The sequence below is a fragment of the Carassius auratus genome, unplaced genomic scaffold, assembly GCF_003368295.1.
Source record: "Carassius auratus strain Wakin unplaced genomic scaffold, ASM336829v1 scaf_tig00025916, whole genome shotgun sequence".
Taxonomy (NCBI): domain Eukaryota; kingdom Metazoa; phylum Chordata; class Actinopteri; order Cypriniformes; family Cyprinidae; genus Carassius; species Carassius auratus.
This window is the reverse complement of record NW_020525466.1, coordinates 2,485-74,573: the sequence shown is the minus strand read 5'-3', so window position 1 is coordinate 74,573 and position 72,089 is coordinate 2,485. Positions and strand designations below refer to the sequence as shown.

The 72,089-nt window shown below is 34.7% G+C and overlaps 1 protein-coding gene and 1 pseudogene across 1 annotated transcript; one reads left to right on the top strand and one right to left on the bottom strand.

Annotated features, from left to right (window-relative positions):
• Nucleotides 1–5,419: 5,419 nt before the first annotated feature.
• On the bottom strand, nucleotides 5,420–8,132 carry LOC113078508 (VIP peptides-like). Its single transcript, XM_026250807.1, has 6 exons — nucleotides 7,979–8,132; nucleotides 7,389–7,493; nucleotides 6,693–6,797; nucleotides 6,063–6,194; nucleotides 5,799–5,907; nucleotides 5,420–5,700 (listed from the first exon to the last, which is right to left on the bottom strand). Coding segments are annotated over exons 1-6 (462 nt in total). The 5' UTR covers nucleotides 7,981–8,132; the 3' UTR covers nucleotides 5,420–5,691.
• Nucleotides 8,133–16,495: 8,363 nt separating this feature from the next.
• LOC113078513 (anaphase-promoting complex subunit 1-like) lies at nucleotides 16,496–66,094 on the top strand (annotated as a pseudogene).
• The last annotated feature ends 5,995 nt before the right edge of the window (nucleotides 66,095–72,089 follow it).

Sequence of the window (72,089 nt, the reverse complement as noted above, 5' to 3'; positions counted from 1 at the left end):
TTCTGGTAAAAAGTATGAAAATGGTCAAATATCACTTATTATGAAGAATAAGCAATATTCAGTATGCAATAAAAACTATTTAATATTCTTAGAAACGATATGTATGAGACTGAAACAAATTAGATTTATAGATGATAAATATATAAACCTGGTTACTGTGTATCTATAACATTTGAATTATGAATTTCATTTATGCAAAATTGAAAAATATGCTGAATTTAAAATGTTAAAACTGCAAAGGTATGGAAATTTTAAATGCAATTCATACATAAATCTCAGATTTAGGCCTAAATATTCTTGGAGTGTATATTACTTGGTCAGTTCTTATCTTAATTATTAACATTTGTAAATAAATCAGTAGTTCTGACTCTACAGTTATGTTAATGCACTGTAATGACAGATTTATTTATTTTTTGCAGTATGTTTTAAAAGGAAGTACTATTATTCTTCATTCAAAATGTCATGTTTAATTAAATGTGTTACTTGCTTGTTTGTAATTAACTGTAAAATGTATTTCTGAGTATTTTCTTTATTTAACATCACTGAATCAACCTAAATACATTCATTTATACCAACACAAAGTTGTTTTTATGGGTTAAATTGGGTAGAAAGAGCTCTTTAGGGTAACACTTGCATGTTTTTACAGTGTATACCACTTTAAGATCTCTCTTCAGCCCTTCAGCTTTCTTAAAAAGACACATGTCCCATTCAAGCCATTCCCTGTGAAACGAGGGGCATGTGTGATGTTTATTATGAATGACTGGCATCAGTCACATGACCGTACATCAGGGGTCTAAAGGTCGACTCCTGTCACTGTGATGGTCTTCAACTAGCACCGCCACCGGCCCCAAGACAGCCGATCCGCTCTGCTGCTCTCACGCAGTCACGTTCACCAGAGATTCGGCAGGAACACGTTAGAAGCGTGCAGGACAGATGCAGAAGTGGGTTATTATGAGTCATTTCCATATCAAATGTTGTTTGTCCTTCATTGTTGTGATCCACTAGCGTACATTTCTTCTCTGCAGTTCCTTTCCTCCCCCATGTATTAGCATAAAATGATACAGAACATGTAGGGATTAATATATTGGCGGTCTTGCGTGGCTGGATAATTCTGTTAAGATTTGTTTTTGTGCATTTCTTTTCTAAGGAACTGCTCTCATCTAAATGGAGAAACACAAATCATGCTCTATTCAAACCTTAAATATTAGGTTAGTTTAATTAAATTTATTTACATTTTTCATCAAAGAGGGATGCATTGCACTGATCAAGTTACAGTACACACATAACAAAAGATTTAAAGAAATGCAGTTTTTTCTAACTTTTTTCTATTCATCAAACTATCCTGAAAAAAAGTGTCATGGTTTCCACAAAAATATGAAGAAGCACAGTTGTTTTCAAAATTATTAATACAAATATTTCTTGAGAAGCTAATCAGCATATTTTCATGATTTCTGTATGATCATGTGACACTGAACACTGGAGTAATGATGCTGAAAATGTAACATTGCATCACAGGAATAAATTACATTTTAAAACATATTCAAAAAGCAAACAGCAATTTTTAACTGTAATAATATTTCACAATTTTTCAAAGGTTTTCGATCAAATAAATGCAGCCTTGGTAAACATGAACATGGATATGTACCATGACTGAACCTTGGAGTTTGTACATATAAAAATGCTATCAACAAAATGTCATCTATTTGCTTATTTATTAATTGGAAATTATTCTATAGTACTATAATGAATTCTCAGAGTACCAAAACTGACTACAAATGTGTACAGAAAGAGTGCAATGCACAAACACACACACTCACTAATGCTGGAAACAAGTAGTTCCTTGCCAGCCATTTCTACGCTGAATCACTTTAAGTGGTAATGCACCCATTATCAGAGTAGAGCTGGTCAGTGTAGAGTCTATCCATCTATTTTTACCTGCTGTGGTCAGCAGGTCCATTTACCCATCCAGTAATGAGAGCTAATGAGCTGTTCCTCTCCACACGGCCCTGGACAAATCACATAGCATCTGATTAGCACCACAACAATCCAATAGCCAAAGATTAAGCACGGTCACCAGAGTCTTTACATCATACCTGTTGATCAGATCCAGATAAGACCAAGAAATCAGTATTTTGTCAATACGTCTGAACTTTGTATTTAGCAGTGTATATAAGCTTTCCATTGATGTATGGTTATGTTATAATAGAACAATATTTGGCCGAGGTACAACTATTTGAAAATCTGGAATCTGACGGAGCAATCTAAATATAAATACTGAGAAAATCACCTTTAACTTTGTCCAAATGAATTTTTAGAAATGCATATTACTAATCAAAAATTAAGTTATTTTTAGATATTTTACAGTAGGAAATTTACAAAATATCTTCATGGAACATGATCTTTACTTAATATACTAATGATTTTTGGCATAAAAGAAAATCGATAATTTTGACCGATACAATGTTTTTTTTTTTTTTTTTGGCTATTGCTACAAATATACCCCAGAGACTTCAGACTGCTTTTGTGCTCCAGGGTCACATTTGATACATGAATTTCTGAAGCCTCTATATTTCCAGCATGATTAAAACTTTGCTGAAAACCTGTTGCACACAATCCACTACATGCCTTCTGTCATCAGATTTATAGTTTAGTCTTTTTTAGCAAGTATAAGACCTTGTCCAAAAGTCCACCTTCAGCTTGTGGTTCACGTCTGTTTTTGCTGTGAAATCTTTACTCAATTTTATAAAGTAAACAGAAGAATATCTTTTATTTTGTTAGTAATATTTAACGATTAACTCTTACTGGACCAAAAGCCACTTCATGTTCATGTCCATGTTCAAATGTGAGTAGCCATTGATCATCAGGCTTTTGAGAAATGTTAACTTGTTCATCTCTCAGTTATCATTGTATTTCTGAGCTTTGATCATAAAAGTAAGCATTTAAGACATGGGAGATACAGAATGACAACTCATACTTATATCATTTTCTGTATGTATCTGCTATAATGTCTTAAAATCTCATTGATTTATATTACAAGCTCAGAATTTCATCTTCATCTTCATATGCACCAAGTTGCATATTTGTGCTCAGTTTGGGCCTGACGTGTTTTTTCCTCCTTGAATATGTGCTCCATATTCTCCTATATCACGATGAGCCATAAAACATGGATAAATGAACACTCATTAGCTCATTAGCACTAACATATATTATATATTGAACATTATGCAAATAGAACATTAGGTGCACGAGTGATTTTTGTGAGTGATTTCAAAACATTTAATCTTTTTTTTTTGATTGTTTGTTATTGTTCCATTCAGCTTGATTTCTAGCTTTTCCAGGAAGATGGGATGTGCCACAAGGATTATAAACGATGAGCTAAAATGATTGCATTAGAAGAAACACAGCCACAGAAGAACACACAACAGCCTCTTCAGTTACCCCATACATCACTAGAGCACTAACAACCTGACAAAGCAATCAAAGAGCAGGCACTGACTGACCATAACCTTTATTCTTTACTGTTAAGCTTCAAACATCCTATTAAGAATCAAAGGTTTGCTCTAACCTGAACTTTAACTCCATTCAAATTCTGAACCTTTTAAAAATATTTTGTTGCTGTTGTCATATTTTTAATTTACAAATATGATTTACAACATTATCAAAAAATGATTTACCTAAATAATAATATATATATATATATATATGTATAACTTTATATATATATAATATATATATAACTATATATTATTACTTTTTTATTTGTTCTGGTTGGTACACGTTCATGCTTAATACTATAGAAAAGTGTTTTCAGCTTATTTATTTTCATATAAAAATACGCCATTCAGTTGCATCAAACAATGGTGTAAACATCATACAATGTAAATTGTAATTAATAATCGCAATTACAATTTCAAGGGAATAATCAACAACTATGATTTTTGTCACAATCGTGCAGCCCTAAAATAAATCATTGTTTTTTTTTGTTTTTTTTTTTACAATTTTTTTTTAATTTTGTTTATACATTTTTCATTTAAAACTATGCTTTATATCATTTAAAATAACGCTTTACAACCAAAATAACGCTTTACATTTATTTAGTTGTTTTTTAAAAGTTGTTTTACAAACAATTATTTATTTAAGCAAAATAAATGATAAAACTCAAAAGTTGCTTAAATATATATTTTTGTAAAAAGGTTTGTGTTTCCAATAATAGTTAAATATATATATATATATATATATATATATATATATATATATATATATATATATATATAATATATATATAATTATTATTATTTTTTCCATAATGAAACCTTAATAAAACAGCTTACAGTTTATTGTGCATATGATATACAAACGTCATATTTAGTGACAACACAGCTGACTGATCAGCCCAAAATGGCCATCTTTATTTTTGTGCCTTGACCGCTCAGCCGTCTCTTTTTAGATATTTATATCAATTATAGGTTAAATGGTGCAAACTAAACAATTTTTCCAGGCCAAAGGACGACTCACAATAAATGTAATTTGACAGACATGCCTAATTTTGGCAGCTAGAGTCCCATCATAGTGCATCTCGTCTTATATAAACGCCTTTTCTGTCATACCATGTCCTCTGACATTTATGATTCAAAATTTCCAGAGCTGCCTTCAACACATTGTAGATTCGCTGAGTCACAGGCCAGCTGATAATAATGACCGTTTCCTTCAGAAGTTCTCAAAATGAGGGCCGAACACTCACGAAACGAGACCTTCAGCAGGAATTACATGAGTGAGTGATGTGTTTTCAATCGCACATCTTATGCTGTTTGATTTGGTGGAGTCGTCTCAATGGAGAGCAGACAAACCCTTCTGTATACGACTACATATCATCATCCCTTGACACTCGTACATCATTAAACCGACTGTCTGTTTTATAAATTTACTATCTTTTTGTAAAGAAATGTGTGCTATACAATCTTGAATGTTTTATTTGTGTCTTTCTCTGCACCTGTATAGTCCAATTTATGTGTATTTTCAAGACACAGAAATATAATTGAACATTACTCAAAATAATGGTCCATTATTCTAAACGCCCGTTACTGTGAAACCAAAGAAAACAGGTAGAACCTGACCATAAATCACCTGCAATTCATGGCTAAAGTTTGTTTTGCAACATTGAAGTCGAGCGCAGTCAAGCATTTCATGACTCTTCAAACTTTTATTATACTTTGAATGGCAAAAATAAAGATATCCAATGCCCTGACCCTCCCGGACCCGAACGATCCCTCTAGAGTTAGAATTCAGACAGAAGAAACAGAAATACGTTCGTCAAATAATTCATTTACAAAATGCACGTTGACTTCATGTGTTACTTCATCACTCGAGATCCAATCAGCAGTCTTCAGGTCCGAATATGCGCTTCTCACCAGTCCGGGGCTTGTTTCAATGCATTTATTGTTCTACAATTTACAGGAAACATGTCAAAGCAATTTGGTTTCCAAGGCCAAAGCACGCTATGTACATCTTCAAGCTAACATCTCTCATCAAAGTTTATTTTCAATGTACAGTGCAAACATTTACGTCATAGGTAACCACATTTTTCGGTTTCAACACGTTCTTTTAGTAGTATGTTGATGTCCTATACTAGACTGTGTAAATGGAAAACCTATGATGGTCTCGAAGAGTTGTTTTCTTGTCTTCAAACCGACCTCAGAGGGGCTAGAAGAGAAAAGATCAGTATTAAAATGAACTGTATTTACCAGTTTGCAAGCACTTTTATTAAAACAAAGTCATATGCATGTCTCCGTCTAACGTACCAATGGTATATGATTGAGAAGTCGGTCTACAGTGACGTCATCGTAGCTCTCCCGATACGTGGTCTCTCCTCCAGTCGATTCCTCCTGCAGGCTGGGTGGGTCTTCTTGACTGAAAAGAGGAAAAACACTAGTAAAATAGCCTTTTTATTGCTTAACATCATTGAAAATGTTCTTTGGTTCAGAGTATTTCATTATACTAGCAACATCTTGGATTGAAAGGCTTGGTAAAACCCACGAAAGCAATAACATGCTGGTGCTTAATACCTTCTCTTTCCTGTGAGAATGGAGTTGAGATATTTCTTCACTGCCATCTGCTTGCGAAAGCGGCTGTAGTTGTCTGTGAATATTGCGTCTGAATGACGCTTCATCGGTGCCTGGTCTTCCATCAAATCATCACTAAAATAATATAAAGAAATATGTCAGTCATGAATTTACAGTTTACATTCATGCATTTACCTTGTGATGGTTATCTATTTGGGAAACAGATGTATTGAACTTGGTGTAAGAACGCACGATGGCTGGCATATAATCCTAAAGCCATTTTAATAATTTGTTTATGGTTTATTTGTTTATTTAAACCAAAAACAGATTTACTTTATTTACTCCAATCCGGAGTCATAGATGCAAAATCACACCACTAACAGAAGACAAAAACTCTCTTTGCACCTAAAATCTTTGATTATATTGAATGATTACCAAAACATAAATCCAGTTATACCAAATTCAGTTCATAGAAGCTCTGATCTTAAAATAGTTGGAGGTGGTTTTCTGGTTTTAGCTCACCTTCAAGCTGTTCTGGTCTGGTTTAATGGTTTAGAAGGATTTCTTTAAGCTGGTTTCAGCAGGGCTATGAATTATGTTGTGGAAATGGCCTTTAAAATAAGATATCTGTACCTGACCCGCTTTCCGATCAATGACTCCAGGTACCGTCTGGCAGATAACTGTCCTAGAAGTTTACTGTATCCGCTTGTGAAGAGCCCGTCTGCGTGTCTTGTATCTCTGCACAAAGACACAGAACCAAGTGACTCTCCAGAATCCAGTGTGAATTACACAGTTGCTCTTATCGTTCATCAGATTTGTTATAACTCAGCTTGGTTTAATCATATAAAGGCTTTAAAGTTTTTTTTTCTACAATCTCCCTCACACACACACATACACACACACACACAACAAAACATAGTTAAGCTAATTAACAAACATTTTCAAAGCTCATATACTGTATATTACGTGTAGAAATGTTTCTATAAGAGCAAACCATCCATTAAGCATTTGGAGGTAGTTAAATCAATTTAAAACTACACTGTGCATCTATAAACTACATTTAAAATAGAAACTATGTATAGCCTATATGGACTTGGTAGGATCATATAGCATGGCAAAATTATAATTTACATAATTATCTAATTAGACGAAAAAAAAAAAAAACTTTGTTTCTCTGTGCTTTTGTCGAGTTGATTTACCTGCGCGCGCACCAAGCTAATGGAGCGAAAAACACGCGCGCATGTTCCGATATAGAAAATGCTTTAAAGCATCACAAAAGAGTTAGGAATTAAGTTTTATTCATGTGCTTTAAGAAGATAGAACTCTTACCTCATGGAGGCGAAGGGTAAACTTAAGGTCCGGGCATATAAAACACTGGAGAGAGTTATGAAGAGCAAAAGCTGAGAGCCGTTCCTCACGGGCATTGCTTTACACCTGTGCATACATGAAAACATGCTGTTTTTACACACTAAATAAAACGACAAACATAACTGAATTTTACATCTTGAATGCAATATTAAAGACATTTTAATGGATTTGAAAAATTAAGTCAAATATGCAACCTGTTTTCGGTGTTTGAATATATTATAAAGAGTTTTTTTTATGGAAGACCTTTCTGTTTTATTAATTAAAAGTGGTTATGCTTTGCTTAAAACCATTTTAAAATTAGTTTCGTTCAGTGAAGTCCTGTCCTGTTTCGTTACAAGACTTCGGTGTTCTATTATAATACTATAATAATAAGAAGAAATGACTTATACTGTTTCATCTGTGAACATTAATTAATGTAAATGCCGTGCCATTTATGTTTATATATGTTGTGAATGTAAAATAAAACTAGTCTAAATGAATGCAACATGCACGTAAGTAAAAAGCGCCTATGGTAAATGTTTAACTAAGTAAATGCAATCAAAGGAACTCACATGGGCTATAGAGATGTGATCCGCGCGCTGATCGGGGTCCTGAAATACCTCCAGTAAAACCTCCCAAAGTGAAAAGGTGGGGTTTTAAGTTCCTTTGCGCGGTCTTGTGTCTCTTTGAATAGTCTCACCCTCGCCTCGTTTTATATGTCTGAATACTTTCCATCAGACAGGAAGACAATCAGATTTGATTTGCGTTAATACGTCACGAAGAAAGTCCCACTGGGATTGATGTGTTCGTCATTGGACGACAGGCACACAAACACACACAAACACACACACTGGTGAAATTAAGTTTGTGATTGCTCAGAATGTTTTGTATTATTCCTGGTGATTCATTCTTTGGATATTTGTTCGCATGGATGCACTTTTTGGTCAAAGAAGAGATAGAGCTGAGACAATGCATGAAATAATAAACCCTGCATGACTTCCCAAGTCAAAAAAACATTAAGAAATTTCAAAAAGACGTGCACATAATTTTTTATTTAAAATTTGGAACTGATCTAAAAAAAAAAAAACATCTTAATGGGGATATTATGAAATATGTATTCTACAAAATCTTTAAGGACACATTTCTATAGGTTCCATGAAGGAGCTCTGACATCCAAGGAATCTTTCCATTCCATAAAGAAGTTCTTTACAGAAAACAAAAACAAATCTAGATTATTAAAATACGCATCACAAACTAAAAGAAAAAAATGCGACAGATGATAAATAGATAGACAGACAGACAGACAGACAGACAGATAGACAGATAGACAGATAGATAGATAGATAGATAGATAGATAGATAGATAGATAGATAGATAGATAGATAGTATATTAAAAAAATATCTGTAATGACTCCTTTGTGGGCTGCTGTAATCTTAACCCCCGATTCAGTCCTTTTTGCTATAACTGGATCACTCTCTTCATTAAATACATCACTGCCAAATTAATGAACAAACATGGTCAGTTGTTGAGTGCTGCTAGTGACATAAACCAGACTCTTTAAAGCATAAAAACAGGAAATGTTTACATGCATAAGTGTCCACCAAGACCCTAGAGACAGTCGTCCTGAACACTCATTTTAGTTTGCACTGTCGTCATTTATTCTCATAATCAGTAATATTATGTTAGCTTGCTGTTGGCCTTGTATTAGGACTGTCCTCATTGTTTGAACAAAGGTATGGCATCTAGATGTATGGTGAGCCCTCTGGGTTTCACATTTAACTGCGGTAACAGTGACCTCTGTCCTCTGTCCTTAACAGCTTTATTTGATCTGGATCGCTGTTTTCTAGGGTCTACTTGTGGACAAAGTGATTAATGAGAGATGTAGACTGCAGATGCGATGCCTATAAATCAAGTTTACAAATGGAATTTCAGTCTTTATTATGTATTCCCAGCCTTACATCTGATGCATCAAGACAGAATCTAAGTGCGAGACTTTCTGTGGCTGGATGAATTAGACGGAGAAGTTTAATATATAGTGTTAGGAGGTTGTTTAAATCAAAAATCATCAATAGGAATAGTGATGCTTGACAGTGCAAGCACCATTAACATGCAAGTTCAAGTGTCATGTGATTTCCTGATCCCTTTTCTTCCTTTGCTTATTGTTTCCTCTCTATTCTCTCAATGGACCTGTCTATAAAGTGTTAAAAAGACACATGGACAAAACAATAATAATATGTCTTTAGGGATGCCTAACACACTAAAAATGCATGAAAATATTTTAATTAAATCTATATTTTAATGTTAGGTTTGTAATATTTAGTATACTGTCATTTGTATGACATTCATAGAGGAAGAATCAGTTATAATCTGTCAATCAATCAATCAATCAATCAATCAATCACCTTTATTTATATAGTGCTTTAAACAAAATACATTGCGTAAAATACAACAACATTCATTTGGAAAACATTGTGTCAATAATGCAAAATGATACTTAAGGCAGTTCATCATTGAATTCAGTGATGTCATCTCTGTTCAGTTAAATAGTGTCTGTGCATTTATTTGCAATCAAGTCAATGATATCGCTGTAGATGAAGTGACCCCAACTAAGCAAGCCAGAGGCGACAGCAGCAAGGAACCGAAACTCCATCGGTGACAGAATGGAGAAAAAAACCTTGGGAGAAACCAGGCTCAGTTGGGGGGCCAGTTCTCCTCTGACCAGACGAAACCAGTAGTTCAATTCCAGGCTGCAGCAAAGTCAACACATCAATATCGACTTCCCTTTTGTCTTTATAAATTTATGCATTTAGCAGACGATTTTATCCGAAGTGAATTACATTGCATTCATGCTAACAATTTTTCCTAACATGTATTCCCCCGGATTCGAACCCCCAACGCAATGCTCTACCAATTGAGCTACAGGAACACAATTTATACGGTGGACCAAAACCCAGTGACAGATAAGTTAGATAAATCCTTAAGTGCGTCCAGATTAATGCAGTGAATACATCTGTACATGGCCACACAGAGGACATTAGCTTCAATAATGTTATCAGAGCATCATTAGATCTGTAATGAAAGCTAAGGACAACAGCGTCATGCCCCCGAGACCACTGTTCCACATGGCCAATCACATTATGTTGTTATCTATCTATCTATCTATCTATCTATCTATCTATCTATCTATCTATCTATCTATCTATCTATCTATCTATCTATCTATCTATCTATCTATCTATCTATCTATCTATCTATCTATCTATCTATCTATATGAAGTGTAAAAAACTGAACACATAAACATTCACAGACAAAAATGTTAACTGTCATGGAATATTTCAAGCCTTTGGGTTTATTTATGACTAATGGTTTGCAAACACTGACAAAAATGTCAAACTGTTTTCTGGACATCTTCTATATATATATATATATATGACAGCATGCGATGGTGAAATATTTTCTCCACACAACTCTGTCGTATTGTGTAATTCTTCATTCGATATTGCCAATCAAGCTAAATCAGCTCAAGTTCAGCAGGGCATGCAGTGGAATGACTTGGGTTTAGTCATATACAGAAACAATCTGAAGGACGGAAAATCAGTTCTGAGGTGACGCTTGCCATATGTGTGAGAGGGAGGAGTTTTATTGAAAAATAATCGAGTGAGATGACAACACTGGAGACACATTCATCCAGCCGCACACTATCTAGCGCACATTAAGAATCCCTGTGAGTCTACAGAGGAAGCATGCAACTCCTATTCTGACTCTATTGAATTCATAGGTCTCAGCACATCCATCGCTATTGTGTCAGTTTATGGGAAATAAAATGCCTGAAACTCACTACCACCTCAGAACCTCCATATAGTGGTTTCACTCAAACAGAATATGTTCCTCTATTGATTGCACAAAACAAAACAAAACAAATAAAAATATGAATAACTTTTATACAGCATGCATGATACAATATCACGCTTGCATCAAATGCACTTTGAATTACCATTGTGTACAAAATGTGCTATATACAAAACTTGCCTTGACTATGAAGTTTATACCACTGATTTGGAATTATTTTGTTCATATTTAAGAAATTACCAGTATTTAGAGTATAAACATGGATGGTATTAAAAACCATAGCTACAATAAAATATTTATTTGCTCTTCTTTCAACAGATCTTTTGTCATTATTATTAGGTGCATGGTATACTGTAGTTAAATAAAATGTATATTTGAATGAAGTTATAAAGCAGATTTGTGGAGTGTACAGGACTAAATTACTTTCATTTGTTTTGCATACACTTTTATCTGAATCAACTTACAAATAAAGAATACAACAACATAAAAGATAAATAAGAGATAAGAGATTTAAATAAAAATGCAATTAAATTAAATCATGAAATTGCTTTTTTCATGCAGGCAATCACAAAGAAAAGTCCTAAGGGACCTCAGTAAACTTCAAAGGGGGCTTCAAAATGTCTTAAAGATTATTAAAAAATATATATATATTTGAAATATACAACAAATTAAATATTTAAAAATATTACTGCGACATAAGTATCTGTCACAAATCCGGTCTATGAACTTCCATTCAATCCAGAGGTCACCCGCTCACTACATATGCTGCATCCGAAAACTTAGGCAGGTGACTTGCTGCCTTGCTGTCTAATCAGTCAATGACTTTGCAGGCAGCGTTTTTGCCCGAAGGCACCTCATGAAACGCATTTCGGACAGGCTTCTGAGGCGGAGTAATGGTTTAATGATCTACAGCAAAATATAGAGAGCTGTGGTAATAACTAAGTGGATATTTCATTACTGCAATATTCATTTCTCGCTAGAAATTACATAAAAGTGGAAAACGTTGTTCAGAAACATACATTTACACACAAACTGACCACCGAACGCAACTTTCAGATGCCATCTTTATTCTTTGGCTTAACTGTCACAGAATGCAACCCACAGGATTGTGGAATATCAAAGGCAGCGAAGGATACATCTATGCTGCCTTCAAAAACCGGCCAGATGAAGGCATCTCAGGAGACAGGAAATGAAGCTGACATTGATTTCGGACGTGCCTTGATGCCTTCCTACCTTGGAATGCGACCTCCGAAGGCAGCATTTTTCAGTTTTCGGATGCATCCATAGACTCTCACACTCACCCTGGACTACATTTTCCATCATCCATTACACTGATTGCACACAGCTGTAACCAATCACACACTCACCTAAAGTCAATCACACATAAAGTATATTACACCCACTCAGATCCTTCGCAAACTGCAGAGTATTGTAAAGCATTTATCACTCTCATAGCGATAGCTACTCTAAGGAGACATTTTTAGTTCTTAGTTCCTATTTATAGTTTTGCTTTGCCTGCTATCCTGTGTTCAGATTTTTGCTTGTGTATTTTGGATTATCCTTTCATCTTGTCGTTCTGTCTATCTTTGCATCTTGCCTGGAATATTACTCACTCTTACCCCTCTTGTCAAGCCCCCTAGATATTGTCAGCCGCTGATCCACCACAGCCGTTTTGGATTACTCTTTTGTCTTGCCCTCAATATACATGTTTGCCATTGTCTGACCCATGCCTGTTTTATGACCACATCTCTGATTGCATATGGATCCGCACATCTCTCGTCTCATCAGCTCCATAACCGTATCATATCTACAGGAAAAAAGCAGGAATTTTAAGTACAATAAAACACCTTTCCTAGATATTTGCTCCAAGATTTTTCACTTTTTTAGCTATAAAAAAGCTTTAATTAATTTTAATACACTGAAAGGCTAGTATCTTTTAATAAAAAAGTTTGAAAACAAGTTGCTATGTCAGAAAGCAAAAGAAAGCATCATGCCCATGAAGGATCGCCTTCAACCACTGAAAGATATCTGACTTTGCAAAGATTAATAACCATTGCTGTAAATGTATAATAGAATACATAAATATAGCAACAGAATTTCTTCTTCTTCTTCTTTTTTTTTTTTTTTTTTTACATAAGCCCTGGAAGTATCATGCTTTAGACATATATATATGACATATAAAGTGCCATGTTAATAATTTAGTAGCCTATGACATATGTGACCCTGGAGCACAAATTGTACCAATAGTCAAAAATACACTGTATGGGGCAAAATTATTTTATTTATGCCAAAATAATTTTAGGGTATTAAGTAAAGATCATATTCCATGAAGATATTTAGTAAATTTCCTACTGTAAATACATATAAACTTAATTTTTGATTAGTAATATGCATTGCTAACTTCATTTGGACAACGGTATAGGCGATTTTCTGAATATTTAGATTTTCAAATAGTTGTATCTCTGCCAAATAGTGTCCGGAAAGAGTATGTAAATCTCAATTTAGGAAAAATGACACTTATGACTGGTTTTGTGGTCCAGGTCACATATATCAGAAAACCATGGTGTGTTCCCATGATGCCATCACTATCTTGCTTAGGTCGCCTTTATGCGCACTTGCTCACTTCCAGAACGCAGCTCTCTGATTGGATAGATGCTCGGAAGTGCGTCACGCGATAACAACATGAGCATGTCCGCGGTCATTTGAAACATTGTAGTGTGCTCACTCGGTTTTCCCTGCATACTTTGATGTGTTTGTTTGTTGACCTCAACGAGCAGGCGATTGCAGAGGGAGAGGCATCTGTCAAAGGGGAAGGACTGAACTCCAGTACAGGAAGCTCGACTATTTGTTATTAGCAGGCGAGTATTTGAGCGGATGTTGTTAGCACTAGCGCTAGCGCCGCTGCTAATGTTGACAGGATAACTCACTGACTGCAACATAAAAACTTTTGTGTTTTTCCTCAAACTGTGTAAATTTGTTATTCGTTACAAGCTAGAACAAAATTTAAAAGGCTCTCTGTAGCAGGCGATTCGGTTCTCCTCTGGAATTCCTGTTTCCCCTCGGATTGCCAGATTCGTGTAATAAACCCAACCAAACAGTTAATCAAACCAGAGACAGTTTATGACATATCCCAAAAGTAGCCTAAATTCCGTGGATTTGGCAACACTGTTGCATGCAAATACACCAAACACACCTTGATGTAAGGAAAGCAAAAAGGGACATATCTCTTGCTACACTGCAGCATAGTAAAATGAACATCACACTCCCGTTTATCTTCTATTGTTTTTTCTTGCAACTGTTCCTTTATTTTTGTCTTATATCCATGTTTTTGCAGTTGAATTTTTCCATTGCAAATTAGTGTAATCTGTCCGTGCTGACGTCCAAACTCAGGGTATTATATTACTGTTTCCATATAGAGCAACAATACATTTGAACTAATACTCTATTTGATTAATCTGTTTACCTTCTTACTGATAACAGTGGAATATAGTTCTTCATTTATGTCAAACCTAAATGAGGAAATTCTAAATTACAAAACTCAAGGTGTTTATCCATTTGTCTTAAAAAAAAGAGCAGAAATATTTCATTTGCAGATGTTCCTCCCCTTTCCAAGTTGATGGTAAGCAAAGTATTTTAAGTGATAACTTCTTTACACTGACACGTTTTCTCGTAGTAAAGTGTGATACACCAAAACAAAAAGTCAGTGCTTGTCAAGACACTATACTTAACTGACTTAAAGCAACTAGCACATTGGCAATGACCTGTTTTCTAATTTCAGTTTAAATGGGTGTATTCCTTCAATTGGTCCTTTAGAACCTCATTGTAGGTTATTTGTTTAGATTTTAACAATACAGCTATTTCAATAGATGGTAAACTTAACCACATCTCCTTAAAAAACAATGTAAAGTTTAGAAGAAAAGTGGTTGCTGGACAACAAGAGGCCAGCCAATTTTAATTTTAGAATTAGAAAAAAGCAAGCTTGCCATTTCAGCTAGATTGTACGGTATTTTGAACCATTTGACTTGCTGTAGATCGAGTCGTGCTTCTTGCGCACGCTAGTTCTGATCATATGTATAGTAACTTGGCAACTATCCCAAGAATTATATTATGTTTGCGTAAAGGGGAACAGACATTCTGAGGGGAACAGAATCGACTGCTACACTCTCTTTTGTCTTTAAGAAAATTGAATATGAGAGATATTATTTCGTAGGTGGAAAAAATGCTGTCTAATGTAATCATTAAATGAAAGCATGAAATCAATTAGAACACCCACTATTTCGAACTGGAGGGCATTATCTGAATGTCATCAGCATAACAGTGGAAATTAAATCCATAGTGTTTGATTGTTTTTTAATTAGTAACATTTTAATAGTGAAAAGAAGAGGGCCCAAGACAGAACCTTGAGGTACATCAGAACTGATGGATTTAGTGGATGATTTGTGCTTCTGGTATATAACAAAGTGGGTAATGTATGGGTTGTCGTAGAGTTAATAATATATATATATATATATATAAAATTTTAATTAATTGAAATAAAGTAACATTTAACCACACAATAATTAAAAAATGCAAAAATGTATTATATTTCTGGTAGTTACCAAAGCAACATTTCTAATTATTTTTAGTTTAGCTTTAAGTAGTAAAACAGCTAAAATTACATAAACTAAAGCTAATAAATACAAATTAATAAATGCTATATATAAATATTAAAATGAAGCAAAATCTAATGAAAATGACAAAAACACCCAACAAAATTATTACAACTTAAAACTAAAAATACAATGAAAACAGATATATAAATATGTAATTTGAAATATAAGCAAAAACTATACTAGTATCGCAATAATCTTAAGTGTATATGGTTTCTCGAATGTTCTGAGGCAATAGAAATCAGTAACAGTAACGTCAAAAATATGCTGATAAAAAGCAGCTCATCAAAAATGCAGTATAGTGTGCTGCCATACTGAAGGTGGCATAGGTGTCGATGCAAAACACAACATTTTGTCTGTAAAAATGTCTGCGGGGAATCGGATATGTGTGTTTAGAAGTAGGTCGGATGTCCAGATATCTGATATGTATCTGATTTAAAACCACATTTGGGAAAATCTGATCTCTTGTGGATTTTTGTGTTTACACACGTGCATCAAATTCTGACCTGTGTCAGATGTGGGGAAAAAAATCAGATTTTTTTCTGACAGTGTAAACGCAGCCTAATTGTCTTTGTGTTTTACAGAAATAATGCTGATATTTGGAACTCATGTCGCATATCTATGAAGAGAGAGCCACAATGATAGCTGCTGGCGAATTGCATTTGATTGTCCCATTCGATCGTGAGTAATGCAAAAATCACCCGAATGCCGCGAATCTCCAGCTGCAGCAGCTCCAGCCAGCCTCCGAGCTCTGGTCCTCTGACGGGGCGGCTGGACTCACAGGATCCCTTCAGGAGGTCACTCTACAGGACCATGAGAAGGTAGTTTGTTTTTTACTTTGTTTCTTCTGTGGAGTACAAAAGGAGATGTTTAGCAGTGTGTTTGCACTGCTCTTCTCCTTTAAGCAAAATCAAGCTGTTCTTAATAAAAATACTTCATGTTTTAACTATGATTATGATGTGATTGACAGGAGCGCTGGCAGCTGAGGAAGGGAGCAGCTCCTGATGAGGTTGAAAATGAGGAGGAGCTGTATGTGGCTGGAAACATGGTCATATGGAGTCGTGGCAGTAAGAATCAAGCCTCATGGTGGACATCCCAGTTCAGCAGGTACTGGACTGTCTCATTTCACTGCCACTCACTGCCATTTCAGGTCAGAATGCTGTTGAATTTCTCTACAGTACATCTCTGATTTATAATGGACTTCTCTCTCTCAAATCCGCTTTAAATGTCTCAATCAGCCTTACGTGTTTGGAGGAGATCTTCCAGCAAAGCCATTGTCACTAGCAGGCGTTTGTTCGTGCCTTCAGGGATTTATCCTGTTTTTAGCTCAGTGACTGATGATGTGTGGTAGCTGTGCGTTTCATGAGGCATAATGGGTTATTTGGCACGTGGACAGGAAAGGGGGGCGTTTTGGTTTTAGTAACAGTATTTAGACAGAACAATTTACAGTTCTGGCTTTATTTTATTTTACGTGAGCATATTCTGGCATGTTGCCCCAGAAGGCTTTTCCTAAACATTTCAGACATTTGCGTTTATAATGGGAATAAGGGAAAACAGGGGACTGGAATTGAGAGCCTGAAACTTTCTCATGCAATGCAATGCACTTTTCATTTGTATTTTTGAGGTAAATTATGGAAGTGCAATCAATAATTATTTTTAATTATGATACTCGTCTTCTGTCCTGGAACTCGGACTCATTTAAAACAAGTTTTCGTAAGTAAATATTTATTGAATAAATGTTGATCCCCTGGGTCTAAAATGGAGAGACAACGGGTAAAATTTGCCACCCAGAAATATTTGTTTATAGTCCCCATGAAAGTATATTTTTGTGCATTTTAGTGACTGAGCAGGTCATTGATTCGTTTGCAGCATCACATTCAAGATGAGTCCGTCTTCGTGAAACCGCTTCTCTTACAAAAACATGACAACCCATTGTGATTTTTATTCCTCATTTTTTGTTTTGGTGGCTTAATGTGAGAAATATTTTGTAATCTGTCACTGCATGCAAAACTTCCTAAATCAACTTAGGATGGTCCCAAATAAACAGATGTTTTCTTTATTAGAAGGTCTGTATGTTTTTGATTTGATTCGCTCATGTTGCTTACATCAGTAAAAGTCAGAATGACGTTCATATAATTCAATTTAAACCATGTATTATTTCCTAATAGAGCTACTGGCCAGCTGGTCATTAAGTTGTCATATTTACTCACCAAAACCATACATTTGGAACTTGGGAAAATTAACTCTATAATAATGACTTGGATGTGTTGTGGATCTCTGGTCTTTTGACCTCAGAACATGTCATATGTTAATGCTCTTGTTGTTCCCTTGTATTGGTTCAGGTCTCTTTGAGTCCCGTCTCCAGTATGTTTCAGACAGCGCTCTGAGAGTGGTGTTCACCAGCCCCGAGCCCTCCATTATCATGACGTACGACACACAGCAGTGCACACACACCGTCTGGACCCTGCGCAGAGTCACACCTGAGGTACGGTTGCTTCACTCAGTCATTATGAAATACATACCTTATGTTTCCACGGTTTTGTTTTAATGGTTAAAGGATGACGTCATTATTTGAACTGTTAGGGCCCTATTTTAACAATCGAAACGCGAAGTGTAAAGCGCAAGGCGTAGGTGCACTCAGGGCGTGTCCAAATCCACTTTTGCTATTTTAAGGACGGAAAAACAGTTGGCGCGCCCGGCTGCATGGTCTAAAAGGGTTGTCCCTATTCTCTTAATAAATAATGGGTGTTTTTTGGGCGTAACGTGCAATAAACCAATCAGAGTCTCATCTTCCATTCCCATTAAGAGACCGTTGTGCTCGTGCCATGACGGATTTGCTATTTATACGGTGGAATTTGGCAACCGCAAAGACAGAACACGTCTCCGAGATGAAACGGAGCTGTTTGTGTGCGAGCAAATAGATAGCCTAATTCTGATACGTGCGATGACTATCCATTATGACATGTTGACATGTATATATTTAGCCTACAAAAAGATTGTATGCATTGCAATCCTTTAATTTGTAATATATTTGGCATGTTTGTGTGCTGCTGTGCTTCCCTGTGTTTAATAAGCAGCGTGTACGCTCCTTAAATAACAAAGAAAAAATGGCAGACTTTAGACCAGGTTTGAGCTGGTCTGTGGCGCAGTCTATTTTCAGCTCCTTAAAATAGCATTGCGTCAGCACACACCTCTTTTTTACACCAGCACGCCCATGGGCGCAAAAATCAGCGCAAATGCATTTGCTAATTAAACGACATGGCGCTGGATGAGAAATATGAAAGGCGCTGGACGGAAACTAGCAAACACACTTGTGCTGCGCCTTGCGTCGCATTGCACCGGGTGTATGATAGGGCCCTCTATTTTCCAATGTTTGATTCTTAGATTTCTGGAAATCAACATATGTGACCCTTGACCACAAAACAAAGAAGTCATAAGGGTCAAATTTTTTTTTTAATTGAGATTTATACATGATCTGAAAGCTGAATAAATAAGTTTAACATTGATGTATGGTTTATTAGGAGGACAGTATTTGGTCGAGATGCAACTATTTGAAAATCTGGAATTTGAGGGTGCAAAAAAATATTGAAAACATCACCTTTAAAGTTGTCCAGATGAAGTCTGTAGCAATGCATTTTACTAATCAAAAATTATGTTTTTATATATTTACGGTAGGAAATGTACAAAATATCTTCATGGGACATATATAAAAAAAAAAGTACATTTAAGAAAAAAAAGGAGAAATATAGACTTTTTGTTTAAATGTGCTCTTTTGGTTTCTCTTTAATTTGCATGAATAAAGTAGGGCTCGTTCACCTGGCATATCCGTGCCCTCCTTCTCTAGAGCTCAGCGCTTCAACATGTCCTGCCAGACGCCATCCCCACGAGGCCACAGCATCCTGGCCTCACCCAACAGCACCCTGAATGATACAGCCCTGCATCCAGAAATGGAGCCAATTCTTCCCGACCTCTGCATTGAGCAGCTCTGGACAGAAACCAGCGCTATCTCCAGGTGCTCTGAGTTTATGAGCCGAGAGCATGAAGTTACTGTTGATGTATGTCCTGAAATCAGTGCTGTGTCTGTTGTTCAGAGAGAAAGGCTGCCAGGCCTCTAAAGTCTTCATCACCTCTGACCTGTGGTCGAGTCTCACCAGCAGCTCAGGTGTATGTGTGGCTTATTTATTTTACTCTTACTTCTATATTTATAGGATAGATCACTTTGTTTTCTGAGTATTTAACTACTTTACAGCACTAGTTATTAGTCACATCTCTTTCGTGTGCTGGTTTCAGGTGTCAAATTTCTGGAGAGCAATGAAACTTCTCAACTGATATTTGCATCAGTGACCGTCATCAAAGCAAAAGATGCTGCCCCTCTTGAGGTGAGCTTTTGAATTAGTCAAAATATTTCAGATATCTTTTTGAGAGGAAACATGTTAAAAATTTCGTCATTGCGATGTCTTAAATATTGAAAAATTGTCTGTTTTATCTTAACTGTTGTTAAAGTTGAGATGAAACTGAAGTAGTGACCGATCTGTTCTTCCTTATTGTGACAAACATCTGAGTGAAATTGATTGTATAATGGTATGGATTTATATAATGACAAACATTAAACCTCTGTTTTGTATAAAATAAATCCTTTGACTATATTTGTGTACTATTTTTTTTTTTTTTTTTAACATTTTTCTATTTTATTTATTATTTAGTCCCTTTGATATTATGACTCTCCTGCTTCTATTGCACATTTGATGGCATTATTTTAATGTTCTTAAATTTGAATGCCAAAATGTGATTTAAATTAAAACTGCACAGTTATTGCTGTATCTCAAATAATTGTGATTAGATTGAATAATCATTATCTGATGATAAATCAATAATTGTGACAGACCTAGGTATTGCACTTGAAAATGGCATTGGATTGAAATGCAATCTTGCAGTTTATTGTAAGAGAGGGACAGGGTTTAACAGACTAAAAGATTGGTGAAGTCTGGTATTCTTCACTGGTGAGGCCTTGTTTTACCAAAAGATCATCCATTTTTATTACAAGGTCAAAAAAAGTAACAGTAAAACAAATAGGGATGCAATGTTTCTTTAAACTCACAATGCAATATGATTTCACGATACAGATTTGTATGATTTTCTTACGATTTTTTTTAAAGAAAAATGAGATTTAAAAGGTGTCCTTTTATTATTTCTAAGACAAAATGCTGCTGAAATGTCAAATAACAAAACTAAACTAAAATTTTAAAACGAATCCCAAATCAAATAAATAAATACAAATAAAATGAATCTATTAATATAAACAAACTAAGGCTTTGCCCTTAAAATTAATTTAAAATTAGAGGAAACCAGTGCATTTTAATCAAACAAAGATTCTGCATATATCTGAAGAAAAATTTGAGAAATAGAATTGGCTTTGGGTACATCGTTACATCCCTAAAAACAAATACATAGATTTAACATAACCCTATAGCTTCATAATAAACATTTCTGCAATTATTGTGCATCTGTGCTATTTAGAAGTTACATTATTGAAAGTTGAACCGTGTTGCTTATTGGTATATGTTAACTACTAGCCAAAACCCTCTTTTAACCATTCAATAAATTTACAATTATTAAATATATGGAAAATGGGTTGCAAATCCATTGTGATCAGATCTTGCTGCTTTTATCATGATGAAGAATTAACACCATTTAAATAATCGTGACATTTGTAAATCTTGAACATAAGCTGTAAGTGTCATCCTCTGTCATTGTCAGGACTTAAATTTCACACTCTCTTCATTTCTTGAAAGGACATTCATACCATGCTGGTGCTTGAGGCCAATGGAAGTCTGGTCTTGTACACAGGAGTCACACGGGTGAGGCTTGATTTCATCTGCGAGTTTCACCTCTGAAGTGACATTATTAGTGGCCTAAATCATTTTTCCTGTTTCAGCTCAGTCTGACCGTGTTGTAATATGCAGCATCTCTGCCATGCGTAGTTCTCTTTTATTAAAAAAGCCAGTGGCGTCTGTGCATTACAGTTTGATCTCAAAGCCTAGTGTGGAGTCTAATACATCATCTCATTCCATCATGTTCTCCACCAATCACCAGAGATTTGAAAATTGGTTCCAGGTGAGTCACTCAAATCCTGATGAGAGACTGTCATTAGTGCTGGAGAGAATGCAGGGATGCTTTACAGACGCGCTGGCATATCTGTTTATACCGTTAGATTCATATAATATATTAATGTAATAAGATGGTACTTACAGGTGTATGCATGATTGATATATAAAAAGCCTGTTTCTCTGCAGCACTGATGATGCTGTGTGTTTCAGATGTGGATGACTCACCTCGAACCAATTTTCTAGTTCTGGTTTTCTAGGGACTGGTTGAAAATATGATCAAGGGGACCTATCCCACATTATACAAAGGCTCCATTCAAATGCTATACAATATTATTTGTCTTATATAGTATGCTGTTTGTCATATATAAAATACAAATAGTGATTTTGTTTTTAATAAAATAGCTTTTTCCAATTTCCCAATCTATCTAGTGTGTGTGTGTTTGTGTATATATATATATATATATATATATATATATATATATATATATATATATATATATATATATATATATATATATATATATATATATATATATATATATATATATATATAAATGGGTGTGTGTGTTTATGATTAGTAGTAGTCATAGTAGTAAAATTATTTGTCAATTATTTATATCTGTTAATAATTTATTGATCATTTATTGATTTTGTTATATATTTAATGTTTTATGTACTGTATATTGCAAAGAAATAGCAACCTCACAAGTTTTTGTTTTTGTCATTCACACATACTTTAAATGAAATAAATAAATATGCACATAGAAACTTAAAATATGGGAAAATATGGACTAATTAAGGAATGTTAAGCACCTCCTCACTGACCCTTGTTGGTAAAGAACAAAAATCTGAAAAAAATATATTTTTTAATTTTTTATTCTTATCTTGGGTTTATTCTTATTATTGGGTTTAATATCTTTAAACGAATGCTTACACACTGATATACAAACACTAACAGTATGTATGTATTGAGAGACACTTTTGTACAGTTGTAGCATGTCCCAATGCTTCACTTGCATAAAAATTCAAAATAAAGTAATTCCACTTTAAGCCTTTGGTAACACAAAGCCATCATGTTTTTTTTTTTTGCTTTCAGGTCAGCAAAGTATTTATCCCTGGCCTTCTGTGTCCTACCTTCAGTGTGCAAAACCACCAGCCGCAGTTAAGCACCCCTCTGGAGAACATCAGCACCCCTGCCAGGACCACAGTTCAGCGTATGAGCCAGCTGGAGGAGGTACTATAATGTGCTTATAGCGGGATTGTGTGCATCATATCGTAGCCAATTAGTGAAAGACTAGCTGAGTCATATGTATGTAAGACAAGACCGCATTCCTCGAGAGGACTCTTGAAATTGTGTCCTAATGCTAATGTCCATCCGCTTAGTTCTTACAGACGGATCGATATCAGTATTAAATCACAGTCATATGGCCAGCTCCATTATTTTTCTTCTTAAACAACTAAAACGACTTGGATCTCGACTGGTTTGGATAATCTAATTGTGTGAAACAGAGATCAAGTAGCCCATATGATTGATCCTATGCTTAATAAAGTATTAATCGTCCCCCATATGAGTGCATTTATGGATATTGTGTTCGAAGAGAAGTGCTTTTTAGAGCCAGCATTTAACATGAAGCATTGCACTACTGATAAAAGCTTCTCTAGGCCCTGCAAATGTCCCATAAACCACAAACACTATTTTATTCTTTATTAACTTCAAATCCCGAGAACTACATTAAGGCCAGATGATGTACTTGTGCGGACAAACACATTTCCATCACAGTGTATTTTTTTATGATGGTATTTTACTAGCAGTAATGGTTAAGGGAGCACCACATATCTTTTTTAGCAATATTTTTAAGCTTTTCATGCCGTTTTCACCCAGAGAAGGACTGGTCCCCTGACTGAGCCTGTTTTCTCCCAAGTTATTTTTCTCCATTTCTGTCACATGATGGAGTTTGGGTTCCTTTCCACTGCGACCTGCTTTATAGCTGAATCATATTTATTTATAATTGACAAATTCTGCTACATCAACACTGTGATTGAACTGAATTGAGCTTGAGCTGAATATTTACACTGAAACTTTACACAGTAATTGAACTGAGCTGAACTGACTTGAGCTGAATAATCACACTTTTGTCTTGTTGGAGCATCTTTATGGCAGAGTTTGCATCATTAGTTTGGTTATTGTATCTGTTAAGCTGCTTTGAAACTGTTTCTATCGTATCAAGCACTATATAAATAAAGGTGACTTGCTTGACCTTTTTGATAGTGAAGTTAATGCAAAAAGGTGATAGAAGGGATGAGCATTAACTTCCCTGAAACTGAGCATGCAACGCCTTGCATTAGTGTTGTCACGGTTCCAAAATTTCAGTATTCGGTACCGATACCAGTGAAAATCCACTGTTCTGGAGAACCAGTTTCGGTACCAAAGCAAAACACAAAAATATGCTAATGAAAAAAACACCCACTTTTATCACTAAAAATAAAACCAGTGCCATTCAAATTTAATTTGTCTTTTAATTAATGAAATTTAAACACATTTTATTTTGGGTAAATAAAGGGGATTTTTTGTCTTTTAATTAATGAAATTTAAACACATTTTATTTTTTGGTAAATAAAGGGGATTTTCTATTTAAATTAAAACATGGAAGAAATATTGTGTGATTTATTTCTTTAAAAAAATAAAGTTTTATTAATTTTTTCAACAGTAATAGCAGTATCACATACATTCTACTAAAAGTAATATTTCTAGCACAATGCAGTCCCTCCAGAAAACCGCATAAATTGCCGATTTCAGGAAGCAAAATATGCGGAGGTAGCATGATTTCATAATAATAATAATTTTAGTTGCAAAAAAGTCACATATATTTAGCAGAAAGACCGCACAAAGCAGTTACCCGGTGTGTTACATGACAGTGGGGGCAAATTATTTTGAGAAAGGGATAGGGATGAGGATCAGGATGGCGAATGATAGGCCAGTGTTAGAGGCTACGCAGTTAGTTTTCATTTTCACAGTGGACTGTTGTAGTTTCATTCAGAAGTTGATGCACCTCTACAGTTGTAATATTGTACTTTTTTGTTACAGAATAGTACCAAAACCTTACAGTTGTAAGTATATTAGTAGTATGTAAAATAATTTATGTTGCAGTAAGAGATTGCACTTTGCAATTCCTGTAAAACAGCATTTGTATATGTGTGTGTATATTTTATTTGTATTCATTTTTACAGAAGTAGTTGAATATTCCTTTTGTAAAGCTAGAGAACTTGTTTGACTCGATGTTTTGTAAGTTGGAGCCATGTGTTAATTAAGGTCTGAAATAAAACTGAAAAGAATGAGAACTTAAATATTCTGTGATTTAGAATGCTTGCTTATCATAGTTAGTCATAAGAAATGACTCTTTACAGTAAAGTAATAGCCTAGTGAGAACAGGGTGTTGGGGGGGGGGGGGGGTGTCACCTTTTTTTCTCTTTTTCATCAAACCGCAGTTTTTGCAAGTTGCCGCAATTTCATCGCATAAGATTGCAAAAATATCCCGCATATTCAATCGCATTTTTTAAGAAAACCTGCCGCAAAATCAAGGATTTTTGTCCGCAACAATCACAAAAAAAATCCGCGTTTTTCTGGAGGGACTGACAATGCCTTTATTTTGACGCGTTGCCGTGAATACCTTTAAATTGACACTGGTTTTACTCAAATGAAATGGTAAAATGCTTGTGAAGTGACTCAGAAGAGTTCTGGTGTTGTTGATGTATTTATGTCCTCATTGAGATGGCAGATTGTGAAAAGTCTAAGTAGTAAACAAACCATTCATTCATTCACACAGACCATGAACATGCAGGATTCAGATTTCAATCAACTTTTGAGGCTTTTACAGATACTGGCTCACATGGAGATTTGATTTGATTAATTTTTGCTAAATTTGACAAATTCCGTGACTCTCCATATTAAAATCTAAGTTTCATTTTTAATGACTGGATTTTATTTTGCACTGATTTTGAGATTCCATCTGCATTTTCTGCTTCACGGAAATCATAGCGTTGTATGCGTCAAGAACCGAGCTGACCAGGTACTCGGTACCACCGGTACTTCATTTTCTTAATACCGACTTCGTACTGAAGGACCAGATCTTTTGACAACACTACCTTGCATGAGTGTTTAATGGTGTTTTATGGTACTCCTCATCTCCTGCTGTCAGGTTGGCATGCCGTCTCCGGTGTCAGAGGTTCTCAGCTCGACACAGCACCACAAGTCATCCCTGGAAGCCCCTCCATTCCCTTCCAGCACCTGGAAGACCCTCCATTCCAGCAAGCCGCACATCACACCCGCAGCTTCAGAGACCCTGTCAGCAACCGTCACGCTGGTTAGTGCAGCTATTTAAAAAAAAAAATAATAATAAAAAATACATATTTCCCATTAAACTGCTGTTTTTAAATATTTAATGCACACTTCTAAGTAAAACCAGGCATTTAAAACCTTAATGTCGTGATGAATTAAACATTATTAGGTTAAAAGAATGCACGGATAAATTCTTCACACTAAGATCTATAACATGTGTATATATAAATATAAAATAAAAATAAAATAGTGTGAATTTTTATTTCATTTTGACAGACTGATACTTCAGTACATTTGATCATTAATGTATACTGGCTGAGACTGATATAATTACCAATGTATTTTGGATCTCTTCTATCAAGTTGTTTAGGAACATTATTTACTGTTTGGTTACAATATATGTCCACTGTAAACAGTGAGTTTAATTTTTAAACTGTAAAATACTGTACAAATAAAAACCTTATTATAGTAGTTATCTTACTATATATGGTAAAAACTATGAATAAATGAGCCATTTTAAAATTCGATTACATTTAATACTAATTTAATATTAATACTATTATTTGTTGGAGGTGAAAAAGAAATGTTTTCTCTATAATTAAAAGTAAAAAATAAAAAGCAAATTTTACATTCAATGGTTTTTCATTTAAATCTCTGTCTTTTCCCTAGTTTTTAAGCTACATCTCGTGTTGCAAAATGTATCTTCGTTTGAGTGCATGACATTAATTAATTATGTGGTTTTCTCATTAACACATTTGCTTTAGTACAAAACAGATTTTTGTATTTCGGTAAGTTAGTATAACTTATCAGTTGCTGCGTTTTTTTTTTTTAAATGAATGAGTTATGGGCGTTTTTTTATTTTTATTATTATTATTATGGACCGTTTATTCACTCTGATAACAAATGAGGTGCGCCATTTGTTCATTGAATATCCGTGTATTTCAAAAGAATTAGTCTTTTGTTAAACAGCCATGTGGGCTCGGTTTTTCGTCCAGTGCCAGTAATCTCAGAATGCCCGCATGTTTGGATGAATCTACCTGGTTCACTTGATATATCACTGTCTGGACATAAATGTGGCAGGTGCTTTCTAAATGCATTTTCAAAATGTCAAACAGGGTCAAGATGCTTGCGTTTGTGTTTGTACTGACCACTGCTGCTAAAGTCAGGAGCTGGTAATTGCTTTTGTCGTTCAGTGGCCGGCTGTAATTGAGGGCTGCCACAGTAACAGGACTTGACCGAAATGGCATGGCAGCTCAGACATGAGCACCAGGAGCCCGTCACTGTTTTGACAAGACTTAATAAGGTCTGGTCCCCTGCAGTCAGCCTCTCTGCATTGTCATTTCCCACTGAACGGCATGTCCTACCAGAAGAAATCCCCTCGCAGGCCTGTCAAAGCAATCTCACCACGTCTAACTTATGTGGGATGATAAGCTTGACTGAGAAAGGCTTTTTAAAAATAGCCAGCGTCTAAGGATTGTTTTCATCCAGGTCATTGTCGAATGCCTGCTGGAATTTTGCTGCATGCACTTGTTCTTTTATTTTCTATGCATTTCAGCAAAGGGAACAACAACAACCCGGTTGAATTCGACCTGATATAAATAGCAACGTGACTCTGTTTGGTTCGGACTCTCTATGATGCAATAGCATTGCTAATTTAGTATCTGGCGCTAATTTCCGCCTCTCACTTTTCTTTTGTTCGTAAATTGAGTTCTGGTTCCATGTTAAGAATCACCATTCCTGAGGTGGCCACTTCAGATCTGGGTAAGAGAAAACACTTGCATAAATACAGTCCGACCGAGTGAAGCAGTACTTCCAATGCAGCACAGATCTGAGTCACAAGCTGTTTATGAGTTTGCCGGTCAAAACACTCATTTTAAAACACCCCACATTCTCCTAGTGCCAGTTTTTCAGTTTTTGTCTTTTCATGAAAATATCCTCTAGATTAAGTCACTATTTGGTAACATTTAATGATTCACTGTTAACTACATTGGTTAACATGAAAAATATGTATTGACTAATTTATTTAAAACCAAGAAATATCCAAAAGTATCATGTCAGAAGTCAGTTAATTTTAGTTTATGCACTGTGAGCTAACATGATGAACAATTAATACATAATTGTATTTATTTTAAGTAGCATTTAACAATGTTGCATTAAAAAGATATTGCTCATTGTCAGGTTATGTAAGCTTTATGCAATATCTAATGTTAACAAATTATTTAAAAAAAATACCTTTTTATGTAGTGTTATTGAATATTTTATAATGTAATTTCTTAATTTTAAGAAATTGTAAAATTTAATGGAATAGTTCACCCCATAATGAATATTTGCCTCACTCTCCGGCCATCCATGATATAGATAGAGAGAGAGTTTTTCTTGTTTATCAGAAAACATTTGGAGAAATGTAGCATTGCATCACCTGTTCACCAATAGATCCTCTGCAGTGAATGGGTGCCGTCAGAATTAGAGTCCAAACAGCTGATGATAACATCACGATAATCCACATCACTCCAGTCCATCAGTTAATGTCTTGAAGTGAAGTGAAATTATGTGTGTTTGTAAGAAACAAATCCATCATTTAGAAGTTTTAACTTTAAAACATAATTTCTGGCAAAAAAAAAAGGAGTTTGTATTTCTTGTCACTTCACTTGATGTTAATTGTTGGACTGGAGTTGTGTGGATTACTTGTGGATTATTGTGATGTTTTTATCAGCTGTTTGGACTCTCATTCTGACGGCACCCATTCACTGCAGAGCATCCATTGGTGAGCAAGTGATGCAATGCTACATTTCTCCAAATCTGATGAAGAAACAAACTCCTCATCATCTTGGCTGGTGTGAGGGTGAGCACATTTTCAGCAAATAAATTTTTTTGGGTGATCTATTTATTCAATCTTTGTCTTTTTCGTCTTGTCTTTGTTGTTTTACAAAATCTTTGGCCATATCGGTTCTTTATTTTGTAAAACTCAAATCCTGATTTTTTTTTTTTTGGACATAAATGATGTGCGCATGGATCTGTCTCTAATGAATGCAGTTACACTTTACTGCAAAGTAAAACTCTGAGTCATTCCAGACACTTTCTACATTTAGACATTTGACCTTTTCTAATGTGTTTGCCAGTAATATTCCAGGAAGTGTAGATGATGCATGCTTTGTTCATGTCATTAGAGCTGTTTGCTGTTGGTTTATACGGTTTCAGTTTGAACCACCTAGCAACCATGCAAAGCATGCTGGGACCATGTCAATGACTTTGAATGGACAAGCATTCATTGCTTCCCAACTGTGGGTGCAGATTTTCCTGTGATGGATGTATTTAGTTTTTCTTGGCCTTTCGTTTTGAACTTATTGGATGCGACATCTACCCATTCGGCATTCTTGACAATTTTCTCAATTAATGCCAGCTTCCTGTTAATAACAAGTGCTTTAGTTTGAAAGTGGTTGGCTTTTGTGCTGCTAATAAAGTGGCATTTTATTCAGCTCCATCCTGACCTTTCTCTGTTTGTTTGCTCATTAAGCTTCAGGCCGAGTCATTGAGAGTGTGGTGGTGTGCTGCTGAACGATAACAAATCAGATAAAAGAAGATAATAGATATTCCTAATTCTTGTTTAGTTGTGAACAAATGCTAATTTCACTGGTATTCTATCCTGGTGTTCACAACTGTGGCTGTACTGCAGATTTATGAAATCACAAAGTATCTCTGAGATGCATCACTGACCTCCGAGATGTGACTTGTGTCTGTCTTCAACAATCTGCGCGATCTTAGCATGTGGGACAAATCATGTGCCAAATTGTAATACTTTGGAATAGGTGTTTCTTTAAATTGCTCACCCAAAATATGTCTCGTCAAAAGACCACAACATTTTTTTTCCTGGGAAACCCGCACACTTAAATATGGAAACCCACTTATAAAAAGCCTGACTTCATGCAGTTTAGTTTTCTCTCTCAATTTTTTATCTCACATTTCAGACTTTTTTTAATTCAGAGTTGATAACACAATTCCTGTTTTATCTCTAGCCATTCCCAGTATGCATCTCACAATTCTGACTTTTTTTTTTTTTTTTTACCAGAATATTCATATTGTGAATGTAATGTTCGATTTTATTCATCTAAAGAATACGAAATGGAATGTACCACAGCATTTCTTGAAATAAAAATGCATTTTCTGATATAGACACTTCCTTTATTCCACAAAACTAGGCGTCCCTTAAAAGAAATATGAACTCAGAATTAAGAGGAAAACCTCAGAATTGTGAGATGCAAACTGAAAATTGCTAGAGATAAAGTCGAAATTGTGTCTCATAAACTCGCATTTTAACTCAAAATGCATAAATAAAAAAATGTGATATAAACTATAAAGTCAAAATGGTGTATTATTAGCTCACAATTCTGAGGAAAAAGTGAATTGCGGCATATAAACTCAAAAGTGCAACAAAATGAAATCAGAGTTGATTGATAAAAAGTCGCAGTGGCCTTCCTTTTTTATTCTGTGGAGCAAACAGACTTCCATACTTGATTATTCAAAACATGTTGAACATTGAATATCAGATCACTAGATTAAAAATCATTTCCCATTATTAATTTTGCATTTGTGTTTTTAACACATTCTTAAGTTTTTCAAATATATGAATTATAAATATTATGATTGTAAAATGCTCTACTGGATTATGAGGCAGCAACAGCTTGTGAGCACAAGGTTAAAAAAAGTCCTACACTTTCTCTGCTTCATTTGATCTTGCTGCAGAAATCCAAACAAACGAGGCCAAATCAAACCCCATTCATCGCTCCATCCTCAGATCTCAACATCCTCTTCCTCTGTATCAGGTCACGCAGTCAACACTTTGGCAAACAGTCATCTGTTAACCCTCTCAAGTGCAGTGTCTGGCTCAGATGTGCGTTCCAGCTCCGACGGTGTTCTTTGAAGTGGCGGCCCCCTCCGTGTGCACTCTTCTATAGGATCAACCTTCATCTCCATTATCTTCACCTACACTTTTATTTCTGACCTACACACATGGGGGTGGAAGATGCCAGCTAAAAATGATGCTATGTTCAATGTTAATCTAATAACATGGTATTAATTCATCAGAGATCGGTGGTGACAGCTGACTAAATAACATGTTTTAGTGATGTTTGCTAAGGGAATAATTCCAATTGCTTATGCATGGGTTTAGCAATTTGAACAAGTACTAAACTTCTATGTTTTTGTTAATTTAATTTTAGCACAAGTATGAATACGAAAAGAACATTGCTTGACTGAAACATGCATTTCGTAATGCAAACAGATCCTTTAAAAAAAAAAATTAGGCACCCCTTCAAAGAGATACAGTATTATAAAGTAAGAATTGTATGATTTCAACAAAAAAATTGTGAGATACGTATTCGGAATTGTGAGAAATAAATTCAGAACTTTTTTATTTTATGCCAAAAAATCTATATTAGGATATAACGTAATGATCATGTTTCATGAAGATATTTAGTACATTTCCTACTGTAAATATATCAAAACTTAATTTTTGATTAATAATATGCATTGCTAAGAACTTAATTTGGACAACTTTAAAGGTGATTTTCTCAATATTTAGATTTCTTTGCACCCTCAGATTCCAGATCTTCAAATAGTTGTATCTCAGCCAAATATTGTCCAATCCTAATAAACCATACATCAATTGAAAGCTTATTTATTTATTTAGCTTTCATATGATGTATACATCTCAATTTTGAAAAAAAATTACCCTTTTGACTGGTTTTGTGGTCCAGGGTCACATTTGTGCTCCAGACATCAGTGATTCAGAAAAAAAACCTGAACTCTGAGATTTTACCAATTGGAAATTGCGAGAGATAAAATCAGAATTGTGTGTTTAAAAACTCATTATTCCAGGGAAAATAGTGTGAATTGTGATGTCTTATCAAAATTGTGAAATATACATTTGGAATAATGAGAAATAAAATCAGAATTGTGTATTATAAACTAGCAATTTTGAGGGGGAAAAAATCTGAAATGTGAGATGTTAGCTCAAAATTGTGAGATTGTCAGAAATAAAATCAAAATTGTCTTAGAAACTTTGTGAGAGAACTCAGAATTGTGGATTTTAAACTCAACATTATGAGGAAAAATTTAATTGAATTGAATTTTAAATGGAATTTAAGAGAAAAAAGTCAGAATTCTATATTATACACTTGCAATTCTGAGAAAAAAAAATCTGAATTACAAGTAATAATTGTACTCTTGACATGAATGATTCCTCCTATTTGTTTAGCTCTTTAAAGAGAGGTGTGCTATTAATTGCTAGGTGATTTTTGCCCAGTGAGTGATAAAATGAGTTGAACAGTCACATAAGGACTCAAAAGGAGGCACTTAAGACAGAAATGTTCCAGAAAGCACCCGCTCCTTAACATCGTGTCAGTGACATTTGTTATTAACTCCTCTTTCTTTTACTTCCACAGTCATAGCGTTGCCTGCAGGCCATCAGGTTTATTTTACCCAAGGACACTGCCATGAAAGTGCTGGTCAAGTGGTACAACAGTTACAACGCCCCTGGATGTCCCAGCATGCACCTGGAGTGGAACCTTTTTGTTACATGCCTAATGACAATGATGGGTTACAACACCGAACGACTGACATGGACACGCAATGTGAGTGTGTCTTTAGTTTGATCTCGCTGTCAGTCTTCATGCTGGGTAACCTTGAACTTTGAGGATCGATCAAGCATTTAACAGAATTAAAATTGTACATTTACCTGACAATTTATTTTTTTAATCAGATGTCAGGTAAGAACAGAATTTTTTTTTTACGACACATTAAAACATCCACAAATGTAATTTTTCTTTTTAAATTAAAATGTTAAATTGCAATTATTGATTTAACCATATATTTCCTAGTACAATTAATTTCTCTTATAAAATATTTTTTGGTAATTTTTTAAAAATATATTTAATAAAATAAAATTATTTATCAAAACAAGACTTCATTAGATTATTTTTAAATTATTAAAAACTATTTAAAAATATTTTCAAAAAGCAAAATTGTTTTAAAATCAAAATTAATTTAATACACACATTTTTTTTTACACAAATTAAATTTGTGTATCCATTTTTACCAGGCACAATTAATTTCTGATTAAAAATATCTTGTTGTGATTTTAATTAAATCATGTTTTAGATCTTATTTTCTTGCAAAAATTATATAAATACATTTAATAAAACATTTATTTTTTTATTTATCTAAAGTTAATTTATTAATTAACTTTATTTAAACTAAGCTTTATCAAAACAAAATACTTTATTAAAACAACGCTATTTATCTGGCCAATAAATGTACTTTATATTTATACAGAATTGTATTATATGATGGGTGATGGCTGCCAGTGAAGTTTGTTGTTGAATGAATGATCATTAAGACAATATGCATCTCCACAGCTTCATTTTGAAGTGCCTCTCTCTCCAGTAATAGTCCTGCTGAAACAGGTTCAGATGAGGTGAGTGTCCCTACACATGTCAAAGACCCTTGATCATCTGATCATCTGTAGCCTAAGGCTGATGATACATGGGGCAACTTTGGCTAATGTTGCCATCAATGGGAAACCAGGTGATACATTGTGTCCACAACAGATCTAAAGTATCCAGATTGAAACTTGTTACACATTCTCAATGGGAAAGTGCCCAGGCAACATTGCTCAAAAAACGTTGCCCCGTGTATCATCAACCTTACTATTTCCACTGCATCTCGAAATGTTGATTTGCATTTGTTTTATTACAGAAAGGCTAGTAAAGCTTACTGTTTAGACTTCCGTTCAAAAGTTTAGGGTCAGGAAAGTTTTATTTTTAAGAAATTTTTTTTTTTCTTTTCATCAAGGACACCTTAATGTCACAACAGATTTCAAATAAATGCTGTCCTTTTGAAATTTCTATCCATCAAAGAATTCTGAATGAAATGTAACATTGTTTCCAAATAAATATTAAACTGTTTTCAGAATTGATGATAATCAGAAATGTTTCTTGATTAGCAAATCATCATATCAGAATGATTTCTGAAGATCACGTGACTCTGAAGACTGGAGAAATGATGCTGAAAATACAGCTTTGATCACAGAAATAAATTACATTTTTAAAACATATTTAAATAGAAAACAGTTCTTTTAAATTGTAATACTATCTCACAAATTTTACTGTATTTTTAATCAAATAAATGCAGCCTTAGTGAGCATAAGACATTTATTAAACGTTATGTAATCTTACCAACCCCAAACTTTTAAACTGTAGTGTATATAGTAAATAAAAGTCCTTGCTGGTCTGCAGGGTTCCTTTGGTGGTTTGTTTGTTGATATGGCTACATCTGTTTGACATACACAGGATTGGGGATACCTCAGATGCTCTGACTACCACTGGCAGGTTTCCATGCGCCCCGCGGTGGCCCCCCGGTGGAGTGAATAACCATGAGTCAACTCTGTGTTTGGAGTCGTCCGCTCTCCTTTTCCCTCACATCCTGGTGCTCTTCTACGTTCTGCATCTGCTCTATGAAGACCTGAAGCTGGACGAGCGAGGCGAGAGCTCTGGTCGGTCTGCTGCAACAGCTGGCCAAGTAGTTATTTATTACATTTTTTGGCATTTTTATATGAATAATAACAGTGGGTAAAGACCTGTACTTGTTTTTACCACCTGACCAAGTAAAGTCTCCCATCTCATCAAACTTTTAACATAGTCCTTGCTTCTTTTTCTCTGTAGCATATCCTAATTTTGGAATAGTAGATAGCTGTGATGTATTTCATTGTTTAATAAAATGTCAAGTGCATGTTGTCATGTGGACATGAACAAAACAGCAGCGAGAGTTTAATTGGTTGGCGTTTGATGAACCCGTGTGGGTTTGAAATTTAAAAGCATTGTATTATAATACACAAGACTAGATGAGGCTGTTATGATAATCCTCTATCGACTTCGCTTGTGCGTATTGTTTGGGCCTCTTGTTTGTAGGTCAGCTTTAGGGCTAGGTAATATTTATCTCAATATTGTTTTAGACTTTTGATGATATTGAATACATATCTCTATATATTTATTTGCTCTAAAATGGTTTCAGAAACCTTGATTTCAACCAAATTATTCTTGAGACACGGCGCAGAAGAAGTCTCACAATTTTACCTGCTTGTTTTAGAACTGGATACATTTTCACTTTCACGTCATTTATTCTTTATTCTATCAATAATATTATATTATATTTATATAGTATATTTAATATTCATATATTATATTTATATTGTAATATATACAAATATAAATTACATTTAATATATTCCTTTATTTTATAAGATACTTTATTTTCTATAACTTCTAGATGCTATGGTTTCAGGCATTTTTTAGACAACACAATAATTTCAGTGTTTTCACTTCAGAAGAGGTAAGAAAACATTATTTGGTGGAGTAACCCTGATTTTCAATAACAACAAATGAAAACATTTGTTATTTTGATCAATTGTCATGTTCTGCAAAAAAAAAAAAAAAAAAAAACACCTTAAAATGACCATTTTTATTTGAAGGTATTTTTTTTATACACCTAATAATTTAAGCTTAATAATTAAATAATTTAATACAGATGTCTCTCTACTTGTCAACCTTGTCAGATATTTATGAATACATTTAAACTGAGCAATATCGAAGCTGACAATCAGTCTGAAACCATCCTGTATTCTCGATCCATTCTTAACCAAAGATAGATTTATCATCTTATTAATTTATTAATATTTGTAAGGACAGTACACCTTTTGATATATCTGATGGTATTGACACATATTGACTGAGGTAAAACCCATGTTTTGTGAGAAACTGCCAGAAGCAGGAGGTCGTACCCAAAGATAGATCATTTTTAGAACCTGTAGCTAACTTTTGACTATTTACAAAATAAAAAGCATTGTCAAATCATTGTGATTTCCACAATATTGGCGAATACCACACTACTGTAGTGTGTTAACTGAGCAGCATGAGTCACGCTCTGGTTTGGCTCTTATATTAGTTTTAGTGTATATATTGACCGCCTGATGACTCTTTTACCCACTAATCATTTTTTCTCTCATTTCATTAGGGACCTTCAACTGGAGGATTTCATTGATCTGTCCTGGCGTGATTACCCCTCATTCATCAAAACCTTCAAGGAGGCCTGCGTGATTGATCAAGGTACGAGGCCGATCAATGTGGTCGGGGCCCTTCATTAGCAGCTAAAGGCTTTTCTATTCATTCACCAGACAGTGCTGACTTGCTAGGAGTCCGGCCAGATTTAGGGTTTGAGTGACAGGCCTTGTTGCCAATTGGGTTTCTGTTGGTTGTGGGATTTTGACACACAAAATAGACATTAAGTTTTATTTTCCAACTTGAAGACTTGAGGTTAAACAGCCGTGGAAAGGTGTTGATGCATTTTCTATTGAAACACTAAGTTAGGGCTGGATTTAAAGTCTTGTCTTGTTTATTTTTGTGTATATGCAGCTGAATCAGTGTTATTTAGGTATTATTCAAATACTGTTTTAATTACATTTATTTTAATGAAATGTTTTGTAGTTTCATGCACTTTATTAGTTTTGCCTTATTTTAAATATTACTATTTAGGCTTTTTTTCAGTTCTAGTTTTTTTATTAAATACAGATAGTGAGTGCTTCAACTTAAACTAAATGAAAATTAGAAATGAGAAAGTTAGAAAAATATTATTTTTTTTATATTTTCATTTTCAGATATACATTATTGTTTTCATTTATAATATTTTAATATTTATTGCATCTTTTTAAAAATAATTTTGTCAGCTTTTATAAATACATGATGGAAAGTGCTTATTTTTAGATACATTAACTGGTCATAAGTTTGTTTTTTTCACCATTTTTCACCATGTACGATACCATTCAAATATTTAGGGCCATTAAGATTTTTATTTATTTATTTTTGAAAGAAATAAAATGTTTAAATTGATTACATATTTTTTGTTTTTATATAAATTCTGTTTTGAAAAGGAATTAATTAGCAAGGAATAATAATTTAATGAATAATATTAAATTAATAAAATTTAATTCTTGAGTGAATTTAATTCATCCTTGCTAAATAAAAGTATAAAAATTATTTACAAATTAATAAGAAAAAATATATAATCAATTTAAAGCATCTTTGCTGCTAACTTGTTTATTTTTTATTTTTTTAAATAATTACTGTTCTTTTTATCTTTTTTATTCCTGAAAAAAATCCTGAAAAAATGCAACATGGTTTCCACAAAATTATTAGGCATCACAACTGTTTTAATAATAATCTCACTGATCCCATAATAATTTTTTCTGTTCTCGCACACTCTTACACTGCTGCCAAGTCTTTACATGTCATGTCTTTCAGATGGAGCAGATGACTTTGCCCGTGCTCCTGGACGGGGAAGCCCCGTGTGTGTTCAGCTGGCTCAGTCGCTGTCTGAGAGGGCAAGATGTGGCGCCTTTTCCTTATCTGCCTGGCATCTGTGAGAAAACCAAACTACTGGTGCTGGTAAGGACCCAAATCCTCCCTGTGCCACTGAATATGCTCTTCATGCCTGGTTTTACAGGTGCAATCCAGCTGTATTCTACAACCCAGTTAACTCCTGAAAAATACAGGTGGTCACATCCTTCTCTGTTCTACCAGTTTACTCCAATTCACAAACGCATGACTGTTATGAGAAGTTCCTTTAGTGAATCATTTATAAAGCCTTCCAAACTCATTTTGAACTCGACAAACTCACTGAATCAGTCAGAGCGGTTCTCTGACTCAATGATGTCCATCTCCAAATGAAGTTTCTGAAGTTAATGGTTTGTTCAAATTAGTGTTATTACCGACTGCTGACTGTTATACGTCACGTTATAGTAATTTAGAGGATAGACTGTGTTTAAATCTGATTGTCAATCCCAAAACTCGCACAGGTTGAATTTATATAATCAAAAATATTATATTTTGATGTAACAGTTTTTTAAATATTGTAAAACTGAGATGCAAAGCTGAATTTTCAGCATCATTATTCCAGTCTACATGATCTTTCAGAGATCATTCTAATGCTCTGATGTACTGCTCAATAAATATTTCTTATCATACATTTTTTAAAACAGTTGTGCTGCTTAATATTTTTGTGGAAACCATGATTAATTTCCTTTTTCAGGATTCTTTGAAGAAAAGAAAGTTTAAGGACATCATTTATTAAATGGAAATCTTTTGTGACATTATAAATGTATTTGCTGTCACTTTTGATCGCATTAATGCATCTCTTCTGACCAAAGAATTGATTTCTTTTTTAAAAATCAGACTGACCCCAAACTTCTGAATGAGGGTTGGATGATGCCCAACAGGGGGCGCTAACAGTCAGCAGAGGAGCTGGGTGTCGTGCCCTTAACTCACACACATTCTATGGAAATGTCAAGCAGTTAGATGGCAAAGTGCTGCAAGCTAATCATAATGACATTTCATGAGCGCGGAGTCATCCCTGGGGGTCCTCCGCGTCTGTGAGGGTGTACGTGACGGCACAGATGCCCCACCTTAATCAGTCCATGGAAGTGGTGGTCTGAATCACTCCATAGGGCAGTATTAGGGGTCACGGGTGTCATGGTGTGTGTGTTTGTTCTGTACTTCCTTCCATCAGGCAAAGTGAAGTGACGCACAACCCCACCGAGGTCCTGACAAACCGTTACGCAATTATGGGCCGTGTTTACCCTCCTGTTCCCGTCCCTTAGATTAGAGTCCAGAACATTAGAGCATCCATTTTATCCCTTCATACTTACACTCTCTCTCTTTCTCTCTCTCTCGTTTCCAGACCCTTTCTCTCTCCCAATTATATTAGTGGTAATTGCTAAGGAAAGCATCAGCATTTCGAAGGCTCACGCGAAAGATTGTGGTTTTGCTGAGTGGGTTTCTGAGGAGAGGTGTGTTGTCAGACTTAATATTTTCACCTGTCTGGACACTTAAACAGGTCAAATAGTCCCTTAGGCATTGAAGAAAGGACCCAAGCCCAATCTTTACTGGCCAAAAATTTGGCGTAGGATTTATTAAAACAATTTTCCGTCATGAATTGCTCGTGCATTTCCCAAAGCATTACAAAGAAAACTCTTTGAATTAAAAATTATATTTTGAAGTAGAATATAAGTGTTGCTTAAGTATATTTATATACTGTTTATATACCATTTTGAATTAGCTTTTTGATTTTTTTTGTTTGTTTTCATGACAACTTTAATTATTTTTTTTTTATAATTGAATGTGCTTTTAACAAAATATTTCTAAATCGTTTTTTTTTTTTTTCAGGTAAGTTTACCTAAGTTTCAGGTAATTTTAGTACCTCAGCATAAACTTATTAAATGTATTTTTATGTTGCTTTATTTAACAGTTTTACTCACTTAAGTACTTCAGCTTCAGATTTTTTTTTTTAAGTCATGCTTTTCCTCTAATATTTCATGTTATATTACTTTATTTCAATTACCGAAAATTATTTTTAAATAATGTTCAACATAGTTTTAGTTTACAGTAGCAACACGGTTTATTACTAGATAAAATGTGATTTAATTTTGTTTAATTGTTGACGTTACTTTACATTTTTATTGTGCTTCTAATTGAAAATGTAAACGTTTAAAGTTTCAGGTAATTTTAGTACTTCAGTGTAAACTTATATTCATTAGTTGGCGAGGCAAAAGTTTAGCATTTTGATCTTATTTATATTGTATTTACTTTCTTTATTTCAGTTAACAAAATGTATATTTATTTATGTTTTAATAGTATTAGTTTAAGGTAACAGTAACCATGTTGGGGCGAGGTTGTGACTAAATCTAAACCATTTTGCTGCTTTATTTCTAGCTTTATTTCACTTAATAAAATCAGTTTTAAAAGTTTCAGTTAACAACAAAAACATTGGAACAGATTTCGGGCCAATAAAATTACTCTTCCTGCTTTATTTCTCAAGTGCATTTCTGTGATTGTAATTTTTTATTTGTTTTTTTTCTTCCTCCAAATAATTTCAATTTCTCAGCTGCGCTTGAAGTTGATGTTCTGATTGAGCCGTATTACCTCTGAGCTGTGGGTTTGATGCATGTAGTCATGCATGTGGTTAATGACAGTGCTTCTGCGTCGCCTCATGATGAAACATGTTCATTCTCCCCTCACACGACCAGACGGAGTGACTGTCATGACAGCAGCAAACCATAACCACACAGGTGCTGTCCCACTGCTAATATTAACTCTCTTTTTACTCCCTGTCCTCTTGCTCTTCCTCGTAATGTGGTTGGAGATGAAGACGCGATCTCGACAAAGGCTGTCCACAGGTGGGAGATTAAAGGCTAATGAGAGGCTCTTTACTCTCCTCAGGCCTGACACTAGACTTCTTGTCAAGCATGTACACTAATAAGTAGGAAGATAAATTCATCAGTTCAATGGTAATTTTAATGCACAAATGTAGACATTTTGGCTAATACTGATACATTTTAATACTAGATTGTTCATCAACAGTGAACCAGTTCAACAACATTTTTCTTAAAATTAAAATAAAATGTAGCTTTTTATATGTATAGGTTATTTTAGAATAAAGAAATAATTTTGCACATAAAAGGCCTTTTACATTAAACATTTTGTGTTTTCAGTCTTATTAACTGAAATGCCATAATTTATGTAAGAATGTTTTTAAATGTGCAGAAGTTTGTTTGTGTTTCATGATTGAGGCCTAATGTTATTGTTGTTTTAACTGCATATATATGATTGAATAGTCAAAATATTTTTTTAAATGTTTAACCAATAAAATCAATTGCAGTCAATTTACAAATTTTTTTACATCGCAAATATTTGTACGTAAAATTGGTTTTAGAAAAACTTTTATTATCTGTTTCTTTTTATATGTTTCTATATGTTTCTATTTTCTATAATAATACAGATTTACGGACAAATAGGGACTTTACAGATTTTTAATTTACATTTTTTGTATTTAATCATTTAGCAGACAAAGTGAGTTACAAATGAGAAGAATAGAAGCAATCAGAACAATAGAAGCGTTACAGATTTATGTGCATCCTAAGTAGTACTATTGTTTTATATACTGATAGTTTTCATGAGCGCTTATCAAATGACCAGTGTATCTTGCGGTTTATTTATTTTATTTTTTCGAACCTGCACTGCAATTCAAAATCATAACTAAAATGCTGATTTGCTGCTCAAGAAACATTTCTTGTTATAAACATTGAAAATAGTTGTGCTGCTTTATATTTTTTGTGAAAACCATAGTTTTTTTATTTATTTAGAGTGAATAGAAAGTTTGAAAGAACAGCATTACTATCATGACAACTCTCTGAAGGTTTTAGCATGGTAATGGATATATGACAATGTTAATGGGTTTAATCTTGGCGGAATAGATCCGTTGTGGTAGATTATTGCTGCTGTAAAGCAAGGAACTTGCTACTACCAATACATACACCATTAGGCTGCTGTGAGTATTTAAGACATACTGCTGCTGCACAAATAGCAGGTGGAGCTGGGGAAGGTGGAGGGTTTCACTGCTAAATGCTTTAGTGAATGCTAACCAGCCATTTAATTGTAAAGCACCAAGCTCATTGGCTGTGTATCCAACATTTTTGTATGCAACAACGCTGTGAATATTATCAATTTGCGTTAAGGATTTGGTTTTTGGGATTTATTTAAAATTGAAATTGTTTGTAATATTAAAATGTCTTTATTGTCATATTAATTTAATGCATCCTTGCTGAATAAAAGTATAAACTTCCTTACAAAAAAAAAATGACTGGCTCTATTCTATTGAATGGTAGTGTATATTTTATTTTTATTGTCACATTTAATTTTTTCATATTTCTTGCTAATCAAATACATTGGTTAATGCTAAAATGATTAGGTGTGTGTATCCTTACTGTTTTAACACATTTGGTCCATGTTTTCACAGGGCAAAAGAAAAACACGTTTGATCCTTTTCTTAGAAGGTACCTATGGTTTATGATCATCGTCATGTGCCTTATGTTTGTTTTTCTAGATAAGCCTCAGCTCTTAAACGCTAGTCAGCTGATTCAGTTTCTCCAGTGCATTTGACTGTTGGGTGTTTCACAGGCAGAGCAGCAAGAAGCCCTCTCCTTCATCTGGATGCCTGGCTGAGAAGCTGGTGCTGTGGTTGACCTCTGCAGGTCAGTGACACAATCAACACAAGTACACACCTGAAAATATAAATGCTTGCTGAATGCATTGCAAATCCCATACTTAACATGCAGTGCCACAGTACTCAAGGGGACAATAAAGTTTCCTTCCCATATCATTAATTAAAGCTAGGTGTAAACAGTTCTACTTTAACTTGCTTAGCATGATTATGTTGCTATGCCATGCCATAAGTTTCCCTGAAAAATTCAGTACATACTTCCATTTGGAATTTTTCGAAAAGCAAAAAGTAAAACTGAATGTGCATTCACATACATATAGTATGTTTTATGCCTTATATCAGACTCGCTATCCTTCTTAAATTGAGAGTGTAGATCAGAGTCCTGCACGCCTTTGTTGGTTTACCTTAGTTTACACTAGGTTAGATATATAAGATCTTTATATCCTGTCACGAGGTGTGTGTGACTACACAGTGTTTTTTAACCTCAGGATTTACATTGAAGGATCTGGAGTCGGTTAAGTTTGGTGTGGCTCTGCCAATCAGAGACACCATCTACCAATGCAGAGAGCATCCCTGCTCGGATTGGTCTGAGGAGGTCTGCGCTCTGATTGGGCGACAGAACCTGACTAAACAAGCTCACAAAGTGACCCATGCCAATCGTAAATCGGAAAGAAAGTGAATTGGTTGTAAAGAAACAAGTTCTTTCTTTGACTTTTGAATTGTATTATTATTACTGTTTTGTTTTGAAAAGTGAAAATATATTAATATTTATAAATACTGTAATGAGTACTAATACTTGAATTAGCTTAGTTTAGTTTAACTTTGTAATCTTTGGTGATGTGCTTTTGCAATTTTCATTTTTTTTATACATTTAATTTCATTTTGTTTTGTTTTTTTGCATTTTTAATTTAATAAAATTTTTAATTTAAATAATTTTAGTACTTTTTTTAAGGACTTGTTTTTCATCTCATATTTTATTTAATTTCAGCTTTATTCAGCTTATTTTTTAATAATGCTCAACATAGTTTTAGTCAACAGTAGTTTATTACTAGATAAAATCTTGTATTAAGACAATAGTAAAATAGTTTATAATATAAGACAAAAACATTTTACATAGTTGCCTGACTATTTAAACTGTTGGCGTTGCTTTCATTTTGATCGGGCTTCTAATAAAATTTTTTACTTTATATTATTCATGTGTTCACACTTGCATAGTTATCATACAAAGCGTCAAATAGAAACCTAGGGCACTTAGCAGGGGTCAAAATGGATTTCTAAAGCTATTTTTATCTTTCCAAAAACAATGTTGAATTATTGTCTGTGGCAGTGCTGAAAATATCTCCCGTCCCCAGTTAAAACAACTACTGTCTGAATAGGGCTGAAGACTTGAATATGGTATTTAAGACCGGTATTCTATAGTTTTGAATGTGTAATTACTGTAATTATGATATCAGGTGAATGATGCATTATAAAGTAATTATAAAAGAACTGAATTGTTCCAGAGCTTCAGACCTGTCCGGGTCAATGTGCCCCACTTGCCTGAAGTCGGTAATCTTGAGTACATAGAGGAGACAGAGAACAAGTGAGCATACTCTGATAGATACTTCTGCACACTCTTCAAACTAAAGCTTCTTTTTTGGCATCTGTGGCTCCATTACAAACCTTTAACATCCACAGAAACGATCAATTCCACAGAGGGTTCTTTACAGTGGGAAGAGGTTCTTTAGATTAGAAAATGGTTTGGTTCACAGAAAGGTTCTTTGGGGAACAAAGTGGATCTTCTATAGCATTCACTCTTAAAAATAAAGGTTCTTTATTGGCTTCTATGGTTTCATTAAGAACATTTAACATCAATGGAACCTTTCCATTGCATAAAATATTTATTTATCTTTCTGCAATGCCATAGAAGAACCAGTTTTGGTTCGCCAAAGAACATTGCATAAAAGAAGCAGTTTTCCTTAGTTTTAAATACATTTTACAGAACTTTTTTTTCACTATGAAGAACCTTTTTTGCAATGGAATGAATATATTGATGCCAGTAAATAGTTTTTTTAAAAGAATGTATTGTGGAAAAGGGTCCTTCATATTGAAAAAAAAAGAATGGTTCTGTTGGAACCGTTTACAGAAACCCAAAATGATTCTTTTGTGGCTTCACTGCCAAATCCTGCCTTTTATTTTTAAGATTGTTGCTGGGAAAATGTGCTTTTTGAAAGTTTATTTTTAAGAGCGTACATTTCTGTAAGAACTAAGTTAAGAAAGTAAACACAAATGTGCTGAAATGCACGCTGGATGTGATCTTCAAATCTGCACCCTTCTCCACATTTGAATTCAGCATTGCTTTTTGTATTTTTGTTGCAGGCTGCGGCAGTTGTGCCAGCGCACCATGGCAGACAGGGACTCTTTACTCTTTTCTCATACCATCCTGTGCCAACTGAACCACTCCCTGTGCCCAAACTCAACCTGACTGGTACTCTCATAAACCACGGCCCATGCTTTTGAAGTGTCCTAATGAATAGTTTTACAGGGCTAGCAAACAGTTTTTAAGAGCCCTGTTGAATTTCGTTTGGCAGTAACTGTGCCCAGACGTTGCAAACCTCCCACCATTCTCACCACAACGTTATATCTTTCACTCTATCTTCAACAATTTCATGTCAGTTAAAGAGAAAACGATTGCCCCTTAGTGGTCTTTGCTGTCTTCTAAGGCAAGCATCATCATTGCTCAGGGATTTGAACAACGATGATATAATTTCGACTTTTGGGTGAACTTTTTCAACTTGGACTATTAAGTAACTACCTATAAATGACCCAGAATGCACTAGCAACTGTATAGCAACACCCTGGTGACCACAATCCAAAAACATTTGAACATTTAAGATTTATGAATTTCAGTTGCATATAAAATGCAATCCATTTTAAACTTAATAACACTTATATTTGTCAGTCATACATGAATGAAACTGGTAAGAAACAGGTATGAGTTCTGCACCATGCCAAAACTGCAAAACTTGCATCTTTGCATCTGATTTTTGGTTTGATATTACTTAAAAAGAATTGATGTTTTCAAAATGCATTTATTCAATCAGCTTACAATCCTAATAAATCCGGTCATCGTGAAAACAATTCAATGTATTTGGTTAAAATGTATGAACATTGTGAAAATATAGCTTGCTATTTCTTTGCAATTACATGCATAAGTACATAAATCTTAAATTTAATCTTAATTATTTTTAAATGCACCCACAAGTGCAAAATGGCAAGTTTTGCATTGAAAACAGATATTTTAGTTAATGCTTTCTAGTATAATTTTTATTGGAAAAACCTCTTCCTCTGTGATTTAGTAGCTTAAGGGCACTAAAATGCTGCCTTTTTATGTCTTTCCCAACTTCCCACAATTGTTTTTATTTTGTATGAATAATGTCCCTTCTCTTTTGTCTTCTCTTCCCAGGCCGCACTCCTCCCAGGAACACCGTGGTGGACCTGAACACTTGTAACATCGATGTGCCGCCCAACCTGACCAGCTGGCCCAGCTTTCATAACGGCGTGTCAGCTGGTCTTAAGATCGCCCCTGCCTCTCAGGTGGAATCTGCCTGGATTGCATACAACAAACCCAAAAGTGCTGACCTGGCCAATGAATACACCGGTTTCCTCATGGCCCTGGGCCTCAATGGCCACCTCACTAAACTAACAACACTTAACATCCAAGACTACCTCACCAAGGTCAGTTACAGCCTCATTTGGGGCTTATGTTGATTGTAGTCTTTATCAACTTCAATAATGAGTTTTAGGTATAGAAAATGACCCTGCAGTGAATATGGTCAACAGGATATGATGGTCCAGGGATATTTTATTATTATTTATAATATATAATTAGAAGTTTTAATATTTTTTATGATTAATAATTTATTATCAATATTTTTAATTAAATTTCAATTACGTTTTAGTATTATTTCCACTTTTCATAATAAAGAATAATTTTTAAGAATTAATTTCCATTTAATTTAGTAATTTTAATGTCATTTTTATTTGTAATATCAAAAAGAGGTTTAATTTTTTGTTTGTTTTCATTTATCAATTAGTAATTTTAGTGCTTCAACTCAAACTTAGTATTAGTTTTTCATCTAATATTTATCATTGATCATATGTATCCGATTACATCCAAATTTTCAAGTAGCGAAAATTTTGTTAATAGTTTAATAGTTTCAATAAATGATCATATTAATGTATAGCGCACTCAAACATATGATCCGCAGCTGTTTGCCACAGATGCAAAATTTATCCATTTCTGATTTCAAATCCAAACATTGTTACTGAAAAACATTTATGAGCATTCTGATACCGTTTTCACGCAGAACAGTAATACAATCTTTCATAGACGTTTTTAAATGCAATAAATATAAGCAAGAGTATGTGTGAACCTGGCGTTATGTGTGTGCTCTTTTAGTGTGCATGAGCGCACCGTCTCTAGGAGAGCATTCAAGTGCTGAATGTTTTTTAATACTGCCAAGAATTAAAAATAAATTAAAATTGTAATCTTTAGTGATGATGCAACACTGCCTTGATTGTGCAAATGACAATTCCTGTGTAAACTGTGCAGCTTGCTTATAGTGCAGACGCAATGTGCTGATTTGAAGAAAATTTGCGCATTTAGAGAGGGAAAGAAAGAGAGCCGTGGTGATTCACTCACGCCGTTTGTGATTTAACATGGATATTAAATAGAGAAATATGAATTGTGCCTCACAAACAGCATTACAGTTATTTCACCCGTGCCAGACTGAGATGTCATGTCCGTTTGCGTCATCAGCTTGAGATGGGTTTATGAGATCGGCCTTTATAGAGACCTTCCAATTAAACTTCACCAAGCCATTATCGGCCGATCAATCGGAGCACCCTTACTACTCACGCTGACGACTTTTCACAAATACTAGGTAAACGTCTCGGAATTTCATATAGATATTGACACTTTCGGATTGGTCATATGACCCTGTTTTTTATTTTTATAAACGCTGGTTTTGCAAGCGTATCAATGCAAGTGAAACACAAAATCTAGTGTGACCACCATCGGCAGATGTTTACTAAGGATGGCCCAGATAACCGATTCCTTACAGCATGTGACGAATCCAGACATCCAGGTGTAGCTAACCGGATGATTCACCTGCGCTTATCTATAATGCAGATCTAGGTGGAAATCAGGAGTTTGCGGGCGATATTAATTCTAGAGAAATGAAACCAATCTGGCATAATGACTTTTATTGGAACTGAAGAAGTTATTAAGAAAGGTTAGGTTTTGTTTAATTAGAATTGGACACTCGGTGATGAAGTGAACTGCAGAAGTAGGTTTAAAGTCGCCATCTTTGCTCCTAATGGACCATCAGTTCATAGAGGCTCTTCCTGAAGGCCAGACTTCTTTTCCTCTTCCTCCTCCTCCTCGTAATTGTCTTATCTCGCCATTTTTAGCATCGGAGCTGTCAGGTCTGCATGTTTTCTGGGGTTTTTGCTCTCATCCTGTTGTTTTTCTCACATGAAAGGCAAACGTAGAGCCGAGTTTCATTCTGACAGTTCACAGGGCAGTAACGTGTGCTGCTCTCTCATTTCCAGTCAGGCCAGGCTTTGTTGATACTTTCTGTGGTCGCTGAGCGTATCTGTAATCTATAAGATATATCGAGCCTTTAGCTAGTTTGGTGTTTACACTGCCCGCTCTCACACGGAGATCTGTGGCTGGACTTTCTAGTCTCTGGTAGTACTCCTGACGATTTTACAAGAATCTGGTAGAAAAACATCCTGTTTTACTTCATGCACATGTGAAAGTGAATGAATGAGTGAGTTTAATGAATGAATAAAGTGTTAATGTGAGTACCAAGGTTGCACAGCTCACTGTAAATCCATTCTGTGCTTCAATGGAGAGAGATTGCTATTTTAACTTTTAGTCAGATCGTGAAGTGTATGGTCATACTGATTCGGCCCAACTCTCTATCATATAAATTTTCATGCAAAACGCACAAGAGAGACTACCATGTTGCTAATCTAACTTTTGCATTGTTTGGGAAGATGCGGGTAATTGCTACCAGTATAACAACTGTGAGCTGTGGCATTCGATTAGGATTCCATGATGTGGTGATAATTGCGTTTATGTGTAGTGCATGGCACAAATATGGAGCAAACATAATATTATTATCATGAATGATATAACTATTTATTCATTTTTATTTATTTTATATTTTAAAGATTTATATATTTATTTGAATATTTAAGAATAATTATAATCAACATTTTGTTATTAGTCTATATTTTTTTATTAAGTATAATGTAAATATGATTAATTTTATTGTATTAAAATATTATGCAATAATATAAAAAATAAATGAAAAATATTATTAAACCTATGAACAAAAACATAATGAAAAATTATCTATACAACTTAATTTTTCTCAAATATTTGAATACAGTAAAAATAAATAGAAATATTTACATTATACTTAGATGTGTTGACTGACAATTTTTTTATTATAACTATAAATATATATAAATCTTTAAAATATAAAAATAATAAATATAATTATATAATTCATGATATAAATTAAAATGTTTGCCCCCTATTTGTGCTATGCATTAACATGGTTATCACCACATCATGTGTCTTTGTGTGTGTGTGTTGGCATGAAATCAAATGAGCTGTTGTTTTCATTTGTGCTCATTCATGATTGAATAATTAGTTAAGTGTCATATCGGAGTCTGTAACAGCTGTGTGTTGTGTTGTTTCCAAGGATGTCCACCTGGTCCTGAGATGGAGTACTGTACGGACAGGGAGTCTTACTCCCTAGCAGCAGGACTCACACTTGGCATGGTCTGCCTGGGAGTGAGTGTGTTTCCAAAGCATTTTGTGAATTTTTTCCTGTTACATGCACAGTCAGCAACCAGCTTGGAGGAGCACAAAAATCCCTAAATGAACCACTTTTTTCCCACAGAACTAAAAATGAACACACACCATCATGTGCAGTGTGCAACTTCTCAAAAATGTGTTTAGTCTTTCTGAAGTAGTATAAGGTTCCATTAGTTAATGTATTAATTAACATGAACAAACAATGAACAATAGATGTATTCATCTTTGTTAATGTTAGTTAAAGAAAATATTAATAAGTTATTAATTGTTTGTTCATGCTAATTCACAGTGCATTAACTTTTGATTTGAGTAATGCATTAATAAATATTATTAATTAATTAATTAATTAATTATTATTAACATTAACTAAGATTAATAAATACTGTAGAAGGATTGTTCTTGCTTAGATCATGTTAACTAAAGTAGTTACCTAACATTAATGGAACCTTATTCTAAAGTGTTACCTTTTTTGGTGAAAGCATTATAATGTAATGTTATATATTTAATTAAATGTATTTTATTAAAAATATGTAAATATAAAAAAGTTATATAGTATTTAAAAAAATTATATATATATATATATATATATATATATATATATATATTTTTTTTTTTTGTAATATGTTACTGTAAAATTGATCTTTTGAAGAACTGAATTGAGCAAAAATAGATGCAGAATAATCATTTAAATTTATGGATGTCTTATTAAAATATAATAAGATTTAAATTTATAAAATTTAGTTTTTTTTATATATTTTTCATAATTTTGGTGTGAATTACCCATAAACACATTTTGATGCGCGCAAATTATTGTTTTTTTCCGTAAAAACAAAAAAACAAAAACCTACACAAAACGTGTAATATTTGAAATGCCATCTGCAGTAATTTGTTTTTATTTGTATTTTGCGGTAGCGGTGTTTATTATGAATAGCATGCATTGTGTGCATCAGTGAGAGATGGGAAGCAGAATAATTCCCACGCTGACCCAGCTGTTTGCTCTCTGCTTCTCTGCAGCATGGCAATAACCTGATCAGGATGACCGACCTGAACGTGCCCGAGCAGCTCTATCAGTATATGCTGGGAGGACATCGACGCATGCATGCTAGCTTCAACAGAGAGAAACACAAGTCTCCCAGCTATCAGATCAAGGTGGAGTCATGACATAACCAGCAAAGAGCTTTTATTCATCTGGAGATTTCTATATGCTGAGAATGATACCACACCTCGCATGTGGTCGTATTTGACAGTTTAAATAATCGTATGAGAAAGCAAGGGTTGTTCAGAACAAAGTGCTTATACTACTGAGATAGTCTGCTGCAAATTCTTTAATTTGAATTGAATAGTAATTTCAAGAAAGTGGAATTAGATGGTATGCATAAGATTTCAAATGACATATACAGAAACTTGTATTTATTTATATTTTAATAAATTAGTATGATAGTATCTTACACTTAACCTGGATTATCTAACAAGGTTCAGAAAGCAACACTATTAAATGTAAAACTGTTTTCATTAGGAGGGTGACACTATCAATGTGGACGTGACCTGTCCTGGTGCAACACTTGCCCTAGCCATGATTTACCTGAAAACAAACAATAGGTGAGTTGTAATGGGAAAACATTAATATAGGATTAAAGTAAAATTCCTGTACCACTGGCATAGTGATATTTTAGCATTATCTATATACTATATACTATTATCTATATACTGGCTTTAAAATAAGTCCGCTTTAATTTTTTTCGCAACTTTAGTTGATGTAGAAATAGACAGTCTCCTCAAACAAACAGAGCGTTGTTTTGAAAGAGTCCGTGTTGCGATCTCCGGAAAGACAACTAACAAATTAGTAATAGTTGCCTGTGTGCAATAAACCGGAATAAGAGTATTTTAAAATCCCAGTAATCACACACTTCACCTTTAAAGTAAAATCCATTGTGAGTGCTGAAAGTCTCTGACATCTTCCTCATCTTCAGATCGTATGTTCAGTGCAAGACCTCTTTTGCTCCTGTCTCACATTCACACCTGTTTCTCTGGCCCCCTGTAGGTCTATAGCTGATTGGCTGAAAGCCCCGGACACCATGTTTCTGCTGGACTTCATCGAGCCTGTGTTTTTGCTGCTGAGGGTGAGAGAGAACATTACAGGGACAGCAGCCATCAGAAGTTCATTCTGGCCTCTGGGCTCGCAGGAACTTAAACAAATAACATCTCACAATGGGTTCAATCGCACTTTTTTTTTTGCCAAGTGTTCTCATGTTTTACAATGGCTTTTCAGGCTAAATGTAGGGTCATTTTAGCCTGTTGTGCTTGTTAACCAACAGGAAGTTCACTTGTTTCTTAGATTCTTCTGAAATGTTTCAAAACCCAGATTGCTGCCTTTGTAGAATACGTGTTAAGTAAGGTGGTATTTTTTGCTGCCTTTTAGATATATTAATTTGATTTGACTAAATTTAATATGAGTACTGCATATTCACCTGATTTTGAAATGTGGAAATAAGCTATTTTCTTTGAATTTGACACTTCTGTTTCATTAGCTGTTATAGGGAAATAACTATCAGAATAACAAAAAAAAAAAAAAAAAAAAAAAACGGTATAAACGCTATAAACCAGTGTTTATGATTATAATAATTTCATAACCATGAGCTTAACAACATGCATTTACCACACTCATAAATGATTTTTGTTTTATTTTTCACTGAAATGTAGATAATAGAAAATTATTATTTTTTTATGTCAATTTTAATACCATATTTGAACAAAATGTAATTTTTTTCCCCCTTTGTAGTAAAAAGTAGAGGTCGACCCATGTGGATTTTTGAATGGCCAAATATTAATACAACTGATATAAAGATGATATATGCCTTTCCCATTTAAATGAGATTTGTATAACAGAAGATGTATGTCAATAAAAAAAATATATATTTTTTTTACATATTATCAATAAATAATTTGAAAATGAATCTACTTGAAAAAATACTTTGAACTAGATAAGTAAATCTTTAAATTAAACAGATTTATGCTTTAGAAACAATAATTGATTCTGTAATCCTATTCTAATATTTTCCACAAATCAAAGTGAGGAAAAACACAAATAAAGCAAACACTAACTATCAGTACACGCTAATAAGCCACTGTGAATTATTTTCTCAAATAAAGACCAAGTGATGCTAATTTAATATGCAAAATATCGGCAAAACAGAAGCGACATTGGTTCAGAATTGCCAAATAATGGCCTTTTTTGACCAGTAGTAAAACGCTGAGGCGTCTCTGCACTAGATGGACGGATTTAACCATTGCATGTGCATCTTGTGTTTCACAGCATGCTATGTTTTTAGAACAGTCAAGTTAAAATTTGTTTAACTTATAAAGTAAAACATTTTTTTTTCTCACTGCTTTGCATTTCATGTTTCTAAAAAAATGTGTTTAGGAGGCAACTGCCAAGTAGACAAGCCAGCTCACTAGGTTTTGGAACAGAGTCTTTGTCATACAGGATTTAAACAGTAACTACAAAGGCTTACAAAGAAAGAGATATGCAAATATTTCCTCTTTTACAATTCAGCCTAAAACGTTTATTCATAGCAAGCTCTTTGTGTTTAGTAGCGGTGTCTTTGTTCTCGTTACAGACGCTGGCCAGATGTCTTATCATGTTGGACGAGATCTTTCCCAATGCCGAATGGGTGACCAGTAATGTGCCTCAGGTATGTCTGAGCTGTAAAACACTGCAGGGACTCATCCAGCATTACGTTCTGTTTCGACTACTAGTTTCACAAGAGGAAGCTTATTTTGGCCTCAGGTCATGTTTTTGTTTCCTGTTCCCCTGTAAGTTCATAGGTTGGTGAAATATTTAGCAATGCTTGTGTTGCAAAACGCAGAGCCTGTTTGGTCACTTCAGCTGAGGAGGTGTGCAGGTCATTGAGCAAGAGAGGAGGCAGAGGAAGCTCATTATGAACTGTGTCTTTTAATTGTGAAGTCATTTCACCATTCTGCAGTTGTTGAAGATCCAATTTATATAGGTTTTAATTCTATGTGCTGTAGAAAATCACACCGAAATTGTTCAAAACCAACTGTTCCTGTTCATTTGCTGAGATGAAAGACCAATCACAATTCAGTATTCAAATACTGATGACATCACTGATGGTAACTTTTTGGAATGTTTGAATGCTGAACATTCTATCTATGTGGGTCAGTGGAAGATTCCTTCCTTCCGTGGGTGTTTACAAAAAACACATTTTAAATAAAGAGGGACACAAAAATTCTTCCATTTTGCTGACTTAAGATGATAGATTTACCAAGACGGTGAACTTGTATTACTATGAATGGAAGTAACTGCTATGTGCAATATGACTACACCCAGCCTTCTAAATAAAAGAGCCAATCAGCTGTTGGTAAAATCATTTCATCGCAAATCTGAGACGCATTGGCTTGAAAGACCAGAAATAAACACATTTTTAATGCCATTTGAGCATAGGAAACAACATGTATGAGTTAGTCATATTTCATTTCAAATACGTTATATAATTGTGAATTTGTCAAGCAGCTTTTGAGTTTTTAGTATTTCCTCATTCAAATAGTTAGACTACAGGTCTTGTATGCATAAAATTGCTTCCTGGAAGTGTTGCAAATATGGCCACCAAGTGAAAAGACGTTCCTTGAAAAGGACTTTGCTTCTCGAGTTGAGCTAACACTAACTTGGCTCATTGTTAGTGAACAAAGAGGATGCAGCTTGTCACGTAGACACAGTGCCAGGCTCTCCTCACACGATTAATGCTAACAATAAGCTTTGCCTCTTCAGATCATCCAAGAAAACCTCGGAAGCCAGGAGCAGACGTCCATCTCTGAGGATCTCAACATGGAGACCTTAGTGTGAGTAGCAGCAGATTCTCAATGATGTTTTGATCGACTTGTGTGGAAAACAGTCTGTTGGTATAAGGATCTCCTAGAAATCACACATGTGGAGGTGTTTTCTATTATGACTGGATGAGTGAAATAAAGCTGACATTTGTAACTGTTTCCACAGTCAAGCTCATGACTGTATAATTGCCGGAGGCTGCCTGGCTGTGGGATTTTGGTTTGCTGGATCTGCAAATTCAGATGCTTTTGACTGCTTAGTAAGTGGACATTTACTTCCCACTCACAGATATGTGATCTTCCTGAAAGCTCCTTGAGTATTCTTAATATTTCTAGCATCATCATGCATCATCATGTAATCCTAAATATTCATTCACGTAATGTCTGCTATCTTCCAGACAGGGCAGTATAACCTGCAGACGTGTTGAAGCATGGTCCTCCTGGCGGTTTCAGTGGTGATGGCCGGTTCAGGGAACTAGAAAGTCTTGCAGCTGTGCCGCTTCCTCCACAAACACACCTGTGGCGAGATGAACTATGGCTTTCACATGTCCCATCACATGACTCTAGGCCTGCTCTTCCCGGGTGAGTCTCATATGGATTTGGAAATATATAAGAAAGTCTGTTTTTACCCATACTTCCTAGCACTACAGTTCACTTCCATATGGCATTATTTTGCGTTTAATAAGTAGAGTTTGCGAAGACAATAATCACAATTTTTCCCATTCTTGGAGGTAAAGTATTAAACAAATCCCTGTTCCAGAGTATAAAGTGAAGCAGGGATGACATTTTTTTTGGTTTTTACATTATTGCATAAAATAAGCAATGTGGCCAACAAAAGTTTAGGATTTGTACACATTTTGTTCATAATTCTGAAGCATAAATAATATTATATCCTTTGACCCCAAATTTCATTTCATCATCATTTACTTATTCTCATGTCGTTCACGCTTCTGCATATTCAGAGTAACATTCGGTCATACATTGATTGAGAATCAGCCTTCATGTCAAATTTACAATTATGCTTCTTCATACACCAAATTTTAATGTGGAAGAAAATCATATGGGTTGGAAAAGTGATGCACAGAATAAAAAATGAATGCAAAACAATTTATTTAGGATGCACTTAGGAAACTGAAACGGAAAATAAATTTGATGTAATAACTAATCTATTGGTCAAATAAAAACTGAGCTGTACAAGCATTTTTAATAACATAATTATGTGTCCATTCCGTTTAAGACAACACATTAAGTAAAAAAAAAATGAATAAGTAATATAGTGCATATATTTACCAAAATGCTCCTCTCCAGAGCTGTTTTTCTTGCTAGCTATGTCTTTAATGAGATTAATGTAACGATAAATGACCTATTGTTTACAAGCTGTTTTATTGACATCTTTCCGTGGTTGCAACTTTTCTTTTTTTGATTGAGCGGTTATATGAGACATTATACATTTGAGTAAACTGTTTCTTTCAACACCTTTTGAAGTTCATTCATGCTTATTTTGTGCTATAACTAGTAATAAAGTTGAAGAAATGATTGGTTCATGTGCCACTGAGGCAGTTACAGCGGTCATGCATTAAGAGAAAACAACATAGACTCAAATATTAATCCTGAGGTTTAAGAATCCATATCAGTTTTGATATTTTTTAATTCATCACTAGCATTCACACAGCTGACATGTTTGTACTTTTATTCATGATGTGTGCATGAAATCGACTGAAAGTGCCACACTGCCGATGTTGCTGCTTTAGATATGAGATATGAAAGATAAGCTGAAGATATGAAAATTGCATATAATAAAAATGTCTGCTTGTGTGGATCAGCAAGCTACAGGTGTTGTGGTGGGCTGGTACACAAGCTCTTGAATGTTTTTAAAGAGAAATAAGGTGACCTCTAACCAGGTCAGTGAAAGACACAGTAAGAGCCTCTCATCCTGTCAGAGCCTGTTTGAGTGCACTCTTCAACTCGCCCATTATTTTTAAGTGAGGCCTTTTGAAAGAGCACAAATCGTACTAGTGAACAATGCATGACCAATTTTACCCCTCGCTACACAATTGCGCGTCACATGCACATGACAGTGAATATGTGCGTTCATTGTTTATTTTGAGCACATTTTTCCAACAATGTTAACATGCTTTGTTCATTTATGTTTTTCCTCACTCTACTGGTAATATGCTGTCAGAAAAAAGTCCAAAACCTAATTTTTATGACATGCTTTTGCTTTTCCCACAGGTACACACTCCGCTATTGCTGCACTCCTTTGTGCACTTTATCCTCATTTCCCTGCACACAGCTCAGACAACAGGTTGACAACAGCTGCTAACACACACAAACACACACACACATGTCACAATGAGCAAATATGGCTGAATTGTCTTCACTTCTGACGAAAACCAGTTTCATTTTTACTGTAAATGAGACTTGTTACCCAGAATCGTGACCGTGTGTGTATTAGATGCTCGTATCTACATGGTGTCAAAGTGTCATGTAAAACACTTGGCCCAAAAAGTATCTACATACTGTACTTCAGTCACACTTAAAAACATGAGAATAAAGTTGCATTAAATAAGATATCAAATCAAGTGCCATTTAGTTTTTTCAGAATGAGCACAAACAGTTTTAAAGCGAAACATTTCAGAACAGTTTGAAACGACAAGACAATAAATACATCCAGACATTTTTAAGTGCTTTTAATGTCAAATAGCTACTTTCTGTGGAGAATGTCTTTCATTTTCACTACTGCTACTAAGCAAGGATAGAGATGATGATAAACACTTGACAGTAATAGAAAACATATACTCCCGAGTTTCTAACTACTGCATGTGTTTGCATTTAAGGTTGGAACTGGAAATGATTTTTTGTTCCTTCTAAACATATGTTCTTGTTCTTCTTTGCAGGTATCAGCTCCTGGCGTTGCGCCACCTGGCTGTGTTCGCAGCTGAACCTCGTCTGCTGGTGTCTGTGGATGTAGACACTCTTCAACCCTGCTACGCTCTGCTAGATCTCACCTACAGGGTATGTGCTGCACGTGCCTCATGCCTTGATGTGGTTTCCAAAAATACACTTACTCACATTCAATGAAAGCCAGTGTTATTTGTATATTATTATACTGTATATTACATTTTTTTAAATTAGCTTTTATTTTTATATTTTCATTTCTCATGTTGCCTTCAGTTTAAGTTGTGCTTTTTGTAAAAACATTTATCTTTAGCTTTATTTATTTTAGTTTTAATAATTGTAATACTTCAGCTTCAAGTCAAGGTAAGATTTCAGGGTTTTTTTAGCTATTTTTAAGTTTAGGTTTTTAATTTGATATTGACTTTTTATTTTATTTCAGTTTTTGAAAATTATTTTTAATAGCTTTAGTTTTCATGTTAGTTAACAAATACAATGCTGGTTACCAATAATAATTAAAAATAGACCATTTTCACTTTTTTCATTCAAATTTGTTATTGTGTTATTTTAGTGTTATTTAAATACTGTAATATAATTTTTTATATATATTTATTTGTAATTTTATTATTGTTTTTTTATTTAGCTATTCATTTATTATTATTTTCATGCTGCCTTGACACTTAACCGAAACAAGTTTAACAACTTCTCCTAATATTTATATTTAATTTATTTCACGTTTAGTTCAATTAAAAAATGTTTTAGTTTTAGCTAACAATAAAAACCCTGGTCTGAAATGACTTTCTCGTAAAAATGTACCTAGATGGGTTGTGTAACAGAAATTTTTTTTAACCAAAAGCCAGATGCATGTTTTAGACTGTAGTTGTAGGTAATTTAGCTTTTATTAATTGTGAAATGCACTGATATAATAGTCGTTAAAGCTAAATGTTGTGTCAATATTAGCAAATTGGGTTAAGTAGAGATGCTCTTAAGGATGAATTTGACCTCCATGTCCGGGTCAAAAAGCTTCCTCAAAAGTGTGCTTCAAACTGCTCTCATATTGGTCTCTGACAATTTCACGATCGACTTTCAGTTCTTGATTCAAATCACTTTTATTTCACCTCACTTACTAAAAAGACTTATATAATATGTCTTGTTGTTGAAGACAGTGTAATTAGCCGTCCCGTTGCGTGTGAGGACATTAGTCCACATCAAAGAGATTCTTAGGTGATGAACATGCTGAAGGACTGCTGAAGGTTGACCGTGGCGTCTGACCATGTTTCCCCTGCTGCTTTGAGAGGACTCGTCTTTTCAATTAAAGGATGCCAGCCAAAGGAAGGCAACCAGCTGTTCAAAGCAATTACAAACATGTCCTTGCTCACGCAGACTTTACAGTGAATTTATACATTGTGATGCATGCTTAGGTTTCTAGTCTGTTTGTGCATGCTTGTGGTTTGTGTTTAATAGGAGACGCAGTGGTATGAAGAGACGACCGTGGAGTTGATGGCTCCCACCATGCTGCCTGAACTTCACCTTCTGAAACGGGTAATAAATTAAACCACTTCCAAGTACAGCTCATACAGACTCCCTAAATCTGATGTTATATGCTTTTCTTTGCATTCAGATTAAGGTAAACGGTCCAAGATATTGGGAGCTGAACATCGACATCAGTAGAGGAACCCAACATCTGCAGTAAGTCTGCTTGTAGATTAAGGGAGATGGACTCGAACTAAACCGCTTTAAGCCGAGTGAGCTGGATGGAGATGGATCTGTTTGATCCATTTAAGGCCACCGTCCAGATGTGAATGCTTTTTCAAAAGGCAGGCAGCGATATTGTTAACTACTTTTTGCAATCTTATGGAGCATCACATGTGTTCGTCAAGATAAGGCAATCCCAGAATGCACTGCGGCAAGCTCAGTGAAAAGAATACAGATAAATCATCCATGATGCTGAAATGCATGATGTTTTATATACTGTTATTGTGTAAGTATTTATTTATTTTACTACTTTTTTATTTAGTTTCTTTGAAAAAAATTGTTGTTAATTTATTACATGCAATTCCTGGAAGTGTTGTTATTAATACTATTTGAAATCTTATTCTTGAGTCTTCCATGAATTTTGCTTTTGATACTGATATGGTACAATGATAAATACATGATAAACATATAGTGATAAATAATTAATTCAGCAAGCATGCATTCAATTGATCAAAAATACTTAAATAGTTTTTAATTTAAAATAATGTTCTTTCAAGCTTTCTATTAATCAAAGAATCCTGAAAATAATTATAAAATTAAGCTTATTAATATTAAAAAGTAAGCAGCACAATCATTTTCAGCATTGATAATTATCAGAAATGTTTCTTGAGCAGCAAATTAGAATGATTTCTGAAGATCATGTGACTCTGAAGACTGGAGGAATGATGCTGAAAATACAACTTTATATCACAGGAATAAATTACATAAAAAAATATTTAATAACAAATAGTGATTTTTAATTGTAAAATTATTATTATTATTATTATTTATAAAAATATATATTTTATTACTATTTTTACTGTATTTCTGCTCCAATATATGCAGCCTCTATCAGCAAAATATTATTTTGAAAAAAAAAAACACCATCCATAAACTTTTGAACAGTAGTGTATTTTATGCTCAATGACATGTTGACGTCTCAAATAGCACTCATACTGATTATCTTATGAAGCAGACAGAGTTGCTGCCCAGAGAGTGTTACAAATCACTCACTTATTAGGTTCCATTTTTTGTTTTGTTAGTGTGCTTCTTTAGAAAACTGCTCGCTAGGTTTTGGAACGGAGCTCTGGTTATTTGTGATCAAGAACCTGCTTTAAGTTTACTGCTTTCTAGATCCATCCTATCCAAAGACGGTGTTCTGTATGTGAAGTTGCACGCCGGACAGCTGCCCAACAAGGACAACCCTAAAGACTGGAAGAGCTTACTGGCCCCCAACCTCAACAACAGAAGCGCTAAAGTGCGCACTCTTAAGGTCGGTCTGTGTGCACAATAAATATTACCAACAGTCTACTGTCCACAAACCGGCTTGACCGACATCTGTCAATATTTACTGTGTCATATGTCTGTTTGTACGTAATTCAAGCAGTAATCCACTCATGCAAATCCAGAGGATAAAGGTGTAAAGATATTTCCGGATGTTTGCAGAGGTCTTGTGTTCTTGATTAAAGCAGCATAACGTGTTCTTTCAAACTGCTGCAAAGAATGTTTTTCATGTCAATTAGCTGTTTTTCCCTTCCCTCCCACTTGTTGGTCTCCTACGCAGCCCGAGGCCATCTCAACCTTCACCTCAGACGCAGCTCTGGTCTCCTTCGCATCGGAAAACATGAAGCATGTGAGACCATAAACATGTTGTTTTCAGGCAAAGCGCTTGGTTCGTGTAATAGGAAAAAAGCATTCATGTCCCAACAGAGGCGAAGTCTTGTTCATGTGCATTCATAAGGAGAGTCTTGGATGCTAAATAGCTTTCATAGACAAAAATTTGCTCTGCTGAGACAACTTGATCTTTAAAAACTCTTTGCAAAAATTGGTAGAGAGATGATTTAGATATGTTGCATATTTAATAAAACAAATTTTTTTGTACGAAAGGATTAATGCATGTCAGAAATGCTTAAACCCATGAACATTTCTTGAAGACATTTAGTATGTTGCCAAATACGGTAATGCAAATCGCCTCCTTTTGCGTATAAACAAACGGGAAACTTGTTTATAGTAAATACTCAGTAGAGCGGGCGTACCACGCATAAAAACTTTCAGTTTCTAAAGTTTAACCTTAACACATCAAAGCAGGGTTATTGTCAATTCTTTCCTATGTGATAGTAGAGCAAGTGAAATAAATGTCTGGAGCCTCGGTGCAAAACGCTTAACCAGAAAATGTGTCACAGTAGCTATAAATGCTAAATGAATACAGGAAACATATGAGTAAATATGACCCACTTTCCTGTCTTGCTCCCCATATGTGCATTACTGTAAACATTTATTAACATTTCAAACTGAGGGATGAATCAGCAGTATTTTTGTGATAATCGACTTCTTCGTTCTTAGACATCAAGTTGTAAATAACTCAAAGGATGATGGTGTTGCTGTAGTTTTCAGTTTTTCTGTCTTGTTTCTACAGAAGCTGTCAGCAATTCTGTATGAATGTGTGACTCAGGAATACCCCGAAATGCTGCCAACACACATCTCTATTGACCAGGTCAGTTATGGTAACGCACAAACACATGCAAATATCGGGTAAAATAATGCATTTGAATTAGGTGGAATTTAACTGTTTATACAATTTCCATTGCGTGTTGCTAAATGTACACTACTGTTTTCAAATACTTTTAAAAGGAGCTTCTTTCTTTCCAAGGCTGCATTTTTTAAATAAAACATACATTAAAAACAGTAAAATTTTGAAATATTGTTACAATTTAAAATAGCTACTTTCTATATGAATATATTGTAAAATGTAATTTATTCAAAGTTGTGTTTCCAGCATCAGTGCTCCAGTCACATGATCTTCAGAAATCATTCTAATATGCTGATCTACAGCTCAAGAAACATTTGAAAACTTGTTTTTTTTTTTTTTTTTTTTTTTTTGTGGAACCCGTGATCAAATTTTATTTTTCAAAATGAAAAAAAAAATCTTAATGGTCATAAAAACACTTTATTTTCTTTGTACCAAACATAATTTAGTAATGTTAATAAAAAAATTATTTATTCTTATAATTATAAAATAATTATTAATATAAATTTATTATTTATTATTAATATATAATTATTTTATTTAAATACAAAATAATTATTTAAATGGATTGTTTATGAAGAAATATTTTTATTTTGTTTTTTTATTTTATAACAGCCCAGATATTTCTTTGTCTGGAGCAGATTTCCAGCCCAAAACCAAAACTTAATCATAAAATTAAGAAAGTTCATAATAATTATTATGATAAAAGGGTGTGTATATGTTTATGTATATGTAGATGGATCTGATCAATTTAATGCATTATTAGTTAATATAACTTAAATTAATTAAAAAACCTTATACAGTACTCTATATATTTATTTTGACTCAGTCCATTATGTTCGATAAATCTTCATTGACCTTGTCGCAATAATTCTGACATATCTTAAATGATTGCATCTATTTGCTATGGCAAAAGGAGTCAATTATACACCGTGTTTAATTGCGAGGTCCCAGAACATGTGATTAGAGGAGAGGTAACAGAGCATTCGCTCAATCACATTGGTGGACCAGCTTTAGTGATTAACAGCATGCATTATTGCTTAATCAGGCTTCGTATGGTCATGAAAAACCTGGAAAAGTCCTGAAATGTTAAAACGGCAATTTCCAGGCCTGGAAAAGTCATGGAAATTTCACATATCTCTGTATAATAGAATGATGTTTAATCAGGTCCTGAATTTCTGTGCGTATATCGCATAGTTTTACTCATTCCTGCAACTTTCAAGTTTATAATGAGGGAAATTCCTGCAAACATTTATTCAATATAGCATGTAGGTAAGATGAGTAAATTAATCCACGCAAACTGTCAGATTAAATCAGTCTTTTGAAAACCGCACGAGTGATTCAGCTGTCTTCTCTCTTTCACTGTCTCAAAGTGGCTTCACATCAGTGCATCTCGTCTGCACAATAAGAGCTGCTGCACGCTGCAATACAAGACTTTTGCTCGCGTTTTGGGACCGCTGACAACTGTCACTTGCCTATTCGGGTGATTGTTGCATCGTCACAAAAAAATGTATGCCCTTAAATCTTTTTAAGCCATTTGATACCCATGTGCTCCAAAGTGTATATAGCTGTATAAAGTGTATAAAGCTGTTTCGCAAGTACCAAATTTAGTTATTTTTTGTTGCTTGTTGCACTCAAATACAAACAAAATGACATCAAAATGTTCAAGTTCCTTATTTCAAATTTAGATGTGTGGCAAGCATGATCATAATAGAAGCTTTTTCGTGAAATAAGTGACCCTGGAGCACAAAAACAGTTTTAAGTCTATGGGGTATATTTGTAGCAATACCCAAAAAAACATTGTTATGGGTCAAAATTATAGATTTTCTTTTTGTTTATGTCAAAAATCATTAGGATATTAAGTAAACATCATGATCCATGAAGATATTTTGTAAATATCCTACAGTGAATATACCAAATCTTCAGTTTTGATTAGCAACATGCATTGGTAAGAACTTCATTTACAAGCGATTTTCTCAATATTTCGTTTTTTTTTTTTTTTTTTTTGCACCCTCAAGATTCTAGATAATCAAAAAGTTGCATCTCGGCCAAATTTTGTCCTATCCTAACAAAACATACATCAATGGAAATTCAGCTTTCAGATGGTGCATAAATCTCAATTTCATAAAATTGACACTTAAGACTGGTTTTATGGTCCATGGTCACAGTTTGAGAGTTTGAGAGTCAAGTCCTGCAGCAGCAGCTCAGAGACACAGCACACAGCCATCAGCGTTTAGCATCATTAGCTCATATGCTTACTCAGATTTCTATTTTCAAGCTTCTGTGTCAGCTCATCCAGTCAGCGTTTGGGTCTTGCATATGTTTCTTGTTTTGGTCAACACCTTCAGCAAGTGTGAAAGGCTGTAGTCATGTCTGTCCTCTGCAGGGTTGGCAACTTGAAGGCTAACGGGGGAAATCATACTAATTGTACATTGTTGACTCATTACTGTGACGCAAAACACATTCTAAATCATTTTATATATTTATAATTTTCATTTTAGGGTTATGTTGTACTGGCTTTATTCTAATTTTAATTGAACAATGAAATTACTACATTACAATAATGATAATTAATTAATTATTTATTTATTTATTTATATTTTTATTTATATTTTATTTATTTTATATTTTTATTTATTTATATTTTTATTATTTATATTTTTATTCTTTTTTTTTTGTGTGTGAGATTCATGAAACCTGTCAAAAGCATGTCCAGATCAGATTCCAGCCCAAAATTAAAAGTTATAAATAACATTTTTAATTTATTATTATTATTATTATTATTATTATTAATAATAATAATAATAAATGTTTTTATAATTCTAAAATAATTATACCTTAATATAAATGTATTCATTTAAACATTTTTATATATAAAATAAACAATTTAAATTCTCTGAAAATGACCCTGACATTTCTTTAGGAGATTCATTTGGTGAGTCTAAAGTTGTAGCCACACTAGACATTGTGCTCCATTCACTTCAGTTCATATGTATACAGATGCATACGTCATTTGTAAGCAAACAAAACTGTTAATCTTTTCTCACAGATAACAGTCATGTGCTACTTGAGAAGACAGCCGATGAACAACGACACTGATGTCAACATGTTAGCCTGCTTCCTGGTCTACCATTCCATCCCCAGCCTCAAGAACATGGTGGTGTCCGACCTGAAAGGTACGATCACACGCAAACAGAAGATAACCTCTGGTCTGCTGTGAGAACGTGGTTATTGTTCAATGTAGAGGTCTTGATTTAAAGGAACATAAGAACCCTCATGCCATTCCAAACCAGTGTGACTTTCGTAGTTCAGGTAAAACACAAAATTAAGCTCTAAAGTGACCATAAAAAGGTATTATATGGCTTCGAAGTCTTGAAATATAGTGCAAGAGTTGTATAGATTACACCTAAGGCCCTGATATACTTAAAGCGAACTGGTGGGATGTAATTTCAATCAAAATCAGGCCAAAACAAAGGAATTGTTTGGAATTCGTCAAATTTTTCTTCCCAAAGCAGTGGCTTGTAAACACCTTCAAACTACCATTAGTTTGCAGCGATTGCATAATAGGTGTGCCTTCTTTGACATGGAAATCAGTCTGAAGAGCTGCTTTTTCAAGTTTAATACTGTAAAGCTACTTATTTACAATAAAGCTTAAATATGTCATAGTTAAACCATAATTGATAATTGTCAGCAAAAGATGACATAAGATGCATAAAAAGCCAGGGCTTTTTTGAACACTAAAGCTCGTACCTCAGCGCTTTTGAATCCCCGCTCATGGATAGTTTGATCGAGCCCAGTGCATTATGGGTGTTGAAGTTATCCTTTTTCTCTACTGTTTTCTCTAATCTTGCAGCACAGATAAAAGAAAAAGTGTTTATACTACATATTTTATTAAAACCCTATCTTTCCAGTGGTGAATTACTCATTTAAAGCAATCTGTAGTATAAAGTGCTGTATAAACATGACTTGACTGGACTTCCAAATTGCAGAGCTGGTGCAATCAAATCCAAATTGCAATGATCAGATGCTTGCTTAACTGCTGTTTTCTCATAACTGTCAGCTTAGTTGCATGTGTATTTTGTTATTGAGAGGAGAGCATGCACAACAAGTTTACATATTAATCAAATTTCTGCTTGTAGCAATGCAGGCAGTGTCCCTAAAATTTCCTAAAATGTTTGCTAAAAGTGCTTTCTTGGGTATTTCAAACAAAAATAAAAAAATCAAATAAAAAGATAACTAATACAAATTCTGGGCCGTTGTGCTTTTTTGGAGTAAAGTTGTGGTTTCGGCATGACACGGACAAGAATAAATAATGAGAGAAATTTAACTTTTAGGTCAGTTGTTCCTTGAAGTAATGGATCTCTGATCAATATGCTCCAGTGATCTCTCTGTACAGGATGTTCCTGTTTTCCAGAGTTGCTATTCAAGAGCAGTCAGTTGGGTGTTTCTGTATGTGCTCTGCTGCGTTTGAGTCCTCTGCTCCTTCAGAAACATGATTCTGGAGTTTAACCCACCAATTCCTGGAGGTCAGCCAACCTTCTGCTTAACCAGGTACCGTGGAGTCATGGGTGCCTTGTTCTTACACAGGAACTGTGGACATTTTTATCACATTATAGTGTCTCGAAGAGCGGAAAAAGATTCCCTCAGCCATATTTTGACATGTAAATAGTTTGTAATTATATTTGTATTTCAGTCAATAAATATGACTTGAAATGGTTTTCATAAAGTATGCCTGGCTTGTATTAAATAAAAGAAACTTGTTCTGGTCTGGTTTTGTCAGTTTTTTTGCTATGGTGAACATTACTATTAAGGTTTTTTTGCACATGCAACATCTACTCATTGATGGTCTCTATATTGTGTCACAACTCATTTTCATAGGATTTGACCCCGACATCTGCTTGGAAATCAATAATTCTCATTAAAATGAATGACTTCCAGTCACTTCTTTGGTGCAAGTCATTGTACATGTGAATGCCCCTTTACTATTAGGTTTATATTTAAGGTTAGGGGTCACCAAACTTAAGTATTAAACTTTGCCACAATAACTGCACCTGGACGTTAAATTAAATTAAATGTATGCATTTAGCAGACGCTTTTATCGAAAGCGACTTGCAGTGGATTCACGCTATCAGTTTTTACCTAACGTGTTCCCTGGGAATCGAACCCACAACCGTGCGCTACTAACGCAATGCTTGAGAATGAATGAGTGAATGGTGAATGGACATGAATGGTTTGCTGATACTTTAACTGTTATTAATGAAAAATAAATAAATAAATTCAGTCATTTAAATTAAGCCGAAAAATGTAAATGTTAGATGAAAAAAATAAATTTTCAAAATTAAATGTTGCTTTGACATCGGAGAAACATTCAGTTTAAGTTACTGAGTAAGTAACTGATATTACTTAAAGGTATATAGAAATATCTAATACAAAAACGAAGAAAAACGATGAAAGCACAACTACTTCAAAATATGTATTTGTATGTAAAAAATATAAAACCATAATAATTGGTAAACTTTTATATTTAGAATAGTGGTTACTTTACTGATTGATTATTATCTCCTTATTTTCACCTTTTATATGGTATATACATTTATGCATTTATCCAAACCGACTTACATTCAGGCTAACAATTTTCCCTAACATGTGCTCCCTGGGACTCGAACCCCCAACCTTGCGCTTGCTAACACAATGCTCTACCGCTTGAGCTACAGAAACACTACATGACAGCATATATAGTTTCAAAAAAACAATCCCATAGACTCCTACAGAGGGATCCAGAGTCATTTCTAGAAACCACAGTCTTCAGGCAAGTAGGCCAGTAAACAAGCACCCAGAGCACATGGTGGCAGGTTTTGCATGGGCATCCACCTTCTCACATCGATTTCCTGATAGAAATGTAAAAATCTTGTTTGCATATGTGCTTGTCTTCCACACTGCTCTCCTGTCTTTTCCCCCTTTTTAACTCTGGCTCAGCAAAACAAGTTTCACATGAGCATTCCTGTATAAATGAAAACCACCCCACTGCCAGGAACACATCACCACACACCCTCTCACATTCCACGCTATTTGAATAGCCACGTTGCAGTTTTAAAATAACTTCGGCTGTCTTGTGCTTTGAATACTGCTTTCAGTACTATTTTACTGAACTAAACCACACTGAAGTGAAAGTTCTGCTGAAACTCTTGCTGTTTAAAAAATGTGAAGTGATCTTAACGTCAAGTTAAATAAAGCTAGAAGAGTTCTGTAGAAGCCATAAGGATATGAGACTATTTTAAATTCACGTTCAAAGGGTAAAATTATCATTAATTTCATTTCTTCTTGAAACACAAATATACTTTTTTCAAACAGTATACAGTTTTAGGAGCTGCCAAGATCTAAAAAGACCTGAAAAAAGCACCATCAAATTAGTCTTCATGACTTGTGCGTTAGTTTTCAGACCAGAAGTCGTACAATGATTTGTGTGAGGATTTGTGTTATTCGTTATACACTGAAAATCTTCCCCTTCACTGCTGCGTTTAAAAATCATTTGTACTTACACGTCTTTATGCATTTCTTTAAGGTTTGAAGTCAAGTTAGGTTAAAATAATTGAATTTTGCTGTAAATGTACTCATGCTCAGGCCATTCAATATGTAGATGAAATTGTTTCTTCATCAGATTTGGAGAAATGTAGCGTTACATCACTTGCTCAGCAATGGATGCTCTGCAGTGAATGGGTGCCGTCAGAATGAGAGTCCAAACAGCTGATAAAAACATCACAATAATCCACACCACTCCAGTCCATCAATTAACGTCATGTGAGGCAAATTTGTAAGAAACAAATTCATCCTTAAAATGTTTTTTTTTCTGTTGAGTTCTATGTCCATACTTTTAGTTTCTTCAAAAAGTCATTTTGTCTGAATCAGGAGAGAAATATGCACAGATCAAGCACCGTTTACAAAGGTAATTGTTTCAAAACAGTCCTAAACAAATATGTGGGTGGATTTTGATGTGAGGATGGAATTTATCAATATCATGGATTATGTACCTACTTGTATTTTGGCCAAAATCGACAAATTAAAGATGGACTGGAGTGGTGTGGATAATTGTCATCTTTTTATCAGGATGTTTTTATCATTCTGACGGCACCCATTCACTGCAGAGGATCTATTGGTGAGCAAGTGTAATTTTACATTTCTCCAAATCTGATGAAGAAAACTCATCTACATCTTGCATGGCCTAAATTCTTATCCTTTATATGTTCAATATAGTCTTTTATTATTAAGTCTGCATGCCTATGCTAAAATAGTCTGCTTATAACAGTTTTAGATGGAATATATTGTCATGCCATGTCAACTATCCAACTGTAGTTGACTAAACAATGCTGTGTGCATTATTTGGACAGGTCACCAAACCTCATTATTCAATAGGCCCAGTGCATCCTGGAATTATTAAAAAGATTGTTTTATCCTGGGAACCAAAAGTCATGTTTGTCCATAAGTTAACTGGGACTCTCATACATGAATGTCACTTTCCAAATTGGAGCATGTAGAAGTGTGAATGAGATTTGAGAGCTACAACAAAGGGGAAGTAACCTAAATCTCCACTGTGAACTTTCTGTGGCATTATTGGCAACCAAAAAAATAATGGTTTCAAACATTACCATCCACCAAATCCACACCATCGGTTGAGCCTGTGTTATGTGTCGGACCATTCGAAACATCCATTTGGTGACACAGAAATGGCACAACGCAGTTCCATTAGTTAGTGTGGAGTGCACCATTTGGATGCAAAGCATATTCAGAGTTTCGTACCCTCTCTTAGCTTCTCTATAGTACTTCCTGTGTGGTTGGGAGTATCGTTAAGTGTAACTGGGCATCAGTATGCCAGTGACTTGTTCAGGAAACCCATGCAATGTGATTCTGCCAGTACTCTTTGATCAGATAAACTCGTGTGTGTGTGTGTGTGTGTTTGTGTGGTGAGTGTTTGAATGCTTCATTTCAGCTCAGTTCTCTCTGGAATTGCTTCGATGAGCTTAGTTAGAGTTAAACGTCGTCCCAGAAGACTATGCAACCTTTGGGAGGCCACGGATAATGTCTAGATGAAGGAAATCTGCCCTGAAATAACCGCTGCCCACGTGTCTGGGCATTCCTGAACAGTGACGCCTGTGATTACTGAACCTTCAATCATGAGAGCCGTACCGAATCAAGAGACCAATAGACTTTTGAAACTCATTTGTGAGGCTTGTAAGATTTAGTTGATTTTAGAGGCTAATATTAAGCTTATTTAAAGAGATTTTTTATATATATTGTGTCCCAGTTTTATGTAATTCTTTCAGGAAGGAAGGCAAACTTTCAGACCGGACGTGGGATGTTTGGAATGTGAAAAATGGTGTTGTGAAACATTGTGGCAGAAGGGCTCTGGGAACGTTTTTGTGCTTTGAAAACAGTTTGAGGTTCAGCATACTTGTGTTCTGTGCATGCAGCTTTTTTGGCAAGCCCTCACTTTCAACGAAGCATGCTGTCTGTGTTTAAACGTGATCGGATATCCCCCTGGTCTGCAGGCCCATGTCTATATTTGGCATGATTAGTCATGTCAGAATGAAAGAGAAGCTTTAGGACTTCCCTTTGTTCTGCTGTGACGTCACAATGCATTCAAACGTACATTATGAGAAAGTCTTCCTTTATGTACTGAGAGCATGTGCATGTAGTGTTATATTACAGATGACGTCAAACCGGATGGTTTTAATTCCTCATCGTGACTTTGAATATAACAATCATTTGAAACATGCAAGAACAGGTTTTCAGACAGCATCGTGTTTTAAATTCTCATACACACCCAACATTTTTTTTTTACAATGCTGCCATGAAAAAACTTGGTCTGGGTAGTTGACTAACATGGATTTTGACTTTAGGTTGAAGCTCAAGCTCAATTTAGTGTTTTTGTGAAGTTCCATAAGACATCATTCATTCAAAATAATCAATCAGTTATAATAGTTGTAGATTGAACATATTATCATGTCATGTCACCCACCCACCTGTAGTTGACATAACAATGCTGTGTGCATTCCTTGTATTTTTGAAAGTCTAAAAGTTATATGCCTATTAACCAAACCTCACCCATATGATTTTCCCCCCTTTCTTTCTGGCACACATCACAATGAGCTCATTGTGCCCAATGCATCATGGAGTTATTAAACATTGTTTTACCCAGGAAACTGTAGTCACAGTTGTCAAGTCGTTAACTGAGACTCTATTCATTCACAACCTACAGAGAGATTTTGAATCGTTGCGGCAAACCGTGTCTGGTGAAGTGGGCGTCACCAAGAGCGCTCAAGAGAAAGTCTGTGTGTGGACCTGTGACTCTACATGAATGACTCAAGTGAAGAAACACGCGTGAAACCACTATTTCAAAGGAAAAAGAAGAGGAAGAAGGGACATCTTGAGCATTCGCAGTGGAACTTGAGTGCGCATCTGCGCAAAGTCTCTCCAAAGTCACTTGGAAACTTTTGCGCACCAGTGCAGCTCCATTCTCAAGCAGTTTTGGGTAAGTCCTTAATAAACTCACTAATGCATTCACTTAGCTGAGTATTCACGGGGGGTAAATTTCATCATAAAAGTATGTTTTTGCTAATTTCTTTAGAATTCTTTAAACTTTTACTGGTTAGATGCACTGTTCTACTCTAGTATAAAAATGAGTCAGATTTTGAGCGTTAACTAGTGCGTTCCTCCCATCACCAAGGCTGTAACAGATCTTCTAAAGCACTGTCAGATCAATGCACTTCGCATTATTATAAAAGTTTGTTTTAAATCGATGCTCACATAGAATGCATTATTTTATACTGTCATTTGCGAAGACGTGTTACAGACTTTCTTACACAAGATGCATTGATCTATTCGGGTCATTTTATTCTCATTGGGCGCTCGATGAAGATGAGAGGAAGCCTGCGGTGCAAGCATGAGATAGAGCTTCTGACTTCCTGTTCCTCTTCAGAAAAAGACACTTAATTGAATAGCTATGGTTCCATATGCCAAGCGTACATATAATCTGTTTTCGAGTCTGGAATAATGTAAACGACCCTGTATTTCACCTGTAACCGAGTCCTTGTATAAAAACTATTTCTTATCCAGCTGCGCAGAGTTGGACCCGTTACGCGAGGCCCGGTCTGTGGTTAGTTACTGTGTCGAGTCACGTAGTTAGTAGCCACGTCACAGTGAGGGGGCGTGGCCCGCGGCTGTCAACGCGGACGCCTAGTTTAAGCGTTTGTATCTGGGTAGAAAAGCGCGCGCTAGGGTGCACACAGCCGACTTCTGTGGTTGACTTTAAAGAACGCGTGTCTTTTGTTGCAGCTCTGAATATATGTGTTTTTAAACCACATCAAAAGCCCAGTCACTCCTCCTCCGCCTTGTTTTGACTTAAACATAACCGAGTGGAAATAAAAACTAGCTTTTATAGTATTGGTATTCATTCTTTGCTTTGCTGAACAATCGAGACGCAAGACGCGCGTAACGCGGACGGAACGCGCCCAGAAACATTTGACACCGAGCTTGAAATCAACTTTTGACCTTTTTAGTGTTGAGAAAGCGCTACAATCCCGCACTTTTGAAGCCGTTTCCCCTCTTCTTCTTTTCGTGTTTAACCGTCTTATTGAACTTCCTCTCATCGCCCATTCATGTGGTTCATACATAGCCTACATCGATTAGTCTGTGAACACAGAGGTGATTTTCCAGTGCTCTCACGACATCATTTAACAAACATGCACTCACAAAAAGCACTTATATTA

Bases quoted from the DNA above. Each gene is read 5' to 3' on its own strand.
- LOC113078508 (XM_026250807.1), bottom strand. The intron at 6,798-7,388 runs GTAAGAGTTCTA...GTCTTTGTGCAG, and splicing joins TTACCCTTCGCCTCCATGAG to AGATACAAGACACGCAGACG. The intron at 5,908-6,062 runs GTATTAAGCACC...TCCTCTTTTCAG, and splicing joins ATTCTCACAGGAAAGAGAAG to TCAAGAAGACCCACCCAGCC.